Genomic DNA, 72,089 nt, shown 5'->3' with positions numbered 1-72,089 from the left:
GGGTTGATAAAAGTGGATGTGAAGTGGTTGATAAAAGTCAATGTTAAGTGGTTGATAAAGTTATATTCATGTCGGAGTGAATCGAAAACCAAGGAATGGTAATGTACGCCCCCGCAGTTCTGTCTTCTTCAATCAACAGAATAGTTCACTCTATTTAATAATGCGCAAAAAATAATCTAGAAAAAATGTACTTGTAATCACAATCGCGAAGCGAGCATGCAGAAATTCCTATCCTCTGCACGGTCACAACGCCGCTGCGAATGACCCTAGCGAGCGCCGTGCCGCGGCCTGCTAGGACCTGCAACAGCCCCGTCGCTGGCGCGGACTGCGGGAAAAACGGCGTCTGGAACTTCCAGAGCCTGCTGCGACTGGCGACGGGAGCGTGCGAATAGGCTCTCGTCGGACGCCGATGGCGTTTTTACTTCGACCGACGTCGCTCCGGATGGACGGGTCGGGACGTTCGCGTCATTCTGAGTCGTCGCTGGACTCGGGGACAGCGCCATTTCTGCACCGGATACCCACACGACCTCCCGCACATGAGTCACCGACCTCCCACCGGTGCTAGGGTTTATCGTCGTAGCCGATAAATTCTTGATGAGGATGACCTCGGGTTCCAGGCCTCCGGCTGTTCCCCCACCGGCACTGCCGACAAACGTGGCCTGCGCGATGACCGCTGGAAGGGCGGCGCGCTGTTTGCACTCGACGTAAAAACTGTAGATGTAGTACAGCACCTACGCCTGCATAGGCAGCAGACGCAACGCGAGCAACAGGGCTTTGTGAGCGTCTGTCAGAAATGAGGTCAGAATGATTTCATCTCAACAAAAAGTTACACAGGGAACAGCACCGAAAAAACACTCAGACAGGAAGAAACACACTTGTATAAAGTACTGGAGGGGCTCTCTGAAAACCCAGCAGCAGAGAAGCCGGGCGGGGGGGTTCGAAATAACCGCCCCCATTCCCCCAAATTTTTCAATTTTGCATGCGTACATACACAGGCACACGGAAACGCACGCACCAACATAGATAAACTATGGTTGAACCACCCCTCCCCCCCCAAAAAAAAAAGTTCTGGGTACGCTGCTGTCCCATTCTACCTCTGGGCATTGTTTTCACGCACAAGAGAAGTTCGCCCCCTATCGAAGCGGCACTGAGAAAATGTGAACTCTAGCCGTCTCGAATCGTCTGCTCAAGTTTGCTAAGTTGCGGATCAGAAGACAAAGCCTGCTGCACCGTGTAAACTGGCGGCGCGTCTCTTTCTTTTTCACAGTTTCTTTGTAACTATGTCGGGTACAATTAGTATGGAAATAACTTCACCCGATTTGTAACAGAGTAACTGTGGCACTGTTGCAAGGCTGAGTTGCACACATATGACGCATTTTAACTTGCTATACACTGAAATAATGCAATGATTTTGACGCAGAACGTAAGACAATACCATCGGCTTTTACCGAAATGATTTTCTAAAAACTTAGATCTGACGTTCTCTAAACGAAAGAGTTTTCAGATTTCGACGTTTAGCGTGAAGCACATATGTTTCAGTGCAATTTTAAGCATCACGGAACTTCGATAATCACGAAACCTATCTCCAAAGAAAGCTCAAGCGGAAATGATAATATCCACCAAGTTTTTATTGCGATCGCAATTATATTAACAGTCTCGGCTGGTTTTTGCCGTCGGCCAGCCCACTCCGCTCCTGCGAACGACGTTTCTCTTCGCCTTACATGGCGTGGTCGCATTCGTGCGCTTATCCGAGGAAAAAAGGGAGCGGGCGGGGGGGGGGGGGGGGTGGACTGGGGGGTTGTCTGTCTTGTTATTTCCCCGCGATGTCCGTGCTGAAGTCACAGAGCGTATGAAGATCACGTCGCTCGCTGCAGCGGCCGCGTTGGCGAAAGGAGAGCGCTGTTCAAACAGAAATAAGTAACAACTGTGACAGTTAGTTCGCGCTCGTCCTGTGTGTACCTGATCGTTAGTTTCGTGCGTCCTGCTTTATATGTAGGCATTGCGCTTCAATTGTCGAGCTGTTACGCATGATAGTTCGCGCTCGTCCTGTGCGTGTTCTTTTCGTGCGTCCTTTGCACTTGAGCGACGCGCTGGAAATTTCGAGCTTGTTTCCATTGTTCGCGTTACAATATAATTTGTTGCTATCGCATTCATTGCTTCGCCGTTGCGGCAGAACTGTGACATTTTTTACCTCCTCTTAACCTGTCCACAGTAAAAGCTTTCTCAATCACACGTATTTAAGCTGGCTTATCATTTTTTGTCGTTTTCTTGCTAAAAACTCATTCTGTTGCAAAGTTCGATGAAATATTTATAAAGTGAATTTTTTTGTTCTTTAGCTTTCAGAAAAATACATTGTGATGAACAGTTGTATTTTCTTGCTAAGTGCGCTCAAAGTTATGAAATCGCGGAGTTGGAGGAAAATTTTTTCGTGGTGATCTCTATTCATTTAGGCAAACAAATTTTTTGTCACAGAAGCTTTAATAACTATTCTGGGTCCTAAACCTGTTCCTAATTAAAATTCTACAATTGCAACTAGGACCACATGTTATCTTATCTGAATTCACCCTCCTCCAGTCTACGATGCGACGGTGCTGCATGTTCCGCGCAGGCCTGGAGTTGTTTTCGTATTTGCGTCATATTTCCTGACACCGTGAAGAAAACGTGAATAAACAGCGGAAAAAGTAACAGGCCGGGGTGGAAGGGGTATTCAAAGGAGTAAATATACAGAGAGGTGGGATTTTGGAGGGGGAGGGGGTGTCTTTAAATTACGCTTTCCACTGTAGCCGGTGTACTGGGCGAACCAGACAAGTTAACATATTACAGCGTTTTCTTTACTTAACGTTCCCTGAACCTCTTTAAATGTGTAATGCTCCAGATCGCCTCAATTGTGTCTGCGAATTTCAAATTTGCTAACTCACATCCGGCGTCATCATAACGTCGCTTCTCTTGCGCCAAATTTTTGCGCTACGGTAACAGTTAGGCTATGTATCGTGCGCCATATCTGAGCTGGAACACAGAATATGCCGTACTAACAAGATGGAGCACGTCACGCGCCCGGAACGACCCAAAAGCGTGGGGTTACACCGGTCACTAAGACGGTCCGGGCCGTCCGAGGTGTTCTTCGTCGTTCCCGGGCAGCGAAAAGACCTGGCTCGGGTTTGACGCTAAGGCAACGAGCCGGATACGGGCCCATTTTTGGAGGACCTCGGCGGGCCTTGGAGCACACGCAATCTTTATGCTGTGCATGGCGTGGGCCAAAATATTCTGTGCCGAGCTGAAGTGACACGTGCAAAGAGCTGGATTTTAGTACACTTCAGCACACAAAATAGAAAAAGAAAGGTATCATTTTTCCCCTGAACACCAACCTTTTTTTTTTCAACTAATGAGAAATAAATTATAAAAAGCTCTCTCTTCGTAACATTTTCCTATTATCTGCATAACATCCGCCAGCGGCATATATTACAGCGAACGCTGTTTTGCACACCTGGGTAGGCACCCCAAGAAAGGAAGACATGCTGAAGCTGTCCCCCCCCCCCTTCCCAGTGGGGACAACCTACTGTCTCTGCACAATAACGTGTGACATCTTCTTTTTCCTGACTTTTCCTAAGTCCTATTCATACGACTTTGTTTCCGGGTGCAGCCTTTGTGTCAGTGCGTGTGATCTGAAGCGTATTTTCTGTGTTTGTGCTATAAATAAGGGAGGACCGTTTTATTTAGGATATAGCCTAAAGCATAACGTGTGACCTTGGTAATATTGCGTCATTGCGCTTTCCTCTCACAGTTACGAAAACAAAGACTCACAGGATTCCTTATGCACTCACCTAAGACGACTGGAAGGCGAAAGCCACCTTCTTTTTCTTCTCAGTCGACTTCTTTCATCCTGCCCCGCCACACTCCGAAAGTTTTGTGCACCTAGCGTGGTCTTTCACAGCCTCCAGCATGGGAGCCACCTCTCCTGGTTTTGCACTGCCTACGCGATCGGCCCACCTCTGACAAGATACGATTTCATGTGATGACGTCATCATGTGTCACTACGTGATGTGTCGTCACTCTCACGTCACGATGGCGTCATAATTACGTCACAAATTTCTTAGATCTCTGACATCGTGACGACGTCATATGGGGACGTCATCACGAGATGATTTTCTGCATCACTTGTGTTGACGCCGCCGACGGGAGACGCGGACGCGGAACGGCGGTCAATTTTCGCGTTTGACGAGGCATCTAAGGCTTTCGCCTAATATAAACGATCTACATATGATGTGCGTTTGGTTGTTGCTCACCTAATATGGCCTTAGGCATCTTTACCTTGCTGCAATAAACTGTTAACATACCTTTTTATAAATCCCTGTACAGTTCCCGATGTGAAGTGTTGACAGAAGCATTAAAAGAATGCCATGGACTTTCTTCATTCAGCTTGCGCGTGTGTGCTGTGGACTTCGTTAAAACATTGATGCGGTGTTTTATTGTAAGTATACTTTGTTTGTCATGACTTAGTCTGTGCCGCATAAGCAATATTTCATTTATCTTGGGCCTCACGTGCCAAAATCACGATATGACTGAGGGAAACGCCATGGTAATGACCGGAATAATTTCTACCCCCTGGGTTCGTCTATCGTGCACCTCAATCTAAGCATACATGCATTCTTCCATTTCGCCCACATTGAAATTTGGCCGCCGTTGCCTGGATTCGAACCCGCGTCCTATGGCTTAGCACCTCTTTAACCGATAATATATCTCTGTGGGTAAAGCTACATTTCTGTGCATGTACGCGAAAGTTTGCGTCTGATCGCCTGCTAATATGAGCAAGGCACCAATAATAATGGTCGTTATGAACAAATTTCCTCCAGTGTTCGGTCCTCGCCGTGCACACGCGTGACCTGGCTAAGTTGAGTAGTGAAGGCCCAGGGCAGAAGCGTGTGAGGCCTTGGAACCACGCGCCCGGGCCGGGAGGGCCGGGACACCACCATCTAGTGGGTGTTGGCCAGGACTAGACGGGGCTCAGCAATGTGCGCCCGAGCCTTGACCGGACCTGGTGTCATGGGGCAGGGCTGGGCTCGGCCTCCATAAAGTGGGCATGGGCCGGTCCCGTGCAGTGTTCTAACGTAGATTCTCTCTTTCAGGTTGTCTAAGCGTCCCGCCGTCGAGAGAAAGGGCGCACGGCCTTCGGTTTTAATTTTGACGCGCTGTGTAGGCGTGTCCAACTTACAAGTGTTTTCGCTGGCAATAATGACAGCGTAGCGCGCCGCGTTTGTTCTTTTGCAGTAGCGAAACCAGGTGAGGAGCCTTTTAAGGAGACTGAAAACAGTCCACAAAGTTCCTTCTGATTATTGTCGTCATGCCTGACGATGTTAGGAAGAAGGTTACATTCATCTCCTAAATAAGACATTATAATAATAAAGCGGCGCTCACACTTATGCGAAAACGATTTGGGGCGACACTGTCCGTGCGAGACAACAAAAAGAATTTAACTGAGTCATCGTCCCTATCACAAGGCTCTATAATAATAGTTGTCGGAAATTTACACCCCAAGACCACGATATGATTATGAGGGGAGCCGTCGTTGAAAGCTCCGAAAGTTTCGACCACCTGAGGTTCTTTAACGTGCACCTTTTTCAAGCACACGAGCGCCACCAGCGGGCGCGCAAGAACTCATGGGAAATGTGTGTACGCCGCAGTAGCCGCCGCGACGAGCGCGCGGGCCTCGATCGCGCTGTAGCTTTCTGCTTGCGCCGTGCCAGGACTTCCCAGACACAGTGAATATGGCAAGGTGCAACATGTTACTGCGCAATTCAATCACGAACTTCAGTGTTTAACTGCGACGGCCTCTCGACGATTTCCATCCGTAGCACTGTTGGACCAGTTGAGCGGCTCAGAAGCGTCACCTCTTATTATTATTTGTTTTTGCGCCAGTGCGCCTTACGGCATAAGGGAAAAAAACAAAAAAAAACAATGCAAATCGGTTGCCTATGAAGTGCTGGAGTGGTCTATGATTTGCGGATGCATTTGGAATCAACGTCCATCGACACTGTAGGTGAGTACAGTGTGAGGTTCTGATATTTAAAGAGTACACTATTGTCACGTGGTCGTGACGTCGGCAAAGACCGCAGGCGAGGTTTCCAAGATGAAACTCTTTATTTGGCCGAGCTTGTGGCCGAGAAACGCAAAGTTAATTTACAGGAATACACACGATATGCACTGATAGCGGTGAACAGAGCGTCGACCGTCGATCAACTGACAAGCGGTCAAGCGCGTCGGCTTTTATACAGGCGCTATCGAACTTTCCAGCGATATCGCTGGTGGCGGCGTTATCTCTCGACAAAGCTGGAACATTCGCGTTCGGCGCGCAATCTTAACAAAACGTACTGCTACAATCACGAAGCTTCTCGAACACTGCTTCGCGGACAGCGCCGAGCGTTGATAACCGTCCTTGCTGGTCAAACCCGAATACATCAAAATAAAACAAGAAGTGGGCGGGCACTATATAGAAAGTGTAGTCGGCATTTTGGGAAATAAGATACATTCATTGCGTCGCTCGCACCATATATATAACGAACGACAACTGCCTACTAACCTTCGTTGGTGCTATGTCTACAGGTTGGAATAATACTTCGAGCGAAAAGCGAAAGAAGCAGTACAAGGAAGGAAATTCACAAACCAGCGCTAACACACAACTGAAAGTTTATTGCATGCGTGAAAAAAACATATATACGAAAATGGGAGTGCGTCGCGCGTGTCATAAAGAGGCACAAAAAGTCAAACAAACGAGGCGCGCGCTTACAGTCGATTAATATTGTTGAATTCCTTGTCTTGTAACTACTGAGAAGGTTGACGGACACAAAGTGTGGCGTTATTTGTGACAGAATGCCTCCAAAATTTCACGCGTTGTCTGATTAGGTTGATGGTACAAAATACTGTGCTTTCGAAGATGGGATTACATTTTCATGACTGACATAGCGATGCGAGATGAGACGGCTCCATTCAATGAATTTCGATGCTCGCTGGGGCGCGTATTAATACATCGACCAGTCTGGCCGATGTACACAAGAAAGAGAAATTTGCGGTTAACTCCTACATAATTTACAAAACAATTGGCATGCCTCTGACCGCATTAGTTTTTTTGCCCACTGTAGACCCTTGCGACCTTAATGCGACTAAGCTTATTTGGGGCGGCAAACACAACCTTCACTCCCACATCACTTCCCTACGTTCTTCAGGCCATGGGACTTCTTAAACATATGTAGAATAACTGCAATATTTCTAGTTTCTTCATTATTTGCGGATGGAGGACGCCCGTGTTAATCTTTCTTTGCCATGCGAACAGATTTTCGCAAACCGATACAATGACACGTAGGATATCCCGCCTTTTTGATCACTTTGCAGCTGGATCCTGCTGCTCATCTTATGTGCGCAATTTTTTTTCCAGTGCCGTGCGTAATAATGACAATTCCTCGTTTAACAATATTCGAATGCGCCGACGCGAAATTAAACACCGATTTCACTGAACGCGGGCTATACTGCCTGCAAACATGTTCCGCAGTGAAACGGAAAAGCATGTATGAAGAAACTGCAAATTATCACAGCAAGGCCTGACTTGTCAATTAAAATCAAATAATCATCTGTATAACTGAACACTGTAACACCTCTCTACAGTTTGGTTAAACCCGATCACGAGTCGCTATGCGGCATTAAATGCCATAGCGGCTTGTGTACAAGTAATCATTGAATAACATATGAATTCGGTGTTCCAGCTCATATTGCTCACGATAGCCCGTTTTGACTGCATGTATCGGCACGTGATAACTCGCATGCCGCTTCTCCCCGTTCTGTACGAAGCGTAGACTGGCAAGGCTTCCAAGCATCTGTGGATATTCACTGTGGCAACATTGAATGTATTTCTGAAATAGAAGGCGTATAGCGTCAGCCTTGACAGCAAATACCAGACTCATCAGTGTGTCGAAACCCAGATCGCAGGTTGACGCACAATACGAGCACCTGCGTGCAATCCGTCGCCGCGCTGAAAGAAAGCACAGGAGGACGAGATCGCCATCAGACCTGTCTACATCTCGACAAGCACAGCGACATGTACTCCGACACCTCGATAAGCTCGACAGGCAACGGTGGAGAAAGTTTTGTGGTTCTCTGGATCCCAGGAAACCCCTATCACGAATATGGCAGGTTGTACGAAGCCTTCGGACACCTACGCCGCAGTTGTTCCCTTTCCGAGGTGTGGCCCTAAAGCAAGGCCGGAGCGAAGTGGAAATAGCAGAAGAATATTGCCGATTGCTCGTAGGCTCGTCCTTCTCAACGGGATCGACGTCATATTATGCCTCACCACCATCCTGTGACGAACGTCTCGACTTGCCGTTCACTTTGCACGAGCTCGACGCTGCGATCTCAGCCTCCCGACACTCCTCCGCGCCAGGACCTGATGGCATCACTTATTCGGCTCTCTCCCATCTCAGCCAAGAAGCACGGAAAGCTCTTTTGTCGTTCTACAATGCTACGTGGGACACGGCGAGAGTGCCGGATAATTGGAAGTGCAGCCGCATAGTGGCCCTATTGAAACCAGGCAAGTGCTCCAACGAGCTCTCTTCCTACAGACCAATCGCCTTAGCCAGTTGCGTCGGCAAGGTAATGGAACGTATGGTGCTTACAAGACTGGAATGGCTCTTGGAGAATACTTTCACCTTGCCAGATTTCATGAATGGTTTCCGCAGGGGTCGTTCATCTATAGACGGAGTTATAGACCTAGTTTCCTCTGTGGAGCAGGAAAGACAACGTCGGAGAATAGTGGGCGCAGTTTTTTTGGACATAAAAGGGGCCTACGATAACGTCCTTCATGAGGCCATTCTCGACGCGCTTGAAGACGTTGGCGTAGGGGGTCGACTTCACGCATGGATTGTCAGCTATCTCAGCGAACGTACAATTTTCATGTCGACGGCTGATGGTGACACCGGCAGGCACTACGTCAACCGTGGTGTTCCACAAGGCGCGGTCCTCAGCCCCACGTTGTTCAACATCACGCTCATTGGTCTTGGAGCGGAGCTCCCTGACAATGTTAAAATCAGCGTATATGCAGACGATATTTGCATATGGGGCTCTGGAGTAACGCGTCCACAAATGCGAGCAAGACTACAACAGGCTACGTCAATAACAGCCAAGTACTTGCGCCGTCAAGGCCTGCAACTTTCAACGGCAAAGTGTGCAGCATTGGCGTTCACAAGAAAGTCAATGACGCGGTATCCAATCTTCGCTGACGGAGCAGCGATTCCTGTTGTCACACATTACAGATATTTAGGTGTTGTTATTGACCGCAACCTATCTTGGTCGAAGCATATCACGGCGCTACGGACCAAACTGGTCAGCTTTATAGACGTGCTTCGTGTTGTAGCGGGACTAAGATGGGGCCCCTCTGAGAAAAGCCTCCTGCAGCTATACCAGGCATTGTTTGTGGGATATCTACGCTACAGCTCACCTGTGCTTTCACATATGCGTACAACGTGCATTCGTACGTTAAAGAGCCTTCAAGCGCGAGCACTCCGGACATGCCTAGGCCTCCCGCGATGTACTACAACATCAGGCACCATTGAAGAGTCACGCACTCACCCTATAGAGACTTACACGTCTTGTGAACCTCTTCGATTTCACCTTCGGCTGCTGACCCGGCATGCGCACCACCACCTGTCTTCACTGCAGACAAACCGACCAGGCTGCGCCTACTCAGAATGCATCAATACTCACAGGAGTATCATTCCTGTAGGTTTTGCACCAACCGTCATCCCTGAAGTGCCACTGTGGACACTGCATAAACCACTGGTGCACCTTCAAGTACCTGGGATTCCGAAGAAATCACGTGTTCCTTGTGTTGGCCTCAAGCAACTCACCTTGGCTTACTTGACTGAGCCATACAACGACACTATACACGTATACACTGATGGATCTGTGACTCCGCGCGTTTCGACTGCCGTTTTTGTGATCCCTCAACTGGATATTTCCCGGCCGTACACGTTAGACCATAAGTCCTCATCAACAGCAGCAGAATTGGTTGCTATACGAGAAGCTGTTCGATTTGTATCCGACCAAGCTCCACGCGAATGGACAATACTCTCTGATGCGAAATCCGCATTACAAGCCCTTCATTCATGCTCACAAAAAGGACAACATTACGTATTGGCTTCCGAAATCATACAAGCATTCGATATCACGCAACGGAATGGTCACTCTATCATCTTCCAATGGGTACCTGGACACTGTGGCTTGGCAGGCAACGTGCTAGCTGATGCTGCAGCAAAAGCCGCTGCTGATAACAGCGCCGTTCTCGTAAAAATTCCATATTCGCGAAGTGACGTGAACTCTTTGTTAAGATCGCTTATGCGAGAGTTCACGACAACTTACTGGTCTAACCCAGACCATCGGCATAGGCGTTTGCGGGAAACAGACCCTCACATGACCTTTCGACTCCCGGCTAAAATTAAGCGCCGCCACGCCAGTCTGCTGCACAGGATTCGACTAGGCGTCGCCTTCACTCGACGCTACGCGCACCTTATCGGCAGTGCGGACAGCCCGAACTGTGAGCGCTGCCAAGTAGATGAAACTTCAGCCCATATATTGTGCGACTGCCCTCTGTACGTGTCCGAACGGAAGACGCTGGCTTTAACGTTGGCCGGCATCGGTGTGAACACTCTAAGTGAGACTAATCTGTTGTCCGCAATGTCCGACCAGACAGCATCACCGACTGCTACAAGAGCATTCATAGATTTTATCAAGAGTACAGGACTTGACGATAGACTTTAAGAAGACCACTGTGTTTCGTGGTTATTGTACATACGCATTACCTCTTCCTGTCCCCATCATCATCTTCATTACTCTTTTTTCCCCTTCCCCTTTTCCCCTGTGCAGAGTAGCAGGCTAGAGCGCTCAAGCTCAGGCCGACCTCTCTGCCTTCTAATAAATTTGCTCTATCTTTAAAAAACTGCTACATCCGGTATACATCCGCTCGGTAATACCTACACTGCCTTCATCATTCCCTTCGCATTTCATGCGAAGAGATACATGCAGGTGCGTTCAGACATGTGTGGTATTTAGGATTTAATAATAGTCAACCAGCGGCGACGCGTTTGTTTTCGTTTGGTGCTCCCACGGCGCCAACGAGCGGCGAGCGACGGAACAGTCGACGGGCTCGCCGTACACACTTTTCCCATAGTGCTTCGCGCGCCCGCGGGGGGTTCTGGGATTGCTTGAAAAAGGTCTATTGTACGTGCACGAGGCTTTAGCATTTCGCCTCCACAGATATGCGGCAGCCGAGGCAGGGAATAAATGCGGCGACCTTGCGGTCAGCAGTCGGGCACCATAATCACTAGACCACCGTGGAGGGTCTCTCGAAAGGTTCTCTCAACTATAAAACTAGCTGTCGGGTGATAACGTACAGCATTGCAACCTCATTCGTCTCGAAAGTCTACCCTTGGAGATGGTTTCGCTAGGTGGGGGGATCATTTTTTTTATTTTTTTTATTTTCTCTTTTTTAATTGAAATCGTAGTACAATTTGTACTTTTATTTAATTTATCGATTTTGGCCTGCGATACTTAGGTGGTGCAGGCAGGGCGCAGATATTTTTTTTAAATTTAAATTTTATTTATTTTTCGCTCAACTCCCCTTTAATGTAATGCCAGTCCGCTCACCAGCAGTCACCTAATTATCGGGATGACCACATTATAGCGCTGTTACATGCACTAATTTTTTGTCGTCCGGTCCGGCTACACCACACCTCTGCGCCAACGCCATACGTCTTCGTGGTCGTTAATTTGTCTCTTTGTGACTTTTGATATGTGACACAGCATTGCATGGAGCGATCTTGGTATCCTTTGGATATATTCGTATTGCAGGGAATGTCGCGAAGCGGTATAATGTCCGGTCCATCTCCGCATTATTACAAAGTTGTTTAGGATGGTTTTATAGGCAATACCATCCCTGATTAATAGAGAGCCATTTTGCTTGCTGCTGTGTACGCGTGTCGAGCTGCTAAGTTTTAGTGGCATGCTGTCGATATCGATGTCATATACCAGGTCTGTCAGCGTCCGTGATTAATATGGGGAAGAAATGTTTCAGATCAATAAATTACGCAGGACTACGTTGGAAACATTTTACAGGGGCCTTCTGAGGGTGTGCTTCCGTGAGTGCGCTCTCCATCGTGCCAAGGAAAAAGTGCTTGAAAATTATTCGTTCCACTAAGGGGCCCAGAAAATCTCACCTTTACCATGGCGATCACTGTATACGTAATGACGCCGTTGATAAACGATGCTCTCTGAAAGAAAGAACAAAGGGATCGATTTTCCTTATAGCTTCCCAGCAACCATGAAGAAAACGAGTAGAACACATTCTAAGCAACACTGGATATCTGCAAGTACAGAAGACAATTCGCGTACATGTAGTTGACTCGGAAAGAGCACAACCCCTGCTTCGCGGTCGCATGACAGTACCCATATATGTTAAGGTGTATTGCTCTCAATTATCAGCTAAAATACTTTCGCAGTGTTAAGGGTCACACGCGATAGAATAGCGCAACTTTATGACCAATGATGTTAACGTTGCACTCTGATCACCGAAGCAGATTGGCGTATTGGTGAGCTTCAGCGCAAATCTCACGCAAAACAACAGGGGACAAAATATGATAATTCTCCGCCTCCGAAACGGCTAAGCGGAAGGCGCATCCCACGACCATCGAAACGCAAGATTGACGGCTAGGAGGGTTCCCGCTAACTATTTGGACGACGACAGAGAGACACGCAAAACACCGTATGTCTCTCAATCCTCGCCCAAGTAGTTGGCTGGAAGCCGTATACGTGCAGCCGACGAGCTCAGGCAAGCACAATTCTCAATTTGCAAGATTCATCAACATTCTTACAGGAGGAAGAAGTGAGGTCCGAAGGCCGAATGGTGTTCCAAGGGTGGCGATCAGAGCCTGCTTTTGTTGCTGGCGCCTTAATTCTCTGTCCCATTGGTGACAGCTGAAGCTAGGCTTCGAGGCGTTTTCATTTTGACATAGTCCCATTTCACTGATTTGCTATGCCAAACTCACGAACCGAAGCTCAAGGCATTTAAATACTTACGCTATAGGACTCTTCATCAACATCAGAGCCCATGCTATCAAAACTTTCCTGCAATGGACACATAGCGAGCTTTAGTAAACGCCTCACACTTGAGTTTGTATCGTGGAGCAGAAGTGCGCACTAACTACGCGCTTCACAATTCATATTCGCACGCAGGGCGCAGCGTGTTGCGCACGGTACTTCTTTCGTATCGATCCTCTGAATTCTAAATTCAATATCTTTGCGGTAAGGTTAAACCTAACTTGTCAAAAGTTGCATTAACATGATTCATAAACTCCCGTAAGCAGGGAGAAAAAAACCTAAAAGTAAATAAGCAAACCGGACGTACAAACATGTTAACCCCGCGAAGAGATTCGGTCGGCAAAAAAATTGTGGAAGCGGACTGGGCATCACTGCAAATTTAGTCTTAAACGCCTGCTGTGCTTTACTACAAAGAGCTCTTTGATTACCTCACCAGTGTACAAAAAGCATACATACTCGGTTGGTTAGGCATATTACATTACTCGATATTTATCTCCACGAGATTAGCTTTCAGAACTGCAGAACTTGGGCCGTGGTTTCAATTTTTTGAGCAGTTCGCTAATGCAGTGAGCGAAAGTCAATGCCACAGTGTCAACGCGCTAAAAGCGTTCACCAGACAGTATGCACGAGCAGCAGGAAGAGGGCATCATACATAAAGCACTTCTGCTTTAGCGTAATATATCTTTTGGCTGGAGAATTGTTCCTAGGATTAAATGCTATTAAATACTGATGCTCGGCAAATGATCACAACGGCAGATGGTCTAAAGAGCGCTAAGAGAAAACAGCCTTTAAAATCGACTTCAGAAGCGCAAGGAGCATCACGCCAAACGCGTCGCATCCGGATAGGTGATATACGTATGAAAATAACGCATCAATTACGCTTGCGCGAATGAGGAATCTTCCAACCAAATAAAACACGAATCAAAGTGTGATGAAACCGAATTGATTACCAATACTAATCGAGCACTATTTGAACAGTTTTCGAATAGTAAGGCACCTATTTAGAAATCAGCACTAGAATTCCACACTTCTTTTGAAACAGAAAACAAAATGAAACATGCCGAATACTCTAAACCGATAAAATACCACAATTATGTAAACTACAGTCAGCTTGCATACAGCAGCGACCATACCTGGAAGATATATTGCAACTGTACATTGAAATAGAGCAGTTATGAGAGTTTTCGGGGGGGTACTTTGTCACCAGCATTTAAATAAATATGAGACCAAAATTAAGCAATCTTTCATGAACCATCATCACGAATCTAACGATGATGATCAGAGTGGATTGGCGAAATTCAGGCACTGGAGTTTTAAGCAAAAAGCGCCTTCATCCGGGGTTCTGTTCCAGAAATTATCAAATTGCACCGTATATGCAAATTCCGTAATGGTGGAATTTCAAGCCACAAGATGGCGAATTTGACAAAACTGTGGAATTTGACAGTTTCCATAACTGCACAACCGGTGATTTGTATAGCGGTCGATTGTCCCGTAAAAGCTTGGCCTGCAAGCCTCCTAGTAAGTCATTGACTGTAACAAGAAAATTGACTCTACGCTGTTCCAACGATCCGTTTCTTCGAGGTTTTCTCGTCGCTACTCATAATACGAAAAGTATTCGAAAAATATTCGATTTTACAATTACGCACTATTATACGAGTAATGAATCGAATGGAACGCTATTCGATTGGCGATGCGAAATTAGCGAATATTTTCCCACTCCTCGCATCAATAGCATGACATATCACTTACTCTCGAAGGCGAACTAAAGTTTATAAGTAATTTTTCACGCAGGGTACATAACCAAAATTATGGAAGAAACTCTCTCGCCTATATTGTGTGATCATGGCATTAGCATGTCTACCACAGCTTCCCTACAACAGCACATATTAGCAAGTAGACCGAAGGAGCAAACGAATAAATGCGACAAAATGCTGAGTCCAGCACCTCCTCAATCCACTGTGATGTCAAAACACTTTTGCTGTCTAACCTGAAAGACATCGGTGGAATGCAGGACTCTGTCGAATTGGTGTAGAAAGGTGCAAGGGACATACAACTAATATAAGTAATACTGGGTTCTCTTATCGAAATAATAGTTTACTTCCTAAGTCACGATGCAAGTGCGGAAAACTTACTCTTGGTTTGCGAGTGCGAAACTATGGGATAATCTACCAGGTCATGTAGAATCTTCACCTACACAGTCATCATACCAATGATTAATAAAAGCTTATAATATTTCTTTTTAAACTCTACCTATTCTTTACTTTCTGTCGGCTTTTTTATTTCCCTTTCCCTTATTTCTTTGTAAACTCTGCGTTTCAGCGTATCTTTTTTTCTCGTTCGTGTTATGTAATGAAATGCTGTTTTATCACATGTTTCCCTACCATCGTAAGCGTTATGTAACTTTTGCACATTTTCCTGTTTTTCAACCGACGCATATCTTTGTTGTGTCACTAATAACAAGATGCCCCGCTACAGTTTTTAACTATAGGATCTCTTACTGTATAACTTATTCTGTTATGTACAACTAAAACAGTAAACTTGAAACTGCGCAGGCTGATTACACTATCGCTGGAATGAGCAATTGACCTTCCTGTGTTTCTTGTGAAAGTTCACCACACTGTACTTTACTTTTTCCCAAAGCTGGTTGTCGCTAGCTATGTTGAAGGGGCTGACGTACGTATTTGGACGCGAACTTGCTAGCAGCGACATGTCCCACGTAGCAGAACAGGGTCGTTCCAAATAGGGAAGGCGTTGAGCGTTTTCACCATTTTTTCCTGCACATGACTTAGAGACATCGGTTCTTCATGACGAACATTCCAAGATCTCAGGCAAATTCTGTGCTTTAACACGCAAGTAGTTCGGCGGTGGCTGCTTCTGCTGCAAGCCATCTTCGATACCGCCTTGAATGCCAAAGTGAGAGAAAAGTTATTGCAATAAGGATTATATTTCCACCAAAATGCAAAGTTCACGGAGGAAGGGCGGAGAGAATAAAGGTAGCTCTCCGCTGGACTAGGCAGTCATCTGCTGTATACACCGGAAAGACACTATGGTTACAGAATATGCGAGGAAGCGAGGCGACGACACCACACTGCGAAGAACAGTGCATGCGGAAAGATCTGGGAAAATGTCTGTACATATCCACGGGTACGGTAAAGTGTGCTTTGTGGCGACGTCAAGTGATATCTTGTTGTTCGTTGAGTTTGAGGTGCGACGGTGGTTTTGTTCGACGGGCGAGACGATATTGTTGGGCTATTTCGTAGCAGAAGGTCAGGGACTGGCGCGATAACACCTGACGCGCAGAAACCATGCGACAGTGAAATACACGGAGAATCTCTTTTTCTGTGTGTGTGTTGTCCTAGCGATGCGTAAGATTACAGTGTTATTGCAAGAAACTCTACGGCTGCGACCTTCCGTGCAACGTTCTCCTCGGGCGGCATCGACAAGGCGTCTTTCATCACCTTTCCAGCATTCATCCACGCCCGGGAGGGCCCCTCGGATGCCACATTTCCGCAACCACTCGAATGCGTGTTTGACATTAAATTTTCACAATGTCGCAATTTTCTTTGTGCGTACAATTCCCAACGAGGGCTTCAGGTTTCCTTCCTTGAGAAGGCTTTTGTTACACCACTACAATATTGGCCTCGAGGAGTTGCGGAGTCGCCCTCTATCGGACGCGCCTCGATTGCGTGCTAGGCAGGATGCCGCCGGCGCGCTCCCCATAGGTTTTGCTGTCGGCGCTCTACAAAAACACCTCGCGGGAGCCCTCCAGGGCATTTCTTAAGTACTTTCGAAATGAACTGTGTTCTTTACTGTCAAGATAATCATTTTCTACGAACTGAAAGCACAAGATAGTCTACAGTCGCTGTCTCTTTGCAGAAAACCGAGCACCCGCTTCACGCTGTCACCGCGTTGGAGACCGCTGAACCGGCTTCTTACGTGAAAGGTAGTCACTCGCTGAGTGCAAACTATGTGAAATATCTCGTTAGAGTAGACTGCATGTACGGAGCATAACAGAAAGAAGCCTCAAGCCAGCGATCGCACGGGTTCGCGACGACTGACGGTGCCTCTACATGTATGAGCGTCTGCATGTATGTTCGTACTGCTGGTTTCGCTTTTGCTACGAGCGCGTTTTGGCACCGCGCTGCGAACTTTAGGCCGCAAAACACGAGAATTTGTGAGTAAACAAACAACTACTGTTGCGCGGACGCTATCAGAGCAGTTCAAAAACAATTTCCTTACAACTGCGGCTTCGGTGCGCATGACAACTTTGTGATCTGCCGTCCCGACGATTCAGTGTTTCTTTTTTTCTTTTTCGGTCTAAATTAGGGTACGTTTAAATGTCATTTGACAAGTTGTCTCGCACTGCGTATTGATCGGTCTTCTCAGCGGGCAAATGCCGCTGCTTCTGTTTCTTTATTCAGCGCATTCGTTTCGTTTGGTGCTCACACAAAACGTGAGCAAATGCGACGCCTTTTTTTAATGCTCCTTATTATCGTTCGGTTTGCATTCCAGTGAACTTGCCGCTCTCTGTGATCAACAAATTCATAGACCAAAGCTTCACCACTTCTAGATTGCTGGTGGAAGGAGAACCAGTCTACGAGACCGAGCATGTAGTAACATGCGACGCCTAGGAAAAGAAAGAAATTACAGTAACGCGGGAGAATCAGCACATCGACTCGCAAGAAGAAGATGGCTTTCGCCTTCTAGTCATCTTTAACGAATGCATAAGGGACCCTGTGCGTTTTTTAATTCAACGTATCTAAACAATGACTTGTGCATCTGCAGCCGATTTTGTGGACGCTGAGCACGGGGCCGACGATCAAGAGGTCGCATTGGAGGGTTCTGAGATGGCATCGCACGTGGTAAAATGTAGCGCTTTTACCATCCTGTGGCAGATAAGCATCATTTGCCGGCGGGAAGCGCGCGCGAGCCATCGTCTCAGTGCGCGCTGTCTGCTACTCACCGAACATCGCAGGCCCGACGCAGTAACAAAAGTCTTCGTCGCGGAAGTGTTTGTTGCACACAAGACTCGTAGCGGATGGCTACTTGCCGGTTCTTAGCTTTACAACCCATGCTTCACGCTGTTTCTTGTCCCGCGGTTACCAGTGCAGGCTGACACTGGGCTCCTTTGCGTAAGCGCGGCGCTGCGGCACCGCGCGGTAGAGCCCCATGTTCGTCGCCTTCGGAGGCAGCCACTCTATTAAAATGGTTTCAGTTGAGTAGAAAATGAGAGAAAACTTCCGAATTTGAACAGACCGCAGTGCATGTGGGACTTGAAACTCGTTTTCAAAGCACGCGGCAGTGCGCCACAAGCAGCCGACGCGGCGGCGGAGACCACGTGATCCTGCCAAGTACGTCACGCCGACGGTGGCGCCGGCGTTTCCAGTGGTGGGCCTCGAGGCCAATATGTCAACGAATCTCTTATACAAAGTACTCTCTTTATACATTCATCTTGTACTGCCGTTGCAACACATTCGCATGGTTCAGGTATATTCACACTGCAAGCGTGGGTTTTGAGGCCAGTGTCTAAGACACGCGGCTCCATAGCATGCGGTCCTTTGTTCGAGACCCAGCCCCACCAAAAAGCTTACTTTGTTTCATACATGTATTTATGCCGATTCTTTTTACTTGACAGAGGTGTGGACACACAGCTTCCTCACTGAGTCAGCATAGAGATACTGACGCATTCGATATTTGAAAAAAGTACGCTGATAAGCAGGGTGTCGGAACGGAACGAAAACCGAAAACGAAAAACGAAAAAAAAAAACCGATATTTTTGACCGGAACGAAAACGTAACCGAAACTTTATCAATTATTTCGTTCCGGAGTGAAACCAAAATTTTTTCAATCGTTTTTCGGTTCACGAGAAAACTTCGCAGACCGGAACAACTGAGCTCATGCAATGTGAGCATATCTCAGGATACAGTATTAACGCGTACCTCAGGCAGCAATTCCAAAGCAAAGATATGTTGAAATTGTACGAAAAACGAAAACAGTGGAAACCAGAGATGTTTATATTAACGCAAGTGGACTTTTGAGGGCCTGTCACGCAGGCCAAAGTGGAGAGGGCATTGTCGGCGCTGAAGTTTGTTACAGCGAAGGCTCTTATGAGATCACAACAGCTGATTTTGGCACCATAGTTGTCCGCCGCCGCCCGTGTCCGTGACCACTATCGCGTGAAGTAAGAAAAAATAAAATTAGAAACAAATTTATAGGATCGGATGGGATTTTAACCCGCGCCCCCTTCGTGGCAGTCGAGTCTTCCACCACAGTGCCACGCTGGTGCTTATAACTCCTTCGCAAAAATACTGTATACAGGCGTCACGTCGGGCAAGGAATCATGTTAACATATGTAATACAGCGTGGCAGAGGAGCACAAGGACAACCAGCCATCACACAATGCTAATTCCGCAAAGAGTGTGTGGTTTAATGCTTCCCACTCACTGCCAAGTGCTCAGCCATAATTCATCGTCATCAGCCACAGCACAAAGCGCACATAATGCCTTACAGATGTGTAGCGGCTACCACGATTCTCCGAAGAATCACGAAAATTACATAGTGGGAACTTCGGTACTTCAGAAAAATTACGATGATTTATGGCGTAGTGGGTACCCTGCATGTGTACTTGTATCAGCTGCCCCAAGAGACTCTACAGCGGGCTCTACAAAGCCCGCTCTTCCAACTTTCGCTATGACTGTGCTGCGCATTCCGCGCAGGCCTGGCAATCTTTTTATCAAAACAGCGGTCTCGCACATCACAGAGTGCATTCAGTGACGTGCTGCTTCTGAGATCGTGCTCACTCCCTTGACACAAAGCACTGAGCCCACTAAAAATCGTGACTGAATTTGGAAAAAATAAATACTATGACTTTGAAGGGTATACTGGTTTGTGCTAGTTGGTAGGAATTCATCGTACAGTTACTTCGGCTCCTCTGAAGAACGTGTTTTACCCTTGTCCCGCTTTCTTAGGAGGAAGGCAAATAACTACATCACAAATCAAATGTTTTTTTTATGATTACTTTAGCTTCAAGTTTTTCCATAAAAAAAACGTTACGAACCGTTACGGAACATTTTTTTTTCGTTCCGGAACAGAAACGGAACGGAACTTTTTGCGGTGGAACGAAACTAAAACCGAAACGAAAAACATTTCGTTCCGACACCCTGCTGGTAAGTATCCACCACTATTAAAACGGGCAGTTTCGCGTAAGGGCGAGCCTGCTTAACAGTAATCTCCAGTTCTTGCACTCTGACAGAACCGGGTTCATTTCTTTTCTTTGTTCAAGTCCTGCGTTCAGTTATGGGCTTTAGCACAAGTATAACATGTGTAATGCAATTATGACAACTCCCACAAATTTTTCACCTTGCCACGTTAGTTACCTGCTGAAAATCACCGCAGGCCGTTTTGGTTGGAAATCAAAACAGTGCTTCAGCTCAGCCGGGATGACATGACTAAACAAACTAAACTGCATATGTTATTAGAAGGTGGCACTCACTTGAAGTGGCTACTATAGCTCTCTAAGAGCGAGCTGGTTTCTAAGAGCGAGCGGCCGCAAGTGCACCAAGGCAGCGTGATGTAACCCATGCCGTACATGACATCTCATGATTTGCATGCTACGACCTGTTCTTTACGTTTGCCTTACAGATATGTCACGTCATAACAATTTTGGTATATAACGAGCGGATGAAGCGGCTGCGAGCGCTTCAAAGCTGCGTCTTATATAAATCATGAGTACATAATACGAATCGCATTATTTTCATGTTACAACCTGTCCTTTATGTTCATCATACAGTCACGTTGCGTAATACTTATTTTGGTGTATGCCAAGCTAGCGAAACGGTCGCGAGTGCATCCTGAGCTTTGCACATTAGTTATGCCGGACATGACGCGCATGTCACGATTTGCATGTTACCACGTGTTATTTAAGTTCCTCATGCAGTCATATCACGCAATACCGAATTTGGCAAATGTGAAGCTAGCGAAACGGCCGCGAGTGCAGCGTGAACGTGGCATATAAGTCATGCCGTGCATGACATGCATTACATGTTTTTTACGTTGACACCTGTCAATTATGTTCGTCATACAGAAATGTACCGCCATATCAATTTTGGTACATATTCATTTATTATACGGCTGGCCACGAGCGCCTCATCACCATGCCATGTAAATGTTGCCGCACATGGCGTGCATGTCAGGATTTGTACGTTACGACCTGTCACTGGTGTTCTCCATACTCCTCTCACCTAATGCCAATTTTGGTACATACCAAGTCAGCGAAACGGCCACAAAAGCACTATGACCATCGCATGCAAATCATGCCGTTCATGACATGCATGTCATGATTTTCATGTTATGGCTTGTCATTTATGTTCGCCATACACTCATGTCAAGCTATACCAAACTCGTCGGTATACATCCCACTATAGAAATGGCCTCGAGAGCACAAAGTCCTAGGCGGATAGATAGATAGATAGATAGATATATAGATAGATAGATAGATAGATAGATAGATAGATAGATAGATAGATAGATAGATAGATAGATAGATAGATAGATAGATAGATAGATAGATAGATAGATAGATAGATAGATAGATAGATAGATAGATAGATAGATAGATAGATACGCTGAAAGTCGCAGAAGTTCGCCCAGAAATGCTTCGCATTAAAAAAAAGCCATTCATACGTTTCGTTATACGCTTGCTAATTATCCGTTTGCACGCACTTACGGTGGGTATAGCATTGTTGACAGGCATGACCTGTGTATAACAAAGAGAATAAAACAGGCATATTTCTTTTGACGGCAGCACTGAATATAATGCACCTCGCTTTCCAAACGAGGTGTTAGTAGTTAATGTTCTTCGCGAACAGGTCAGATATGAACAGAAACGGTCGAAAATACTAGGTGTATGTTTTCACAGCCCCCGAAAGCACTTCGTTGAATTTATGCATTATGCAATTAAGGAGTATGAAGGAAGAAGAGGGTGAGGGTGCGTTCGTGCTAGAAGTAACAGGAAAACGCGCGCGGGTCAGTTAGGACATAACAAAGATCATTGGACGCATTTATGCAAAATTGCAAGGTTTTTTCGGCTGAGCTTTGTGAACAAAAATTTGGTAGACATGCGGCCCCTGCAGAGAAGTAGTGAATGGCCGCCGTTGGGCAGGTTCACGCAAAGAAGAGCATCTTTTGAAATGGGATGAATATGATATGCGATGCTTGCGCACAGTTCCAATATTGTCGCCTAATTGCATGGACTCCTGAAACACATTGTACCGCAGCATATACAAGGGTCCATGACTTAATGCAATAGAAACATATTTCTTTTTCAGCAATTCAATTTTCAGTGAGACATTTATGATTAATTGTATTCGGCTAATGAAGAACGATGGGCAAAAATTACATTATCTGGGAGTATAGTCGAAACAAATAAAAAGTAATTCTGGGGCTGTGTGTGCCAAAACCATGTGCGATATGAATATGAGCTAAGCGGTATTGGAGGACTACGGAATAATGTTGAACACCTGTGGTTCCTTAAAGTGTGCTCGTAAATTATAGTAACCGCGCGTTTTTAACACGGAAGAGTTTTATGCCGGGGTCGACCACGGCTCCACCGACGCATTTCCGTCACGGATATCACGTAGTAAAATATAAAGACTAACATATGGCAAAGAAAAAACGAGAAGAAAAAGTTCCGTCACCGGGAGTCGAACTTTCGACCCCTCGATCCGCAGCGCGAAACGACTCCGCCACAACGGCACGTTCCTCGTCATACTAACGTCGTGCTACTTATATACACAATTTGATGGTGGCGGTGCTCAGAGATTGGGGTACATCAGCGTGTTTTCTTTATCAATAGCGAGATGACGCGAAGGGCTCGAACGGCGTTAGAACGGCTTGCTTTAAAGGTCGTCGCCCCACGAGTTGAGATGAGCGTGCGCCTCTACAGGGCGTGGTCGCTCCTGCGCGCGCGCTTATTTTGTACGTCTTGCGCTCTCACCGCAAGTTTGCGTTGAAGTTACAGAGAGCGCGAAGGTCACTTCGCTCACTGCAGCGGCCGCTTTTGCGAAAGGAGCGCGCTCCTCACAAACAAATGTTACAACTATGACAGTTAGCGCTCATCCTGTGTATACTTCTGCGTTCAATTCGTGCGTCCTCCTTTGTATTTGACCAGCGCGCTTTAACAGTCGAGCTGTGGGAGTTGTTAGTTCGCGCTCATCCTGTGTATGTTCGTTCCGTGCGTCCTTTCTTCTTGAGCAGCGCGTTGCTAGTTTGGAGCTGCTTGCCATTCTTTCCGTGACATTACAACTTGTTGCTATAGCATTCATTTCTTCGTCCTCGGGGCGAAACAATGCACAGCAAACGCTCAACTACGTCTGTGAAGACACGTTTTACTTTCGTGTTATACCGATTCCTATGACAGAGGGATCCGCCATGTTTTTTGTATTTAAAGCCAACCAAAATACATGCGCTGTTGCCAAACATCCGTCCTCCATAGCAGTGCAACGCCTTAGCCTCTAAGCTACCACGGCGAGCATACGAAACGAAGGGCACGAAAGAAGACGTCATCGGTCTTACAGGTAGATAGATATATCGTGTGATAGGACCTGGAGGAACAAGAAAAGTTGTTGAAGGGAACGTTTGGACAGGAGCTGTCTCCGTCCATGTGATACTTGTAACGGCATTCCTTTTGAATTACTTCTCAAACAAAATCCAGGCATCAGTATTACCATAGGAAAAGTTCTGGCGTCGACTCGTTGTGTTCTGACGGCATCGCCGTGGAAAGAACAAGCAACCATGCTAAATGTAGAGAGACCAGCCACATTCCCGGCTGCAGTGGAAAATGTGGAGTCAACACACTTGTGTCCCATCACATCTCACGACGACTGCCCTCAGGTCGTACAAAGCGCTATAATTGGCTTGCAGTGAAGGTCGCTTCCCGTGCTCTGCGCTCACTGACGTTGCCCATACATCACGGCAAGCATTTGCGTACTTCGTTTGTAAAATGTCTTCATACCCATGTATTTCGTCCCTTTGCGTAAAGAAACAAGGCGCTTCCTTCGTGTAGGTCTGTCTATCATGAGGTCTTTATCGGCTATGTTTTCGGATGCTCTTAAAGACTATGTCGGGCTGGTTTTTCGGTTAATGAAAAAGCAGCTGTGCGCAACTCTCCAAACATTGAGCGTGAACATGGGAATTTTTATGATCTAACATCCGAAGAAATTTTGCGTGGTTCGTTCCAGCGGAACATTACCCGATAAAGCCATGCTAAGAGCAGCTCGAAGCAACAAAGCTCCAGAATGTCTGCTCACAATTTCGTTAAACACAACAATAACGAGAACTCATTATTAGAATGAGTTCTCATTATTATTGTGTTTAACAAAGAAAACGAGCCCTTAGAAGTCACCTTCTTTGCGCACAATTTTGCAGCATGTAATTTCAGAGTTGGAAGGGAGCAGCATTCTGGTGCAGCGAATGTCGTGGCAGCTTACGAGTCGTCAAAGGAACCACTTTACTTTAGACTGCGTGTAAACGTATTCTGAAAAAACACGGCTGATCCCTCTGTTATAGCAATCGGTATAACACGAAAGAGAAACGTGTCACCACAGGAGTAGTGCTTACGAGTAGTGATCAGGGCTTAAAGTCTCCCTTCATTGGAGGGGGGCCCTCATAAAGCGGCAGTATATATATATATATATATATATATATATATATATATATATATATATATATATATATTGTGAGCGCTGACTATATAGTTCATCTTCATCTCTACAGAAACCATTGTAATCATCATCTTCGTTTGTCACGCGGGCTGCGCCGCTTTGGACATTGAAATATAACCTTTCGATTACTGAACTGGGCGTCGTCTCATAAGGTATATATATATATATATATATATATATATATATATATATATATATATATATATATATATATATATATATATATATATATATTGTGATGAACCAGACAGAGAGAACACCCGTTTCTCGGGCAAGCTGTTCTAATCTCAACCTCGTCTTCCTCTGCCCCGATCAGCTCCCCGCGCGCCCGGGCCCCAGTGTCGTTCTTTGTCACCACACTCGGCCATGACTGCGAGCGCGCGGAGCTGTTGACAGTGCCTCTGGTGGACGGTGTTGGCTGCATCGCGGTGGACGGTCCCAACCATGCTGGAACTCGGTTTGGGGATCGGCCAGAAGTGTCTCGGGTGGGCGACACTGGGTGTGATGCAGTGGTCGTCGCACGCCTAGCAGACGATTATACCGTCTCAGTTTGGTTGCGTGGTGTTTATCCATGCTTGCGTGTCAAGCCGGAAAATACTTGCACAACACAGAATGCGTGTAAGCTCGGAGAGACTGCGGGATGTGATTATCGTGATGCAACGCAGCTCTCTCTTCCTTGCTATCATCGTCCTTCTTTGTTCTGCGGTCACCACAATGAAAGATGTTCTTTGGTGGCTCCGTACCACATTTGTACGTGTTAACGCAATCACTACTGGATCCCACGCCGCAGTCGCTGCAGTTGTTCGCCGGAACCTCGATGCTTTCGCCGAGTTGGTCACTGTCCGAACGATCAGTGGTCAGTTCTATGGCGACGAGAATACCTTCGTGGTCTTCAATGCGGCGTTCAGGCGGTACTCCGGGAGTCAGAATGGCGTGCTTGTCATCTTCAGGAAGATCGCACACCATGCAGCCGGAATGACCGATGCCGGCTCCGTCTGCCGAAACGCTCCCACACTCGGCCAATGACTGCCGTGAAGTCTGCAGATGTGGCGCCAACTGGTCAGAGAGGATGTTCGTGCTATCTGCGTGCAGGTCAGGTTGTGGTGTTGGAACGTCCACCTTGCAGCCTGTTTCTGTGCCTCCCGCTTGGCGGAACGCCAAGCAGTCGCTGGAGGTATTGCAGCGCACAGCTGCACAGTCGGGAAGGTTCTCGGCTGAAGCGTGGTCGGAGTGACGCCGTTCCCGAGGTCCGTGTTCGGTAGCGGTCTCTGGCTGTGATGAACGCGCGTCGGATACCGACGCGGAATCTGAATGCTCAAGTGGTGAACTGCAGCGCACAGCTGAAGCATCGAGGTGAAATCTCTTCTGAGCTCCGTCGGCGGTGGCGGTCGGGATAGACTGGGTGGTGGCAGAGAGGTGGTAGGGATTCCTGCCAAAAGCAGCAATGAGCTTGAAGCTCCACTCCGCCCAGGACTGCTGCCGCGCGCCTTCGTACCTATGCCACGCCGCGGCACCATTTCGAAGGCGGTCTATGGCTACACACCACTTCTGCTCTTCCGTCCACGCCATGCGAGCTCCGAGAGCGTTCACGGTCGCTACCCAGTTGTCGGCGTCGTCCTGAGAGCCGTTGAACTCCTGTAGTTCGAAGGCAGCCGGCGGTGGTGGGACGGCAGGCGAAAAACCGGACAGTGCGGACGCTAAGCAGCCCAGTTGGTTAGAGAGTTGCGTGAGAGTACACAGGAACTCGCTGCGCTGCTTGGGTGAGCTGGCCTCAAGGTCGTGCGAGGCGGCTATATCCAACATAGCGTTGATGGCGCACAATTCCGGCACGATCGCAGGAAACAGCGCAGAGCTCGACGCTGTCAATGCGTGGACCGTGACGCGGAGTCGCGCGATCGTACGGGAAAGCTCGGCGGCGCTTTCAGGAGATCCGCACGCGGAGCCAACGGTGACGCCCGAGGAGGAGGGGGTCCCTGTGCTCACTGCGGCGGGATCCTTGCCAGCGGGCGCTTGGTCTGCGCCCCTCAGCAACTCAGGTGCCGAGGAAGTCCTGAGCGAGAGGTTGTCGCCACGGGAAGCGTGAACAGCGTTCCCGGGCAACAGGAGGCCGTACGCTGTCGTGACGGCGCCAGGGTAAACCTGACTTTTGGCCACCGAGGAGGCCTGGACGCCGTCCTCGAATGGTGGCATAGGTTCTACCGGCAGAAGTAGGGTCCTGGTGTCCATGAGCGAGGAAGCGTGGACGGCGTTCCTTCGATGGAGACACCCGCAACGCCGACGGCCTACGAGCACTTACAGGTGGCTTCAGCCTTAAGGTTCAGTTGTCGTTGACTGCGCCATTGTGATGAACCAGACAGAGACAACACCCGTTTCTCGGGCAAGCTGTTCTAATCTCAACCTCTTCTTCCTCTGCCCCGATCAGCTCCCCGCGCGCCCGGACCCCAGTGTCGTTCTTTGTCATCACAATATATATATATATATATATATATATATATATATATATATGCAAAGGGTTTAAAAATACAATATTAGAGGCAGGCGAGTGAAATCACTTGCAAATTACTGACAGTCACCTTGCGCACAACACACAATCTTTTGGTAATTAACTAATTTGTTAATTAGGATTATTTAATTAAATTGCTAAATATTGACTGTAGGCAAGAAATGCGGCTTGCAAAGCTCGAGAGCGTCTTCAGAAACCCCCCAATTCCATTATAGCGGCAATGAAAGCGCGCGAAATACAAAACGAGCCACGTGATAGGGCATTCGCCCGCCGCTAGAATGCTGCCCTCAGCCATGGTTTGAGAGAACGAAGTCAGCTGCGGCCGCCACTCGGCGGCTCCGTTGCAGCGGTAGGCAGATCAGTGGACGGTGGTTTCTTGTCTTGGCCCCGCGCTCGCTACAGCTTGCACCGTCACGCGCGCCAACTCGCTGACGCGGGCTGTTCCCTGTTTAATGGTATATATATATATATATATATATATATATATATATATATATATATATATATATATATATATATATATATATATATATATATAGATGCTTTAAAATAAGCCTTAAGAGAGGTGTTTGCGATGATCACAGTGCAGTGAAGCGAACTGTCTGTAGAACTGAATAAATGCTTATGAATGCTACACAAATACATATATTATTCCAAATGTATTTCGGGCATTTATTCAACGTGTCAATCCAGTCAAGCATTAAAGGAAATTATTTTGGAACGATTTGTCAAAAATAACTCCGGATGTAAAGGCTGAAAGATATGTTTGCTCAAAGTAACATTAGTTGACTCACTGCATTCAGAACCTCAGGCACGACAATGCTATAGTTTATTTTCACTACGACTTGCTTAATAAAGTAGGCAAAATACGTGCGTCTTTATAATTACAGCAGACTTGTGATGCACAACTGAAAGAATGAAAATTGAGTGGCAAACTAAATACGCCAAGGTGAACCATTACTGATTCACGACCAGGTAGCTTCACACTCGGGTGCCTCGTGATTCGTCAAACAGTATGCTGTGCCAAGATACTCTGTCGAACAGGGTGGGGACCCGTGGTTACAGGAGGCGTTGCCCGTGGTGTTCAGTGTCGCAGTGAATTGTATTCAGCAGTATGACAATACCTGTTTTCTTCTGTTTTGCTGACACCCCGTCAACAAGATATTCGCGATTAAATCATTATTCGGAAAATTGCAGAGTGTAATTTCCCCACACAAAGCGCTACTGCCAAAAAAATTCAACTTCAGCACTTGTAAAATGGGTGCCGCCTTGTTACCGTCGGACTGCCGAGGGGGGGGGGGCGCTGACATTAAGCCCTGGTAGTGATATATGAGAGCTAGTAAAATGTCTATTCGTGTTTGGCAGCTGTAGCACCGTTTGATGTGGATGCACCCATGTTGACGCCTGGTGGCATGTCTCCATCGCGACGACTAAAGCCCAGGATCATGATTAAACCGTTGTGGTAGCTGAAGTTGTGAACATATATTTAGACACAGCGAATCGTGAATCCTCGTAACGATGACATCAACAAGCTCACAATCAACACTGGTACCGATATACATTTCTTCAAAACGTCGTCAATTAGGGATAGAAACGGCACGGTGTGCGCTTTGTGGCAACGGATAACCGACGCCGGTGCTCATGCATAAACTACCACACTGCGCTTCAGGAATACGGGAGGGAGAGGTTCGTAGCTTGAACCGCAATTGTGTGCGTCCAGCTGGCCGCTCTCTCGCTCCACCAAGGCACGACATTCGCCAGTCGAAATCTTGTCCTGTCTGCAGCGCGTATTGCAGCAGTTTTGTTAGTCGGTGCTCTCGCAATCGAAGCACTCGGCGGCGGTGAAATCCCGTTGGTGCATGTGGAAGCTGCACTACTCCGATGAGCCGGCGCACGGAAACACGAAGCGAAAGGTAAAGAACATGACTGCGTCTAGGATGCCTCGGCGACGCCAGCGCGGCCAGTGCCCCCCGCTGGTATCGAGACGCTTTAGCCATGACCTCCGATATCGCACGCAATCTCGGAGTAAGCGCTAGTAAGTGTCGATCGTGACGCATTACTTCTTTTCACCTCTCACAGATAGCACAGCCCCGCTCCGCACCGCCAACAGCGAGCACCGTGTGAGAGAGAATGTGTGAAAGATATGAGGTGCGTTCGTGAAGTGTCCGCGTCTGCCAAAGTAGCTTAGTTGGTTCAGCGTAGGGCGCTTACCGTAGCGACCGCAAGATGGTGGGTTCGATTCCCAACGGCGGATCGTTTTCTTGGTGTTTTTTCTCACCTGTTGGCGTCCTTTTTATGAACGTCATATCTGTAACGGATATTCTTGGTGGACCCCGGCGTAAAACACTTTCGTGTTAATAAATGCTCGTAACAACGCGAGCATTGAGCGGCGTTGACCAGCTTGCGAGAAGCGTACTCAGAGCGCCGTCACGCGATCTTGTGTTTTGTATCACTGCTCCCAGATGGCGCGTCAATCTTCTGGTCCCCGCAGAATGGGCCATTAACATATCCGGGTTTCAGAACCCGAAAAGCGAGAAGGGTGGTGTCAAAGATTGCCTTGTCGAGGCTCGGGGAAGCACGTGGCGTTCAAGTGCGTCTGCAGAACATTTTGCTGAGTGGTGCATGGGCGAGGGCCGGGGCGGGGGGCAGGCATTCAGCGGCGACCAGCGAAGGCACTGTTTCTATCAAGGGGCCGTAATAGAAAAATTATTCTAATTTCCAGGAGGAGCAGGGACAGCGACGTCAGTGCCCTCCCTCTTGCCTCCTCTCCCTCCTAGTATCAAGTAAACCGTTAGCCGGTGAGCCGTAAACTGAGCCGGTTCACTTAAGTGAGCTGAGCCGTTCGGAGCCGCTCACTGAAGTGAGCCGCTTTGCCTATCTCTGGGACTTTTCTTGCTCCAAAGAGTTTCAAGCGCTCGTGTGACAAAAGTATTAGACTTTGACGTCAACATGTGTTTAGAAATTAACGCGGACGACAAGGAGTACAGGGTACTAAATAGCCACAGGCTGTCGCAGAGCAACTGCCCAACAGAGGAAGTTGTGTATACCGAATGTCAATGGAGAAGAATAATGCATTCTATAGAATAGATCTATTCCGTTTCGGAAACATCAACACCACAACTTCTTCCTAAACCTGTTCTCGAGCTACTTGTTTGCGCATCAAGCGCATTGTTGGCTCAAAGTACCTGCATAACTGCATTACTCGAGAAACACCAAGGCTTATATTAAGCTCTTCAATATGTCGAAAGAAGATTCCCTTAAACCTTAAGTAGCATCATAAAACGATGGTTGATCCCTCTGTCATAGGAATCGGTATCACACGAAAGCGAAACATGTCACAGAAGTAGTTGATTGCTTTAGTGCATTGGTATATCAGAGCTTGTATGATGTCTATTGTTTTAAAGACGATAGTCTTTCTTGGGACACTTAAACGGAGAAATTTTGGTCTGTCTTTCTGTCTTTCTGTTTGTCGGCACGTCACTCGATTCAGCAACTCTGCCAAAGTAGAAGCACTTGCCCAAGGGCCAGCCATCTTGAACGGCTGACTAGGTTTATACTTGTGTACATTCTCGATCAAAAAGCAAACATTACCCATATCTGAGGCGCAACATCGCTAGGTAAGTATTAGGTGGTGTGTTCCTTTAGTAGAAAATGCATACATACGTAATTCTAAAGACGCCAGCTTCTTAAGCTGCGCTGAAAATGCGACTGCGCTGAAACTTGCCTTCCTCCGTGCCCTCTGGAAGGTCGCCCTCTGCACGAGCTCACTGTTGTGTTTCGGTTTCGGTTCTGTATTGCACAGTACGAATGCCATGGGGCGCCGCTCTGGCATTCCTGTTTTACCGAGGCAACGTGCAAATAAAAGAGTGTGTGGAGAGCAGGGTGTCGGAACGAAATGTTTTTCGTTTCGGTTTTAGTTTCGTTCCACCGCAGAAAGTTCCGTTCCGTTTCTATTCTGGATCGAACAAAAAATGTTCCCTAACGGTTCGTAACAGTTTTTTTTGTATGCAAAAATTTGAAGTAAAGCTGATCACAAAAAAAACATTGCATTTGTGATGTAGTTACTTGCCCTCCCCTTAAGAAAGTAGGACAAGGGTAAAACACGTTCTTCAGAGGAGCGGAAGTAACTCTGAATTCCTACAACTAGCACAAACCAGTATTATTTTCAAAGTCATTGTATTTATTTGCTCATAAGACAAATACGAATATTTTTAGTGGACTCAGTGCTTTGCGTCAAGGAACGGAGCACGATCTCAAAAGCAGCATGTCATTGAGTGTACTCTCTGATGTGCGAGACCGCTGTTGTGATAAAAAGATAGCCAGGCCAGCGCGGAACACGCAGCACAGTCATATCGAAAGCTGGAAGAGCAGACTTTGTAGAGCCCATTGTAGAGTCTATTGAGGCAACTAATACAAGTACCCATACAAGGTACCCACTACCGCATAAATCAACGCAATTTTTCTGAAGCAGCGAAGTTCCCGCTATGCCATTTTTCTTCATTCTTCGAAGAATCCTGGTACCCGCTCCACATCTGTAAGGCATTATGTGCACTTTGTGCTGTGGCTGATGATGATGAAGTATTATGGCTGAGCACATTGCAGTGGGTGGGAAGCAGTGATGCGGAATTGGCGCTTCCATTCCATTCTAATTCCATTCCGGGGAATTAGAACTTGCCGCAGTTTCATTCTTTTCAATTCCTCGGAATGAAAAAAACTTAGCCCATTCGGACTCTGGGAACGGCCGGGAAGCTCAATCCCATTCCGGCAATTCTTCGACGTAGGAAATGCATCTTGATAGCTTTATCGAGTTAAGAATGAACGCACTATAAAGCTGATGTCATCAGATGCATTTAGAACGGCAAAAGTACGCAAAATGCGTTACCAAGGTCGAGGGATAGTACCTTGGTGACATATATCTCGTGCAGTACAACCACCCTCCTAATTCCCATAGGGGCAGTTCTCCCGGTACCTCTAGTATTTGCATGGTCAGCGTGTTTGGACGAATGGTGGTGCTTTAATATTGTTTAAGCTTAAATGTGTTAATGCTAAAATGACGACATAGCGTTTTTTTTTTTTTGCTGACAAAAGTAGTATTCAAGAAGACTAAGCAGTTTTGCCACGCGTCTGGAGCTGTCGGGAATATGGAGAAAACTAAGATTTCGTTAATGTGGAAGAAAGCCCTCTAGATCTGCTGGTATTTGTTGGAACAGTGCACCGCTCGGCCACCTTGTGTCTTTGCATCGAATACGGAACGCTGGGCCGCATGCTCGTCAGCACTCACGCTTGTCAAGCGCGCCTCGCAAGCATGGATGGGCTGAGGAGAACTTTCTGTGTTCGCCTGTGCGCAGGTATGCAATGTCTTTCTTGTCACAAAGGTTATTTACGTGTGTCAGGTAGCAAACTGCTCGTGAGATAAAGATCAGGCTGCGCAGAGACTATTCGCCACAGGGGCGTATCAATGCGAACCAACGCGCAGAAATAATTTGTTTTCTCCCTTCTGTATCTGCTGGGATAATGCATTTGTTTGTATACTAACTAATGCCTCGATTTGTAGTAGGCGCGTTGCTTATAAATGTACCTTGCTTGTAATTAGCCAAGCCATTTTAAAAATACTGCTTTATTGTTAATTTCGAGGCTCTGCCTTACTAATGTTTGAAGTTTGAAAAACAGGACGTAGACGGAGACGTGCTCTATTTTCGGAAAAACAAGTTATTCTATTCCCATTCCATTCCGTGAAAAATGCGCTTAATTCCATTCTCATTCCATTCCTCCAAGCCTTGTCCCCATTCCATACCGGAGTCGCGAAAATGTTGAATGATACCGGTGTCATTCCAATTCTGGTGGGGCAACTCCGCAATACTGGTGGGAAGCATTAACGCACACACTTTTTGCACTATTAGCATTGTCTGATGACTGGATGTCATTTTTCTCTTGTGCCACGCCATATTACATGTGTTAACGCGATTGCTTGCCCGACATGACGCCTGTATCGAGTGTTTTTGTGAAGGAGTTACAAGCACCAGCGTGGCTCTGGTAGAAAACCCGACTGCCACGCAGAGGGCGCGGGTTAAAATAACATTCGATCCTAGAAATTTGTTTATCATTTGATTTTTTCTGATATCACGCGATAGCGGCCATAGACACCGGTGGCGGCGGACAACTATGGTGCCAAAGTCAGCTGTTGTGAACTCATAACAGCTTTCGCTGTAACAAACTTCAGCGCCGACAATGCCCTCCTAACTTTGGCCTGCGTGACAGGCGCGCGAAAGTCCACTTGCGTTAATATAAACATCTCTGTTTGCCACTGTTTAATTTTTCGCGCAATTTCAACATATCATTGCTTTGGAATTTCTGCCTGAGGTACGCGCTAATACTGTACCCTGAGATATGCTCACATTGCGTGAGCTCAGTTGTTCCGGACGGCGAAGTTTTCCCGAGAACCGAAAAACGATTGAAACAATTTCGGTTTCACTCCGTAACGAAATAACATATAAAGTTTCCGTTACGTTTTCGTTCCGGTCAAATATATCGTTTTTTTTTCGTTTTTCGTTTTCGGTTTTCGTTCCGTTCCGACACCCTGGCGCAGAGTACTCGTTGAGTGCGGACGTTTCTTCTGCTTCAGCGCTTCGCGACAAACCGCGTGTTCGGGCTGGCTGGCGTCCCCGCCGGTCGCGTTGGTCACCGCCCGCCTTCGCCTGCTGCTGCGCCGGGACTACCAGCCCGCAACACAGCACTCATGTTTTCTTGGCAGATGTAGCACCGCCTGATGTCGACGTACTCACGTTGACACCTAGTGGCACATCTCCGTACCGACAGCTAACGCCCACGATCATGATTTAACCCCTACGGTAGCTGAAGTTCTTAACATATACGTGGACACCGCATATGGTGAATCCCGCGGAAATATGGCATCACCAAGCACATAATAAACACTGATACTCGATATGCACTACTCCAAACCGTCGTGAAACGCGAAGAAAAACGCTACGCACGACGGCTCTTCCCTCTAGCCTGGTAGTTACTTCTCACAGGGCAGCCATCGGCCATACCATGCTGGATGCGCCGGTTCTCTTCTCTCTTACAGGGCAAGCGGCAGGGGAACGCGGTGTGACAGCCAGGCGAGCTTCGGAGAGTTATTTATCGATATGGATGGATGCTTTGAGTGAGGCCTGGGCTAAAACCACCACCTCGCGGTGTGTTAAACGAAATTACACTTCTATTGGAAACGCGCCGAATGGGACGGTCTCAGCAACGGCGCGTTTTTTGTTTTGTTTTTCGAGCCTGGTGGCACACATGTCACCACCGCGTTATAAGAGGACTCTCATAGCATCCATCTATCCATCCAGGCAAGAGCACTGCGAGAGCAAAGTGCGAAAAATAAAAGGCGCGTTCATGTAGCCTCCGCTAGTGTTTCGCGGTAGCTGAGAGTGCTAAATGCCCGACAGCCACCGTCGGGGACCGAGAGGTCATAGGTTCGACTCCTGGCAGCGGAACTTTTCTTAAGTTTTTTTTTTTGCCATTTGATGGCGTTCATTTTGCTGACACGTCATGAAAATCTTGGTGGAGCCCTGCATAAAACACTTTCGTGTTAAAACAAACAAACTTGAACCTAAGCTACACGTAACGTCATTGCACATTCGGTGCACAACTGCTATGTGGCATGGCGGTTTCGTAACGTCCCTGTTTGGCATCACTAACGTTGTTAGATATCTTGCTTCCAGCGATCTAAGTGCGCTGGATTCTTTTTTCATGAGTAGCGAGCGCACGTTAGAAAAGAGAATGGTGAGGCTACACACTCTTAGAACAAAGGGAGCGCCCCGACGCCCTTTTTGAGAGTTTTGGCTTGTCCCGCTGGGCACTCCCTTTTCCGGGGTAAAACAACTCCCTCTAGACAGGGAGTGATTCAACGCATCCTAATGGAGTACAGTACTCCGTCTGCGATAGAGTGAAAGCACTCCTCCGAGGGAGTAAAGCTATCACGTTGAAACAGCTTTGAAATAAAATTAATCGAGCACAGAAAATGGAACATTCATACGCGCACACATTCACGCAACCAAAACACATAGAGCGCTCGCAATCAAAACGCATACATTAGAGGATTTTAGTCTGTCCGGCGCACCGCTATAAGCAAAATCCTTTGCGTGTAGCAGAATACCGGGTGTGAACTGCGCATACGCACGCCCGGTAAACATAGCCGCGCCGCCGAAAGCGATTGCCGCCCACCTCGAATCTATCAAGCGGCCGTCGCGCGCTCTGTCGCTCGTTACCTCCGAGCTGATGCTTTTATTTGCTTTAGGTTTACGTCCTTAAGCTTCGACAGCAAGGTATTCGTGTCGATTCGGCACCGTTTTCGAGAGCCATACTCAAATAATCAACGATGTAGGCTTAGTGAGTGACAATCCCGGAATCTCGAAGGTAATACATTACGTGTCGGTTAGTTCTTTTTATCCTCCATAGCTGGCGCAAGTTGACGTGGCGGCACAGCACACAAAGCGGCTGCGAAAAAGAAAAATCTTGGCACTCGAACAGCGTTTCACGGAATAATTTCTGTAATACTTATCTCTAGGGCTAATTAGAAAATGGGCATCAATGAAACATGCACATACGAAAACACATACAAATCGCACACAACACAGGAATCGAACACATGACCACAAGCACCGAAAGCAGACACTCTCATGCTACATTGACTTTTCAGGGCCTTATATATTTACGAAGTGGTTTGCAACGAGAGGACGGAGCTTGCTACTTCTTTTTTTGCATCACCGGCGTGTGTTTGCGCGTGGATTAGGTTAGTAAATAGTTAGCGCGGCGCCATGAACTCACGAAGGCCACCGTTAGCACCTTCAGCTCCGATTTCCGTTCGTCGTTTGTCGTGCCGCAAGAGAAATGGTAAACGTGTGTTTTTAGGGGCGAAGCTCCTTAAGGCGGCACCCGGTCGTCTCTCGTAGTCGTTGTAGTCGTAGTGCGTAACCAGTCGTAACGCTAGCACCAGATCTTGACCTCCAAGGTGGTTCCGGTGGGAGATTTTTCCTGTGCGTTGTTGAACAATAAAAAATTCGCAGCGTGTGCGTTAACTAAAAGCCGAATTCTTCTGTCTCTCATTCCCCATTAGCAGCCATTGGCATGTTCCAGAAGGAAACGTTAGTAGAAGTAGAAGTGTAAGTGTTAGCTAAAAGCCGACTTCTTCTGTATCTCATTCCCATTAGCAGCCATTGTTTACCTCCAAGGTCGTGCCTGGTGAGATTTCTCCTGTGCGTGATTAAACAATAAAAATTTTGTTCAAAACGCCGTTGATTGATGAAATAAACCAACGAAAGACGCCAGATGTTTTGTAAAAGCAAAACGAAAGAACGCCAGATGTTTCTAAAGCAAAACGAAAAGACGCCAGCTGCTTAACGAAAGACGCCAGATGTTTTCTAAAGCAATGGTTTTCTAAACAATGAAAATTCACAGTGTACATGTAAAATTAAAGTGAGCTGCAAGTCGTCATAACTCATCGAACCTTTAGTATAAACGCGCCCGATCTCACGTCGGTGATGATGTACTGGGCAGAATTCCCGGAAGATTCACGGTTTACCGATGAACCTCCGCAGCTTCGCCCACTCATCATCATTCACTCCGTGGATATGCTGTGATTTTTTATGTGTCCACCATACATCGTGGATGTCTTGCTCGCCCAAAAATTTGCTCATACCGGCGTGACAAGTACCTTTAGGTAGCGAAACTCACGTATGTGTATTCTGCGTGCGTGTGCTGTTGAAGCAGTTTTGATTATTTTTGTCGCGAGCTGCAAGTATCTGCAGTGCGTTCTCGGCTGTTCAAAGACCATCATATGTCGCATATGTTTGTTACATACGTCGATGTCAGAGTTCCAAGGGCATTTTAGCGTGAACCTATACAAGCATGTGCATTTATTGCTTGTGTAGGTGCTGTTGCGAGCTGCACGCAGGGTCAGCGGCACCTCTGAGCAGTTAGACGAATATATGTATGATGAGCACTTACGCGCGCTGAAGCACGACATACAGTGCTTTTGCATTAGTCATAGTAAGTATTTAATTGCTTTTATACTCGGAGACTAGCTACCCTTTACTAAATAACCTTTACTCTTCCGTATCACGCCGCCGTCAAAATGTATGTCGAAGGCGTCCACCAAGGTTAAGCACGATGCCCATTAATTCGCGATCGATTGACATGTCTCCCATAAAGTAGAAAAGATAATACTGTTGCGCTTCTGTATTGCGAACGTCCCCGTGTAGTTGGCACTACTCCTGAAGAGATTGTGCAGTACCTATTAAAAAAAATTGGATTATTGTATGCCTCAGCGAAACAGCTTTTCTTCAGAAAATAAGGTTTCATTTTAATTCGTAGGATATTTTTGTCTCGGCATGACACGACTTTACTTTTTCGTGATACAGGATTACACATAGCACGAACATGAGTGCAGCAGATAAATAAAAACTGAAAAAAGTGGGTGCCATGTGCACTCCTACTACCTCGTGTACCTGTAGTTTTCCAAATCTACTATACAAATTATGCGAATATTTATAAATGATAAACCCATCTATGTTCGATCAAAGTTCATCTGTTTCCGTTTACTGCCTGTCGCTTATTTGCACGATGTTTTGCAAGAATCATCGGTTCTACCCATCTAGTAGAACGCAAGCATTATCTGTACAATACAGTGGTTCTCAAGGGGGGGGTGGGGGTGGGGAGTCAGCGAAGCCATTTCTAGGGGTCCGCGAAACGCATCTTCGCAAAATAAAAAACAAAATACGCCTTTTTTGAAGAAACAACATGTCCAATAACAGCGGCCCCCTCTGTATTTTTTTGTTGTTTCACCGCATAACGTATGCATTGCGGCGGAGCTGACTTATGCCTTCCATGAGATGGCTGTAACGTTTTTACTGTAATTTTCTACCACCTGCGATTTTCCAGGCTTGCAATTTGAAGAGAAAGCGTAGCGAGAAACAGCTGAAATGTGGCGGCAGATCGCACAACTTAGTGCGACATACACAACTTAGTGCACAACAAGCTGTTGAGATTGAATTGGCGTGGCACTTTAGTTTGACCATTCTTTGCCACGGAGAAACGCAAGGCACCTATTTCACGCTGCATGTTGTGCTAATTTATAAGCCCCCCCCCCCCCCTTACCTCTCACTGCAAAGGGTCCCTCATCACTTCCACCAGTCCACAAGGGGTCTCCAAAACATCCATGTCTGAGAACCACAACCTATATGTCAAAGCCTGAATAATTTATTTTACATTTACAATGACCTTTTTGTTTGAATGCCCCCCCCCCATTAAAAATTCTTAAAACTTCAAATGATACAATAAATGCTGGTTGTAGTACTTTATTGGAATCAAAACAATAACATCCACAATGTCAATGTAAATTATACATTTTCATCTACCACAGAACCCATTCTCATTATTGAACAGATGAAACAACATACACAATGCAACTTGAGCACTAAGTCACAGCAGTAAAATATTATGAATGTATAGTTCAAAAATTCATCACAAAGCACGACACATACACTTCGCAATGCCAGTATGCAGGTACAATCCAAAGACATGGCATGCACAGCAGTGGCGTAGCCAGGGGGGCACACCAGGCCTCCCCACCCCTCGATATTTTTTTTGCTATGGCATACAGAGCCCAAAATGACAATTGACCACATCTGCCTGCCCGGCTCCCACTTCAAATCAAGGAGACGCCCCCCCCCCCCCCGCAAAAAATTTCTGCCTATGCCCCTGATACACAGAGAACTTGGTGTCTGCTTACACATGAAGGCAACTCGATAAGTAATAAAGGCTTGCAACACTTGCGCATGTTGATGTACCATTTTTCTGATATGTTGCATTAGTTTGCCCTCAGGCATGAAAACATGTTACACAGGACTGTGCAGTTCAAATTTTTGTATAAAGACCTGTGGTGTCGACCATAGATCCACCTGCCAAGGTTTGTAAACACAGTCGCCTTTATTCACATATTTTTAAGTAATAATGGAGCTTTATAAAGTTAAGCTTGGGAACATGGCATTATTTCGCAACCCTATTCACCCGTATTATTATGCATAGGTGGTAGACCAATGGTTACAATATTTACACGCCAGCTAGTGCCATCCAATTCGACCGGAAAATTGGTTGTTCGTCACCTTCAACAGCTCAATTTATGGTTCGTGCAGAAATAGCACATTGAAAATGAATCTGAGTACTGTGACAGGAAAGTTATTTCGCAGTTAGGCAATAACATGCTTTGAATTAAAAATTGCCCATCAATACTGGTGGTGGCTTGGCACATTAGATCCAAGGACTGGACATGCCATGAGATTGAATAAAAATTGAACAGGGAATAAATAATTGCTGTAAAACAGTCAAGAACCATGCTTAGTAAATTAAATGAGTTAACATTCAGCATCTTTTCAAGCCATGTAAAATTTTCAAATGCACACTGTTATTGGAAAGTTTGGACTCAGCACCGTGCATAACACAGTGCAGCAGTCCAAGTGCTGACAATCCTAAATACTGAGAGATGTACAAGATCATCGGTATAGTATACTGTAAGGCACAGGGTATTCACGGAAGAGACCGTCTTGCAGACTAACAGGTGGGCCAGAGCTGTTGCTGCTTTGCCAAAAGTGTTCAGTCTTCCTGAAAAAGATATCATGCAAAGAAATCCATTAAGCTTTCTGCATCCATACAAAATACCCACTTGACTTCTCTTACTGCAGACTTTTCCGAAAAAACACAAAATACAAAATTAAGAAGCTACCAAGTATATTCTTTTGAGATATGCAATGAGTTTGCAGCACACTTTCATTCTTGTATTATCTAGAAAGACGTAGCATTATAATAAAGAAAGATGAGGCTCATTTGCTTGTCCATGTTTTGCTGCCATGTTTTTATACAGCTAGCAAAAGAACAAGGTACAATAGCTAGTGTGCAGTGTTGCTTGTTGTTTTGTGGAGGCAACTCCTATTACAAAAATAATTCATTTATATCCTCAAAACTTAGTGCAAGTTCTCCCAAATAAATTATTTAAAATCGTAGGCTAGACGGGACAAAATATAGATATATAGTACTTATGAGGCAAACCACAGTTGACAGCCTCGATTTTTTAATTTAAATTTAATATCAAACACTGTTTATGCCAAAGCAGCTTCTAGATGTCTTTCTCACAGCACTTCGGACTAAACCAGCGGTGCATATAGCACCTGCCTGTAAGAACTGCACCATCCTGCTTCTGTCAACTATGAAATGCGTGCACACTGAAAATTTTCTATTCTGCTTACTGCTTGCTATTACCTTAAATCTCCCCTAGCCAACACAAACTAGACAACCAATTAATATAACTATCAAGTGGAAATGAATGTAAAAATTTTCCTAACAGTGGTAACTTAAATCACAAGGCGCATGCAGCCCATCCTATGTTAGTCCTGTTGTGACTCACAACAGGACTAACATTTGTGTCACAAATTTGTGAACGGTTTTGCAATTACCGAACACAAAAATAAAGTTAAACACCATAATAACAATGCGCTGGTTAGGTTCAATGTATATCGATGTACATGCCACTTCATTGTTAAGGTAACGCATCACAATACTGACCGTTTGAAGCAAAACGGGAATGCGAGCTAGTTGGCGGGTAATGGGCGAGGTTCAAATTTAGGTATATGTTTTCTGCTGAAGCAATAAAGCTTTCAGTTGTGAGTAAGCGCTCGTGCTGTGCACTTTCTTGTCCTTGTCTTTTTAGCACTGCCGTTATATAAGTACTGAGCATTTCGCCAGGAACACTATGAATCCCTCACAATACAGTCAATATCATGCTACAGGTGTCTATTATCGAGGCATTCCACTATAAATTCAATATAGTGTTATAGGCGTGACAGAGTACAGGTGCAGATTCTGTATACTATATCGGATGACTGAGGTAAGAGCTACCATGAAATTGGACTCAAAATAGTGATACTCTCAATGTTTCCAATGTACCAATGACTTGCTTCATTAAACACAGGTATGCATTGCACAATTCAGAAATGGATTTTATTTGATCACTCTCTCCTAACGAGATTGCTGCTACCAACCCAGGTTCTGTGACGCATCCAGATGAGCTTCGAGAGTTCTTATCAAGCTGCTGGTGTCCACAGCTGCATAGCGTTGCATGTGCCATATTGAGCACCATCTGCAAAGAAAAAAAAATGTACAGATTTTTTGCAGTGACTCACTATTTCATGCTGCACTAAACAGCAGTAAAGCACACCAATACCCAATTCAGATAACCGGCATAAATTCAGTTAGACATCCATGCATGAAACAATCTTTTAACTCTAAATTTATTATCCTAATGCACTCGAACACCAAGAACTAATTCAGTACATAATACAAAACTGGCAGTGTAGATAAAGCGTTTTTCTTTTTATCTCAGGGAAAACAGATTCCAGAGCTGTTTCATTGCTGCTCCCGTTTGATGTTAGCATTGAAAGTCCTGCTGTGCTTCTTATGCAAAAGTGAGCTTAGAAACGGACTTTACGAGGCATCATACTCTTCTTTCCTGTTTTGTTCTTTTTCTGTAATGTTTCTTTTGTATTATCCTTTATTCCTCGTACCCTCTTCCTTTGCACAGCATTGCTAGCCAGTTTAAGAACTGGCTTACCTGCCTGTCTTCCCATCTATTTCTTTCTTTCGTTCCTTCATTTTAAGTCTTGCAGCATTTACATATATACACATCAAGTTCAGTAGTGTAGTGTTGCCAACTGCACAAACATTCATAACCTACAGCCAACCTACAGCCAGCATAACCTACAACAGCCAACCACAAATTTCACTGCCTGTGCGAGACAAGAAAGCAAATACTTGCGGTTTCAAGTTCACTCGACACATACCATTTCGTCAAAATCTTAGCACATGAGTTTCTGATAAATTAAGTTGTTTGCCATGTATCATTCTAATGAAAGAGCTCCAAGCAAAGCATGATAAAGCAGAAGGTGCACAACAGCACATCCTTTGAGAATATAGGATAGAGTCATCTGGTGATCTGCGTGCCATTGTCTACTGCTTCTGGTGCTGCACTAAACACAATATTTACATTCATCAAGAAGCATGAAGGTAGGAAGCTTACATATGACTTACAGAAGTAAACCATAAGAAAGGACGAAAGGTGTTCTGTTCTTGCTGAACATTAGTTTTTTTAACTGTGATAATGTTTAATGGCTGCTTAGCCTTGCTTCATAATAGTCTTATGCGACTCACATTTTTTTAATGATTGTCCCTCTGCCATCAGTATTGCATTGAGCTGACTTGCACTGATGTGACTGAATAAGCCTGGCACACCTCACACATCTTCAACTCGATGAGAATATTCGCATGAAATCCAGGAGAGTTCAATATGTCACTAATTATGTCACAAAATTGTCACTAATTAAGTGACAATATCGTAAAATGCACGTGCTTCTCCATAAACGCTGTCACTTAGCAGACAACTTTCACATAATATGTTCATAATCATATCTCTGCAGCATAATTTATTCGCTCCAGTCCAACCTAATGACGTAATTACCCTATGATATGCTGTTTCTTTTTTTGTCTTAGAGACGAACAAAGTGCGCAATGCAAAATTGTTATCGAAAAGTATTCGCACTTACTAATATTAGGGAGTTTTGGAATAGCGTACGCCAGGCCCGTAGCCACAGGGGAAAGGGGGGAGCGAAATTCTGATGGAGGGGGGTGTTTTACCGAAAATGAATTATAAAAATAGGCGTTTTTCTAAAAAAGTGAAGGGCGCAACGAAGGGCTCCGGAAGTTTCACCCATCTGTTTTTCTTTAACGTGCACTGACATCGCAGAGTACACAGGCGTTTAGCGTTTCGCCTCCACCGAAATGCTACCGCCTCGGCCGAAATCGAATCCGCGACTTTCGGGTCGGCAGCCGAGCACCGCAACCATCGTACAACCGAGGCTGACAACTACAACTGAATCAAATGAAAACGAAAGTTGCCCTTAATGCACACATGACGGAATGATAACCGCGGCCTCTCGCTTGTTTATATTTTCTGAAAGCACGCTGCCGCATTCACGTTTTATGGCAAGCAAAGAAATTGTATAGCACAAATTGCCTTCATTGAGGCGTACCCGCTCTTCGATAGACTGGCCGTGCAAAGCGTGTGCCTTCACAAAAGCTTTTTAAACGCGCATCAGGCATCACACGTATGTGCGCGTAATGCTTTTCCATTCTGCTTTTTATTGTACTTTCCACGCGACCCAATGTGCAGCACTACACACGTGAGCGACGCGAAACTGAGAACACAGAAGCACCACTTACCGTTCGCATTTCCGACTGTGCCTAACCAGGTGCTGGCCGAACGCGCATACACGAACGTGCAAGCAGGCTTGAGTCTCCAGACCATCATGAAACCAACACGAACATGCTCACAGTACGGGATGTTGCACTGCCGTCGCTAAATGGCGTTCACGTCCAGCGTTGAGATCACAGTAGCGCACACAGAGGACACGGGCACGCACAGCCGACATAGCTGAGCAATTCGGAAACTTCGATGACCGGGCAACGGGAGAAAATGGCGAAGGCAGCGACGGGCGACGGCGAGACTTCGACTTTAGCACGCATGCTTCTCCTCTCCTGGTGTGTGTGTGTGTGTGTGTGTGTGTGTGTGTGTGTGTGTGTGTGTGTGTGTGTGTGTGTGTGTGTGTGTGTGTGTGTGTGTGTGTGTGTGTGTGTGTGTCGGTTTTCTTTTAAAGACGATAGTCTTTCTTGGGGAATTTAAACGCAGAAATTTTGGTCTGTCTTTCTGTCTGTCCTTCTGTCTATCTTTCTGTTTGTCGGCACGTCCCTCGATTCAGCCACTCGGCCAAAGTTGAACCACTTGCCCAAGGGTCAGCCATCGTGAACGGCTGACCCTTATGAAAATGAGTCTTGAGTGTCTAGTGTCGACTAGGTGCGCTCCTAATGAGTCACTAGACAGACATTAGACATGCAAAGCCTAATGTCGTTTAACATTAAGTGTACATCGGAGAGTCAAATGACCATGTGCACTTTAATTTCTGGTGACTGAAGTGTTCAGACTTTCAGTTGCCGTTCCTAATGTCAAAACGCGCATCACAACAAAGAAGTTAAATAGCCTTAATCGCCACCGTAAAATCAGTTTATCACAATAGACAAGTTCGTCTTTCAGAGACTACAAGCAATAAACAATTTGTGTTGCAATGTACACATATCGTGTTTCAGTAGAATGCGTAAATATTTTACATATATCGTCCATGCACCGGCGATCGAAGAATTGCTGACGACCGCAGCAATGTTCATTATATTACATAGAAGTAAGCATTTCCTTATTTTTAAAAGGCATGAGTCGATCACATATGCAAATATGAACAGATATGATCAAGTGACACTGCGAACACTCGCTCAGGGGCCCGTGTTGCCCATTTGTCCAGTAGAAATTAACGGAGGAGAGTGGGGATTACCCGCACGGCGTCGCGAAGGATTTTGGGGGGCGGAGAAGAACTGGAACTGTGGACAATGGGTGACGTACAGAAAAAAAGTTCGTTATTGTTGTGATAAAAATTAGGGACTGTTCTTATGCATGGTGCACTTACATATATGTCCAAAACAGAATGTTGTTGGTTGCAAAGATACGCGGACAAGCGTTTTTCCCAACCTCAAACTACTGTCTCTATCTCTCCTCGCTGTTGCAACGCTGGTCAGAAGCAGCCGACAACCAAAGTTCGATTTGGCCCAACGTCGCGTACATCCTTCTCCCGCCCCGCCTCCTCGTAATGTCGTCTCCACGCGACTCTCTTCCGTTCTCCACGGCGTCAACTCCTCTCTCCCTTCACTCCTTCCTTGTCCCATTCACCTCCTCTGTGTGCAACGTTGGGTGTCGCCTATCACACCCTACCCATTCCCTCCTCCTATCATAATCCCTACCTCTTTCTATCCACGGGAGAGGGCAGTAACTTGAAACAAAAAAGCGTTTCTTTTGACAAAACAAAATGTATAGTTGTATAACAAAATCGAACAGCCATAACACATTCCCAACATGCACACACGGGTTAAAAAAGCCATAAATACACTTTTTTTATGTACAGTGACAAATAAAAACAACAACATTGCTTTATTTTCTACGGAGCGCTGTTTGAAGAGAGGGTCAGCGCGCACCAAGGAGATATTTATATTTGTTTTGATTTATGCAGCGTCATTTCGCGTTTTTGCACTTGTGAAAACGTCGCACCTTTTACGTGCACCTCACAGTCAAAATAGCGCCTTCGTCTTCAAGTGAGCGCTCGTCACCCTCCACCTTTCCCGACGACTCGCCTAGGGAGCTTCTGACGAATTTCACTAGCAAATGGCTGTATAAGCCTGAGACGGCCGCTCGAACAATGAAATGGCCGTCACATGAGGTACGGAAGGTTCACAAACCAAAACTAAATTCGAAACGCGCGCCAAACCGGACTATTTCGCGGAGCAGTACATGTGCAGTAGCTCCGCCCCCGTAGCCTTCCCTTCATTGCCAAGAAAAGTTGTCCTTGGGGGCGCTTTCGTTGTTTGACGGGTGCACGGTGCGCGCGGTTTGTGTGTGTGTGTGTGCCATGCTGTGTTCTGCAATGCTTCGTTACCACGTTTATCGATTATGCACGTTGGTTACTTGATTCAATGTCAAGTGTACCTTCCAAGACGATCTAGGTCCTAGTCTCGTGACTGAAGGCGAGTGCGGACGTACAGCAGCCTTTTGACAAGACTGTCGCCGAGTGTACGGTACATTGTGGACTGTAAAGCTGAAGAGTGCACAGTGGATGCCTGATTTTGGTAAGTTCTAGAATATTTCTGAATTACACAGCTAGGTTACTTCATTACATGACGTCTTTTACGCAGGAACCGAGTGTGATCGTCTGGGCGGTGTGTTCACTCTGCGGGGATGATGGCCAGAGGAAGGATGATAGACAGGTATGTTTTACGCTATGCTCAATGCTTTCTGTGCACTTTATACGGTTGTATGAAGCACTCACCATGTGCGTTCACTACCTACAACTGCAACGGGTGGATGAAGGCGCGTTGCTTTGCGCGATACTCCGCTCGCTTCTGTAACGCAAGCGTTTCTTGTCATGGCGCTCTTCTTCCTTGGCTGTTTTTCGATTCCAAGAATGCCTGTCGCTCGGCCCGCCCGCTTCCCGCTGCTGCTTCTCTACTCGGGAACTGGTTGACCTTGGGGACGCCTGGGCGATCTATGTGTCGCAGGGAGGGCAACACTCGCCCTTTTGGGCGTAGGGGACCGGAGGGGGGAGATGAGGTAGGAGGGAAGGACTGAGAGCATGGCTCTTTCCCGGAGAGGGGACGGGTCGCGACCGACGAGAGAGAGAAAGCGGCCCGCTCTTGGCATTCCGCCGCTCAGAAGCGATCGTAAACCGAAGGAAGAATAATTTGCAAGATTTTTTGTATCCGAGTTGTGATTCTGTAAATAAACTTCTTAGCGTCGTCGAAAGTTATTGAAATCGACTACAGCTGTATACTGCACGAGATCATCGCCTGAAGCTACTTGTACGATGGCTTATCACTTCGGAAATAGAACTGCTTTAAACATAACGTTCATCGCCTAGCCTTCTCATGATGCAGGTACAAATGAAGTAACTTTTCAGGAAACTCAGTAATAATTGGCATGTAGTACGCGGGGAGGAAGATATAAAAACACGCTGCGGCTGCACATGCGCGCGCGGTGCTCTTCAGTGGCGTGTGTTTGTGGCTTTCTCCGCGACTACTGCACCGCGCTTGTTTTTGTTAGAAGTTAGTTGCACTATGGTTAGGATTTTAATCTGACTGTGCAAGGTCGTTGCTACGAGAAACGAAATTGCGTTGGGTGAACCCACTTGAAGATAATACAAGTCAGTGAATTACGTTATATTCTGGCACTAACACCATGTGTACAGTAATTTGAAAGAGCACAAGATGTATATAATTATCAATTCTAGACAAATATGCCAGTTGCGTTTGGCAAGGTGCCCTTTGTTGCAATATTTGTGTTTCAGAAAAATGATGTGAAATATTTTTCCCGTCGTTATATTGTTTCCTGAAGCATACTGGTTTATATTAACAGAAGTTGTTGTAATGGTTAAGCAGCACTGTTCCAAGAGCTTTTTATCCACTGTGCTGGGTTGGCAAAAGCACACCTCAATTATGTGCTTATCTAAAGTTCATGTTTCTTTTGTGAGCTTTTCTTAAGGCAGCATGAAACTGAAAAAGCGCTCTTATTTGCAGGTTGTGCGACTAAGACGTAGCATTCATTGTGAGAGTGCTACTTTAATTTTATGAAGTAATTATTATGGGAAACAAATCTAAATTCTCATATGTAACTATGTGTGCAGAAGTTTAGAGAAGGCTGACAAAAGTGGTTAACGGTTTTTTTTATGGCTTGCAGCACTACAAATTCAAACCGATATTCCAGGCATTGATTGGCTTTAACACGACTAGAATTACTTTCCTAAACGGCTCAAATTCATCATATAATACAATATGTAAAGCTCGGCATTATGGAGTGTGCACATGGGCCACACATACTCTTATTTTATCAATTTATGCATTTTATATTGTGTAGCAGAGCTGATGTAATTTTCGTCATTTAAATGACCTATATCGTAATCTGCGTTCTCCAACCACGTAGTGTTTACTAAGTACATAAGTTTCTGAAAGTTCGGCTTGCAATGGCACCATTACAGTTGTCTGCCATGAGCCGTTGCTCAGGTTATACTTGTTCTTATAGCGCAATCTGAGTCCATCATTCAAGGCCCTTGCTGGTATATAAACATAGACTTGCCTGAATACATTGTATGTATTGTGTGTGAGCTGTAAGGTCTGTGTGGTGCGCCAACTCATGAATGTTTTCTGGTATCCTTAACATATGTACCCGGTGATCTCACCTGTTCGTGGAACTGAAGCAGACGACAGCTTGCAGACGAAGATGGGAGCGTTCTACCTGTGAGCCTGGTCGAGCTTATATTTTATGGTAGGCATTTGTTTCAATCTTTACAAAAAGCTGCGACATGTTGCGCCTGCTCATGAACCTATTGCAACTTTTTTGAGGGAATTCTAAGATCAAAGAAACAAGACCCTAGACGTAACTCCATTAATGTATACTTGATGCTGGACTTGACCTTCTGTGTTGTTTTCCTGTTTTCTTACAGGATATGCTGAAAGTTTCTATTGGAAATGCGATATAAGATGCAATTTTGACTAACTCTAACTTCACAAAAGTGCTTTTTGTCAACTACCTGCACGGGGCCTTGGCAGTACATCTAAGTGTTCTAAGGTGCACGATGTGTTGGATAAAGTTTTCTTTGCAACTCTTATATATTTACTGCGATCTTTCGTGCAGGATACACATGCATGGATACACATACATGGATTCCCTACAAGGACCCTGCGCATCAAAAGCAATCTGTCATCAATATTAAGTAGACAGATTAAACGAAACGAAGATATGACAGGTGTACACCATATTTTTCTTTCATTTAACCTCTGCATGTTTCCCAGTCAATAAATGTTTTTATCCATTTTCTTTTGTTGAGAAATGTCTTTGTACAGCACAAGTGTCGTAGAAGGTGCATACATGCACTTTTGTATGATGCTTGGCTGCATGTGTATCAACCAGCAAACACATTGTCAGGCACAACTAATATGTGATTCCGTACTATCATCCGGACATATCATAAATCTTATCATGCACTGTAATAGTTCTGTTTCAGGAATGTTATGAATGTCATTGGCCACGAAGCACAAGCTTGGCCGAGGGTCATTCCAAACAGGATGTTTCATACTCACAAGAAAGTCACTCATAAGGACACATTAGAATGACGGTGGCCAATATGTTTTTGAATGACATTATGAGTACATTAAAACAATTCTGAAGAAATACATTAGAGAATCAAATGAGTGTTGATGTCAAAGGTCGTTTCATGCTCACTAGACTATCACATGTTAATACGCATCGGACTATCACATGTTAATCCGCATCAGACTATCACATGTTAATACGCATCAGAATGATCGGCCAATATGTTTTTGAATGGCATTTCAAATACATTACAAAATTCTGAAGGTACACATTAGAGCGTCAAATGACTGAAATGTCAGAAGTCATTAGACTTTCTTTTTGAACTCGTCTCACATTTTCATAAGGGGACTAGGTTCATACTTGTGTACATTGTTGATCAAAAAGCAAACATTACGCATATCTGAGGCGCAACATCACTAGGTAAGTATTAGGCGGTGTGTTCCTTTAATAGAAAATACATAGATACGCAATTTTAAAGACCTTGATGGTATGCGTTTAACGTTGAGACAGTAACGCTTTTATTAAAAGATTGCCACAGTTGAAGCGATCAGCGGTCCAAGCCGAGCAAGCGCGAGCGCCAACAACAACCGTCTTCGTCGTCTTCTTTCGCAGGCGTTCTTGTCTGCGCCCTACCATGTTACAAATCACTCCCCCGCGGAAAAGGAGCCATCCTGGCGACCTAAGGAACAGGTACAACTGGTGGGTCATAATGCGGCTTCAGTCGATCGACGTGAACAGTCTCGCGGCCGCGACGACGGCGGTCCGTAGATGATTGAACAGGCTCAATCATATAGTTAACTGGGGATGCTTGACGTAGGACGCGGTAGGGGCCTTCGTACTTAGGCAGTAGCTTTGTGGAAAGGCCAGGAGAGGAGGAGGGAACGCGAAGCCACACCAACGTTCCAGGCGAATACGACTGAGGAGGCAGGTTTTCGTCGTGACGGTCCTTCTGGCCCCACTCGCCCTACAATGTTACAACTCTAGTTTCTTAAGGTGCGCTGAAAATGCGACTGCGCTGAAACTTGTCTTCCTCCGTGCCCTCTGCACAAGCTCATGTTGTGTTTCGGTTTCGGTTCAGTATGGCATTGTACGAATCATTGGGGGCGCCGCTCTGGCATTCCTGTTTTACCCAGGCGACGTGTAAGTAAGAGAGTTTGTGGAGAGTACTCGTTGAGCGCGGACGTTCCTTCTCCTTCGGCGCATCGCGCCAGACAGCGTGTTCAGGCTGGCCGGCGTCCCCACCGGTCGCGTTGGTCACCGCCAGTCTTCGCCTGCCGCTGCGCCGGGACTACCAGCCCGCAACACACCACTCGTGTTTCCCGACGTATTGCCAGATGGCGTCCATATCTCACGCAGCGCCTCTTCTATCGTCTTTAGACGACATTTGCAGCGAAGCACGCAGATACGCGGCCAATTTTTTTATTTTGTCTTGCCTCGCTCGCGCATGTGTCGTAAGGTTCCGTTATCGTTTTTCATTCTCGGCGGCTCATGTAACAGCCCTCCCGTTTAGCGGCCGCTTGAAGGAAGTCGCGTTTATATATATCTTTTATTTTGACGCGATAGCGTCAAAGAGCTCGTCTCGCAGAAATTCCGGTGTCGGCGGCGTCGGCGTCATTGGTTCTGAGCGAAAGAGCAGCGTTGGTTGGTCGTGAGCGAAAATTCGAGGTAGATGCAAAGAGAGAGAGAGGGGGTGTTTGCACTTTGGCTTTCCTTGCGGCACTGTGTGTGTGTGTGTGTGTGTGTGTGTGTGTGTGTGTGTGTGTGCCGCTCTCGCGTTTTAAAGGCGAAACGTAAGAGTCCCCCCCCTCCTTTTTTTCTTCTTTTTTTTCTCGTGCTCTCTGTCCACAGCATTTTTTGCGTACGCTGCGGCGTGCCGCCTCTAGTCGGTTTATAACTAGGACCTGACTCAGAGTGTGCGTACGTGTGAGTATAATCGCGTACATTCATGATCACAGATTCTTTGTCCATGTCAGCGGTTTTTGTCGCGATAAGTTGACGAGGAATGTATCGCCGTCACTTCATCGATTGAGTTACTGCCAAAGATATTAGACTGCACGAACTATTCTTTACAGCTCCTTATATTTGGAGAGTTGCAAGACCAAAACAAGCTATGAAACAAGCTCTTATATGACAAGAGAGTAAAACAACCTTTTACTCTCTCGTGGGATGCGGGAGTGAAACAGGCACTTTACTCTCTTTCGCCAGGAGGACTGAGAGGCTTTTCCACTCCTCCTGGCCAAAAGGGAGTAAAGCGCCTCCCTGAGAGAGAGAGTATAATGAGATCTGTTGGAGTAACACAGCTCTAAAACTCTCACTGCAGGATTTTTAGTTTTTAGAGTGCACTTGAACGATAAGAAATAACGTAACTCAGTACACAGAGGCCTCTGCGGGAAAGAGAGGTTCTGATGTCTGCAGGAAATACTCCGTTTGATTGTGCACATTCTTCAAATTCGTGCATTAAAACGATGACATGATACTGTAAAACGGCGATGCGGTTTTCAAGACAAGAAACTGGCATTTCATTGTCCCTTCGCAAAAACAAGTTCAAGTGCTTACAAGAGCCCAGAGCGCTTACCATATTCGAAGAAGGTGTCAGTAAAACTATATTTTTCGACTCTTTTACAACGCACAAAAATGCGCTTTATCGTAACGGTTTCCGCAACATACGTCTCTTGGAGAGAGCTGATCATCTTGAAGTTGGAGATCAGGTTGAGCGAAGTCTCGTCGCCAAAGGCGACATCGTAGGCAGTTCCTTTGCCTGCAGACAGGAAGGTTTCGTTGTCAATCCTATACACTTTTGTTTTCGAATGTTCTTGCCACACCAAATCAAAGAAAACAATAGTAAATTTCGAAAGAACAAACATATTTCTTCAGGAGAATAACGTTTCTGGGTAAACATCTCTGTATGGATATACAATTAGCATGATTTAATTCGCTAGTCTTAAAGTGCCAGAACCTAAATACGATTGCGAGGCGTGCCACAGTGTGCAACCAGGAATTCCTTTCCACCATGTTGGACTTCTTTCACAGCACATAAATCTACTTTCACAGGTGTTTTTTTTTTTTTGGAATTTCGCGCCTAGTTAACTGCGGGCATCACGGCATGTGATATCATCCACGCACTCGTTCTTTGCTGAGCCGTGTCTCAGCCGCTAAGGCATGGTGGGAGAGTTACAGTCATGATGACCTGTAAATGAAAAAATTATAAATAAAAGCCGATGAATTCGTGATTTCGCTGCTTCAAGAACGGTTCACTGTCGGTTTCTCTGATACACAATAGGAATAGACTGAACTCATCTGCAGTCAAAGCAGGAAGCTACAAAAGCTGCCCTGTGGGAAGCCCGCTATCGAGCCGTCAAGCATAGTGGTCCCTACGTGGGACTAACCAGGGGGCGTGGGGACCTTGACGTATTTTCCAAACTGAGATGCTTCACCTCAAATCACTGTCGCTTATAATATTATTATTATATGTTGAAGTAATTATTTTTAATGGTTTCTCAATTTATTTCAAACACTATGACCAATTTCGTGCTGTTACAAACGCAGGAAAATTCGCAGCCCTGAGAGACCGAAAAGAAGCTGCACATTAAAAGTTTAACATTTTCGTGACCGCGCCTATTCCCATCGATAGTATGTTACCGATGACTTCAAGATCAAGTTTTGGCACTCTCTGAGCCGTTCTGGACAGTTAACGCAATACAAAGCATAAAACAACATGTTTTTTATCACTTTTGTTTGCGAGTTTGTTTTTTCCACCGCGGGGAGATTTTTAAAGCTCGTTCGCAGTCGGGTAGGTGAGCGCTCGTTGTTTCGGACTTCGCGTCGACGCCGCTCGCGGGCGCTCCACAGAAACAGCGAATTTCGACGGATTCCGGCTAATATGAGCGGTAGTCACTGGATGATGGTAGCACCACAGACACAGAAGACGACTTCAATTCGCCAGGCTTCAGTACGGACGGCAAAAGTGCATCAAACCTCCCCGGAACATCAGCAGCTCTCCGCCGTAAGTTTCTTCTGTCCTCGGGTCGTTTTATCGCTGCCGCGTGTCGATGTAAACGTATCCGGTGTGTTCTAAAAATAACAGCTATTATCTGCAAGGTGTTAACTTCGTTCGGGCGGAGCATTTGGCGCTGGCTGCAGAAAGAGCGCAGTTCTCTTCGTGAAGACGGCGCGGAGCACACTTTGACCCAACGCGCCGGTGTGCTGCGCGGCGGCGTCTTCGTGTTGTTTTTTTACCGCAGGAGTCGTCAGAGAGATATGCAACCATACAGGTAAGTATGCGTGGATGCATACTTTCGAAAAGCCAGCATACAGTGAGAGGGACGGATCTATGGAGGGAGGTTACTGAAGAGAAGATGAGCAAGTTCGTCTCACTCCATGTGTACATGGTAATCGTTTAAGTCCCGCGCTTGCATTGGTGTTGGTGTCGACGACAGATATTTCCAGGCCTTCGCCCACCGTCAGTGATGCCGCGGAAAAGGTTCAAGGCTTATTGAGTGTCTCTGATCTGAAGAAGACGACCGTCGCATCCAACGAAAATCTTCACCCCGTGTCTTCTCTATCGCAACACATGAACGATTTTTCTACGCTATCTTTTAACCCCGTCGGAACCTTTCAGTGGATGAGAAAATGGTGAAATGTGAAGGTCGGTATGGTAGTCGGCAGTATATGAGCGAGAAAGAGGTCAAATGAGGGTACAATTATGGATTTTTGCAGATTTGGAACAGGCTACACTGTTCATTTCAACAAATACACAGGAAAATGGAAAAAAAAAGAACTGCAAACTATGCTAGGAAAGTTAAACAGAAATAAAATGTTTTCCCAAAACATGCGCAGCCAGCCTTTGTTTCACCGCGTCGAGAACCTGCATCGCGCGGTGGCATGATGGGCACTAGTGCCTATATTCTTGTATTTATGTAAATAATCTCTGCACTTACAGAGCTTATGTTTCCACTATTATTCTACGAGGGATTTGCGTTCAAAACGTATATTTAGATTTTTTTATATGTTTAACCATTGCAGAGTAGCATTGATGTTTTTATGAATCCTTCTTTCTTTTTGATACATTTTTTCTTGTTTGATAACTTTTTTATTGAATTCGAAACAAATCCGTTGTTTGGAATTAACACTGTTGGAAAGACCAATTCTTCCTCTATCATTTGATACCCTACATGTTAGCATCAATTATATTCTGTGGCAGCAAAAAATATTTCCTGGACTAGCCAAAAACAACCGATTTTTCCGCGGTCACGAAAGTGTTAAAGTAAATTATACGAACAGCAACATAGAAAGAGCGTAATGTAACTTGCCAAGAACCTAAGGATCAGGAAAAATTAACACCCGGTGGCGGTAGCTATTTCTTAGAAATTGCCAGCAAACCTGTACCTACAAATCATAAACAGTTTAGTTTTCCCAACTATATTATAGTTTACGTCAGAAACCATTCTATAAACACCAACTCTGGGCAGAGAAGATCTGACAATATATGGGTGATGGGAGCTTGGCGACGTTGTGTGACAGCCGCAAGTAGAGTCCGGAGATTATATTCAACATGCCATTCTGCAGTTGAGAGTTAACTTTGGCCGGACTGTTTTCGTGAGTGAAAGAAATTTTTGAAGGTTCGCTTTATCCAGCGACGCGTTAACAGATTCAGTTGTCTCGTATTTAGAAAAAATAAAGCTTTCCGCAAGACGCTGTATTCCCTGAATTTGATTTAATAGAAGCGGTCGGTACGAGTCCGGCACATTACTCGCATACTGTTGGGTCGATCGAAAAAAATCGCGAGGCCTGCGCAGAATACGCTGCACAGTCACAGCGAAAGCGGGAAGAGTGGTCTTTCCAGAGACCGTTGTAGACTCTCTTGGGGCAACTAAGGCAAGCACGAATGCAAGGTTTTCACTACGCCAAAGCCACCGTAACTTTCATGAAGTGGGCAAGAACCCTCTATGCCATTATTCGTAATTCTGAGGATAAACGAGACACCCGCTGCACATCTGTAAGGCATTATGCGTACTTTGTTTGTGCTGTGGCTGCTGACGATGAAGAATTATGGTTGAGCCTTGAATAATGGGTGGGAAGCATTCAACGACCCCCTATTTGCGCAATTCCCGTTGTGTGACACCTGGTTGTTATTTTATTCTTCTGCTACGCTATATTACGTACCTTAACGCGATTCCTTGCCCGACATGACACCTGTATAGCGTGCTTTTGCGAAAGAGTTTCAAGCACCAGCGTGGCCCTGTAGTAGAATACTGCAGGGCCACGCCCTGCCTGTGTAGTAGACCCTTTCTATCTATCTATCTAGCCGCCTACGTCTGGGTGCTCTCCTGATCGCCTCCTTAGCTTTGTGTAGACAAAAATTGGCATGGGAGGGTAAGAGAACTTCAGGAATATGACTGTTGGGTCATGACATGAATAACGTGAAAATCCTGTCGAGTACGTCGTCACTTTCGTCCACACACGTGCGGCACATACCCGTTTACCACGGGTCGCGGTGTACGGGTATGCGCCACAGGTGATTGACAGTTTGTATCCACCTAGGAACGGCGAGAACAGACATTGCTAATTTACGTGCGAGAGCGTTCAGAAAACCCGACATCGGCAGCGTTGACCGGACGAATGGAATGGAACCCAAGCATTCTGCGTGGCAATCAGGTATTATACCACGGAGCCACGCCAGGTCTATAAACTCGTTTGCAAAAACAGCCTATGCAGGTGTAATGTCGGTGCGACGTCCATCGTGGTTGTGGTGCTGGCTATCTAATTTTACAAGAAAGCAATAAACACTATATATGTACTGCTACGACACAGGCGTCATACCAGATTAACGTCTGTGGTTCCAGCGTTGGCTCCGCTTTCATGGCAGTCTAATAAACGTTACATTTGTGTTCCTGTGATTCAGCAAGCTATATTGAAGCATTGCTCGACCCCGGAGGAATAGATTAACGAAAGTTACATATGATATTCAGATGATTGCACCATAAAGTGCACTTAGTTTCGATAATACAGACGTATGTACTCCAACGCTAGGGCTGACGTTACGTCAGACCATAAGTTACCCTTTAAACTCCAGTGTTGTCGACGTGCCTGATAAGCCTACGATGTGCACCCAGCTACTATACTTAAAAATACACGTCGATTCACGTCGTAACGCTTGGCTCAAAGCTATAGAATACAGCATAAAAGTACTCGCTGACTGCTTCGCATGAAACCGATTCCCACAACGCGTGGGATCTGCCGACTTTTTTTTTTACTCTTCTACCGCGCTATATTAGATATGTTAATGTGGTTCCTTTCCGACTTGAAGCCTATAGAGGGTCTTACTGCGAAGGAGCTTCATGCATCGGCAAGGCTCTGTGGTAGAATAGTGGGCTGCCACGCTGAGCGCCCAGCTACGAATTCCGTACCGTGCTGGATATTTTTTCCGATTTCGTTCTTTTCTTTTCTTACAACAGCGCCAAAAACGGCTGTTGTTGGGATCTCATAACAGCTTTCTCTTTAAAATTGTATTGTACGCTTTCAGTTCTAGGTCAGCATACGCTTGCTTTAATTTACGCTGCCGCATTCTGGGTTTTCGCTGCCAATTTCCACAATTGTTGGCAACCTGTTTGTTCCCGCTTAAATGATGCGTGGTAGTAATGGATTCTTCTTCATTGTTCGTCGAATTGCTTCAAACTTTGCCATTTAAATTGTAATGCTGATTGTTTAGCTTTGGAAGTCGTGAATATTGTTTAGCAAAGTTAACTTCGATGTTGTGCGCTGCGCACCAGCTAGAAGTTATGTTTAACGGCTCACTCGTGAATATTTCTTAGGAACGTTTCTCACTCGACAAAATAGTAGACAGCCATCCGCGAAGAAGCGAACGCTACGATCCTGGTATTTAGAAATACTGTTGATATGGAAGGAAATGAGCAAGGGTGCCCGAGCTAGTACCAAAGGACAGCACACTCTTAAAAAAAGAGAGTCAAAAGGGAGTCACGTCTGCTTGACTCTCTTTGTGACAGCCGATGACCACCTTTTTTTCTAAGGGGAGTCACAATGCTCTGGTCGGCGCTCCTGAACGAAATAGATGACTCCCTTGCTCCAAGGGAGTCAGTGATGGTTCTGCATATACAGGGTGGGTTTTTTCTTAAAGAAAGCTTCACTGGCTGCGACCAAGATACAGTTCGCTGCTTTGGCTTGTGGTATACCGAAAACGTTTGGTTGAGAATATCTAGCATTCGATCGTACAATACGGTATTACGCACGTATTGTGTTATGGCTTCAGTTACGATTTTGCTGAAACAGCGCGTCGAAAACGTCTACAAGTAAACAGGGTTCTTCAAAAATCTTGCCCCAAAGCGAAACATTGAAAGTTATGACAACGTTTGACAATGGCAGCGCTGACAAATTTGCGAATCTTTGCACGTTTGTAAGCGAGGTTTGTAGATTCCTACGACAGCATGTATGGCAGAAGACATACGCTTATTAGTGAAATGGACGCGCATGGTGTTGAGCGCACTGGCGATCGGGAACACATCTAACTCGACGGCCGTAAAAACATATGACGCAAAGCTGGCATGATAACAGCGCAGACCAGTTATCAAGGCGACGCTTTACCGCGTCTCCTAAAGCGCGACAATACTACCAGAATTATAGCGCGCGTGGTCATCATTTCTGCCCGCCACAGCTAAACTATATCTGCACGATAATCCGCGCGGGCCGCCGAATCACTCAGCAAACGTTCAGCACTAGGAACGCACACATGGCATCACCGCACTCTCCCTAGGCCCTATAGCAGGGGATGCACGCTCACCTGCGCCCCCTCCCACCGTACAGCCCATACAGACACACACACAGGGCACGCATCGCCTCCTCCACCCTGACATTATTTAATAGAGCTTTAACTATGCATGGATGTGTGTTCTATAGCACCAAAACAAAACCGAAACCATGTAGGCGTCCCTGGAGGCTACTTAAATCCAAAGCCGAAGCCATCAATACGAGACAGCCATTTTGGCGTCGTTAGACGGCATTGTTTGTGATCCGTCTCGTTGTGGTCGTTCTTTAGTCTGCCAGAATAATCTGTGTCGTCAGGCGTGATTGCAAGTGATCGTTTTGCGTGTCTTTCCTTCCGTGTTCTGCAATCGTGGCGTAGTATCGTGTCGTCGGCTCACTCTTGCCGTGACTGGCTGAAGCAGTGTCACTCAGTGCTTGTGAAAAGCAGCGTCCGGACGGAGAAGTCCCTGCAGTAGGCTTCGTTTCGTCGTGAACTTGCCTGAGCAAGATGGCAGCGCATGACGGATCCCTGTGGCACCGACAGACGAAGCCTGTGGACGACGCTCCTACGGTCGTTATAGATTTCAGGTGAGTTCTGCAGGCTTCTGCCTACAATTCTTTTCTTCGCTTCACATGTAGCTTTGCCACTTGTCTTTCTGATTTCCCACTTGCACGGATTTTGCTATCGTGTTTCAATGGCTTGGCAACGACGAAAACCGCGCTGGACTATCCAGTAGCGGGTAAAACGGAGTGGTGCGTATCGTGTTTCGTGTATCGTGTTTCCTTATTCCATACATGCCAGAAAAACATGAAATTGCGAGTTGAAATCTCGGTTGCAAGTCGAGTGTGGTGACACCTACAGCAACGTTGCACCCATATATATTTGAAGGGTAAGTAAGCTCAGCTGATCAAAATCAATCTAATGCACCTAGCCCCAACATGCCTGATATCCAGAACATGATTTTGGCTCGTGAAACTCTAGAATTTACTGTTTCTTTCCTTTGCTACCCAGACGCTGAAACACGTTTAATACGTATTTATTCGCTGCATATTCGAACTTCTCGCCGTGTTTGTGTGTGTGTGTGTGTTTGTGTGTGTGTGTGTGTGTGTGTGTGTGTGTGTGTGTGTGTGTGTGTGTGTGTGTGTGTGTGTGTGTGTGCGTGCGTGCGTGCGTGCGTGCGTGCGCGCGTGCGTAACTGCTATAAAACTTTGATGCAATAGCTTTTGTAGCACGGCTTCATTTAATTGAAATAGAGGTGACTTAATCTTATGATACTAAAATTATCATGCAACAAAGGTAAATGTGAGTTCACTTCGAAGTTGTAGTTTTTGTTTTTTTTTCCACAAACTGCATACGGAGCATAACCTCATCCTCCTGTGATCCTTGCTTTGTCTAATGTGGTGTGGGGTTGGTACCTAATAGTAAATACAACACCAGCTAGTAATAATGGCAGTAAACATACTACTCAAACGCTGTGTTGCGTGGATATTGGATGCCTTTGTTATACCAGCCGTGGTTCAGTTCGGTATTATTTTCAACACAAAGACAGTCTACAGTGATGTTGTTGGCAGTGGACAAAAATCCTTTAAAATGGTCTTGGAAGCATTACGCTGCAAAGCCCAAGGACGCGGGTTCCACTCCTGACGCCGGCAGCTCCATTTAGATGGGGGCGGGATACAGAAACTCCAATGCCCTTTCATTTGTGCACGTTGAAGAACTCCGAGTAGTTAAAATTAATCCGTGGTCTCCCACTATGAAGCACTGCTTAATCGTATCGTGTTTTTCGCTCATAAATCTCTAGTAATTATTACTTCGTCATTATACCTCGAAACTCTCGCTGTATAGTATTTGAATTCTATTCGCCATCGTCTGCAATGAATATTTAGCACTTTTTACAGCAGGGTACCTCATTTGACATTCTTTTACAATGCACTTTAATTGTCCCAATTTCGTGCCATAATCAGCTGTTGTTTATTATATGTATATAAGTCACTTCAGCGCTGTTCTTTTTGTTTGATCACTTCTCATAACCTCAATTGTTTGAGGCTTGAAGTGATGTTTGTGCTGCACAGTTTGCCCAAGTTTGCTCCCAACCCCCTATACTGGTCATCGCTGGCTGGTGGGTTGTCTTTCCAGACAAATGGAAAAACAGGACCTTTGCCTGTTGTTATAGATCTGTAGAAAAAAGGGCACATTAGGCCTTTAGAATAGCTGCACTTTCGCGCAGCTGTTCTGAAGCCAGGCACCAGAAGAGCACGCTCACAATGACGCGACAGAAAGAAGGCAGTGAAGGCAAGCCTAGTCTTGTCGTACATTCGCCATATTTCGTGTAGCTGTATACACATTTTGCCCTTTTCTTCTTCGTTAAACTAATAATAATATTTGGAGTTTAACGTCCCAAAACCACGACATGATTGAGGCACGCCGTAGTAGAGGGCTCCGGAAATTTCGACTACCTGGGGTTCTTTAACGTGAACCTAAATCAAAGTACACGGGCCTCAAACATTTTCGCCTCCATCGAAAATGCAGCCGCCGAGGCCGGGATTTGATCCCGCGACCTACAGGTCTTCGTTAAAATACTGCTGGTCTAGTGTTTATGGTGCTTTACTGCTGACCCGCAGGGCGCGGCCGCCGCATTTTCGATGGAGGCGAAAATGGGTTATTCCCGTGTGCTTAGATTTAGGTGCACGTTAAAGAACTCCAGGTGGTCGAAATTTCTGAAGCCCTCCACTACGGCGTCTCTCATAATCATATCGTGGTTTTGGGACGTCAAACCCCAACAATTATTATTATTATAAAATACTACTGCCATGCTATACAGGGTGATTTTTTTTCTGACAATACATATCCTTTATAAAAAAAATCAATGACAGTCATTCTCCAGTCGTACTCTAGTTCGCTCCAGTAGTACTCTAGTTCGAGGCGTAAATATTCTGCCGCAACTAAAATTGTGTTGACGGGACTAATTAACAAAAACCCGTCAACTAACTTTTATTTATTGACTTGAGGACAGTTGTTTATATTAGAAAATTGTAGTGCGTGCCACTTTATGGCATACCCATTTTTCAGAAATCATGAAAGCTTTACGTAACTCGAGATATTTATTGTGAAATTTTAAGGGCTAAATCAAAACTGATCGTGCCCAGCGCACAGAAAACGCGGTTTTTCTGTTGCGTCAGACCGGAGCTACCCGCGACAAGGAAGTGACGAAATTTGAATGAAGGCGCGTCGTGGTCGTACCTTTTCGTGAAAAGTGGCGAGTCATCTCACTTGCGCCAGCGGATCGCCTTACCTTTGCGTGTGGCGTTTGGTGCTCATCTGTTTCTTTCCAGATGCACGCAACCGAAACCGCAGTAATATCAACCTTTTCCTTCTGTGTTTACGGGTAAGTACCACACATCGCACCCAAACAATAAGCTGTTTACTTGTGTATTTCTGAATGCTTGCAGATTTTCCTGATCACTTTGTGCTTCAGCGCACCTTCATTAAACTTTCATCACCTCCTTTTCACGTGTACCTCCGAGCTTACGTAACAGAGAAGCCACGTTTCCTGCGCGTCAGGCGCTATCAGTTTCGATTTCGTCCTTGAAATTTGAGGATGAATATCTCGAAGTACGTCTAACTTTCGCGATTAAAAAAAATATGTATGCCATAGATTCGCACGCGCTACAACTTTCTAATATTAACAGCTACCTCCAAGTCAGGAATTAAAAGTTAATTAACGAGTTTTTGTTAATTAATCTCTTCAATGCCATTTTAGTTGCAGCAAACTATTTCCAACTTGACATAGAGTGCGTGCGCGAAAACATCTTGAGTGTGACTATTAAACAATTTTGATAAGAAATATGCATTCTCTAAAATTTACACCATCTCCCGCTAAAGGGGACTATGAGGCGATGCGAAGCCCGAGCACTTGCACGATCGCGTTCCGTTGGCATTCGTTGGGCATGCTACCGACCTCGCGTCGTGGAACGCGAAGAGGGACGCTACGCGCGTCGTATCTTCCATCTAGCCTGGCCGTTAATTCTCACAGGGCGAGCGAGGAACGCTGTCGACAGGCGGGCGAGAGGGGGGCAGCGTAGGAGAGGAGAGAGAAGGGGAGGGGTCGCGCATGCGCTCGAGCTCACCACGGCGTTGTGCAGGAGACTCAATTTCGGCATGTCTAGCCCGCGTTTCAGAGGAAGAGTGGAAAGGGGGAGGGGAGAGGGAAAGTGGAGAGGGGAAGGGGGGAGGTTGAGTGGAGAGGGGTAGAGGACAGGGGGAATGGAGAAGGGGAGTGGAGAGGAGGTGTGTGGAGAAGGGTATGCGCATGCGCAGTAAGGGTGGTCACGCCGCACACCACCACCACCACCACCACCGGATTGAGCTCGACCTTAAGATACTTCGCATCTAAAACATCCTTCTAATTTCATTGTTTAAACAGCGCAAAAAGACGAAGACACGAGAATGAGGACTACACAGGACAGGCGCTGGACTAATTGTCCTGACAATCCTTCTAATTGTACGGAGGTCATGCAGTGGAAACTGTTGCAGCTGGCTAAGGGAGTAACAGACCCTCAAATTACAGCAAAGTTAATGAGTATCCCTGGTTTTGTTCATTGCCATGACACCTCATGGAATCTGGTGTGTGAGCGCTGCCCTTATCAGTTTAAAAGGTGATGGATCTGTCTGTCATCATGTGTTTGTTTCTGTGCACTTGAATATTTCACATTGCTTCAAGACTGCACATTGAAGTTGTACAGCCGCATTTGACCAGGAAGCCTCCTTGGAAACTTCGTGTCTCGAGGTAGTGAAGACGTGTCCAAGAATTCGGAATAGCTACGCTTATGGTCTGGTCGTGAGTCGCGTCGAATCAGTGCAACCTGCTGTCCTTTTCGCCAGAATGCCACCTGACCCTGACATGGTCTGGGAACATGACACTGCTAAGCTCATGCAAGCAAGCTGTGTCACCTATTGGGGTCCTGTATCTCAGATGACTACATTAGAATGCTGTACTACATGAGAACTACACATGTTGCCTGTTTTGCGCTGTATGCCACATAAAATGTGCAATGGATATTGCAATGAAGTGTTTGATGGCTAGCCATTGATTCCTATTCATAAAAACTGACTGCTGGCTTATGCCAATGTTTATGCCAGGTCTAGTACATTGCCGCATTTGACAGTAATGAACGATGTTAGCGAAACTATTGCTTTTCATATCTCACTCATTCTGACAGTAATGTGTCTCGCTGTATTTCTGGACGGTGTTTCTGTATTTTAGTTCTGTACAGAGCTCTCCATACCACCGCTAAATATATATATTTATATATATCATACCTTATATATATATAAGGTACTTGACACAAGACGTACGTTTTATCATTAGCATAGTGCTAAAACGTACGTCGTGTGTCAAATACCTTCCTACAGTATCAGGACCTCAGTGATCTTTCTGTAGCTCTTATATACGTATATGTGTCATTCCATGCCTAGTGTCCCGGACGTGGGCTCGCACATCGCAGATTTTGCTGATAAAATTTGTGCCTTTTTCCTGTGCCACATGGAGTATTGTGGCAAAACATTTTTGCTCGAAAAAAATTTTGACAATCATGGCGCCCCCTCGAAATTCGCTTGTATTTATTAAACTGCACCTGATAGAAAAACGTGTATAAAATCTATTTTTGTGTGTTGAGCTTCGAAACCGCGCTTGCGCTATTGCAGAGGTTCTGTTTAGTTGTCCTCTTTTTTATTTCCGAATTTTTTGTGTTTCACTACCAGCTACGTAGCTTCAAAAACTGCAAAAATCTTCAAAGTACGTCAATTTTTCTTGAGCTATCTGGACATCACCCTAACCAATACTAATAATAACCTGATTTCCAGGAAAGTGTATTTTAGTACAGAAATGTTTAGGGGTAAAATAGACTTCCAATCTTTCCGAAAAAAATTGTGAAATTAGAGAAAATGTGCGATTTGTCGCATGTGTGACCTTATTTTTCATACTGATGCGGTCCTAGTAAAAACCCTCGTGATGCTTCGTTTGATAGAAGACTTCATCGTTAAGTAATGAAGAAAGTCTAATCAAATCATTTTTTGTTTTAAGGAAGAAAATAATTTTTGAATTTGGCCCTCCGAACGCGCAGTGCATTTCATTTTGTTGCTACTTCGCCGCAAAGCACGTGGTAGCTCTTGCAGCTCACACTCGTCACAGGCAGCGGCCAGATGCGAGATGTATGTCAGTGGCTCGTGAGTGGTCGAAAGTCTTGTCACGTTGATGTCAGGGCGACGAGTAATGAATTCGCGTTACAATGTGATCTTGCTTGGCGGGCCCAATGGGAAGTATGGACGCCCGAGAGCAGCCTATGGCGTCGTTGGCATAATGTGCTAGATGGCCGTCTGTACAACACGTATACCCTGAGAAACAAGTGTATACAGTGTGCATTATTTCTTTCAGTATGTGTATGCTAGTTGTGCAGACGTCCCTCTAGCACATTGTGCCAACGGCGCCACAGGCTGCTCTCGGGCGTCCATACTTCCCATTGGGCGCGCCTAGCAAGTTCACACTGTAACGCAAATTCATTACTCGTCGCTCTGACATCAGCGTGACAAGACTTTCGACAACTCACGAGCCACTGACATACATCTCGCATCTGGCCGCTGCCTGTGACGAGTGTCAGCTGTAAGGGCGACCACGTGCTTTGCGGCGAAGTGGCGGCAAAATGGAATGCAATGCGCGTTCGGAGGGCCAAATTCAAAAATTATTTTATTCCTTAAAACAAAAAATGATTTGATTAGACTTTCTTCATTACTTAACGATGAAGTCTTCTATCAAACGCCGCATGACGAGGATTTTTACTTGGAGCGCATCAGTATGAAAAATACGGTCAAACATGCGACAAATCGCATATTCTCTCTAATTTCACAATTTTTTTCGGAAAGATTTGAAGTCTATTTAACCCTAAACATTTCTGTACTAAAATACACTTTCCTGGAAATCAGGTTATTATTAACATTGGTTAGGGTAAGTTCCAGATAGCTCAAGAAAAATTCACGAGCTTTGAAGATTTTTGTAGATTTTGAAGCTACGTAGCTGGTAGTGAAACAAAAAAATTCGGAAATAATGAATAGGACAACTAAACAGAACCTCTGCGATAGCGCAAGGGCGGTTTCGAAGCTCAACGCACAAAAATATGTTTTATACACATTTTTCTATTAGGCACAGTTTAATAAATAGAAGCGAATTCCGAGGGGGCGCCATGATAGTCAAAATTTTTTTTGAGCAAGAATGTTTTGCCACAATACTCCATGTGGCACAGGAAAAATGCACAAATTTTATCAGCAATATCTGCGATGTGCGAGCGCCACGTCTGGGACACTTGGCATGGAATGACACACACGCACACGCACACGCACACACACACATCACATCACATCACATCACATTACATCACTTTATTTCCTTAAAGACCCCTCAAGGGGGTATTACATAAGGGGTGGGTTTACAGTACAGTCAGGTGAAATTCATTCGGAAAGAAAATTGGTTACATTGTCCAAGAAGGTTGATGAAATAGTAATGGCTGCAATGTTGTGGGAAAGGCCATTCCAATCTGATGCTGCTCGTGGGAAAAATGAAGAGGAAAACGTGACGGTGCGAGCACGTGGGCGTGACACTTGCAGTTCGTGTCCGCCACGATAAGGTATGCGGGTAAGGTGAACGATGTAAGGTGGATGGCCAAGATCACTGTAAAAGAACTTGTGGAATAAAGACAGAGTGGCAATGCGACGGCGAAGACAGAGATTAGTTAAGCCGGATTCTGCTTTCAATGATGATACGCTAGCTCGGTAATGATAGGTGGAATGGATGAATCTAGCAGCACGGTTTTGGACGGCTTCTAAGGCAGAGGCGAGGTAGGACTGGTGAGGGCTCCAGATAGCGGATGCGTACTCTAGTTTTGGTCTGATGAACGATTTATAGGCTATTAGTTTTACGTGCATGGGTGCATGATGAAGGTTGCGTTTCAGGAAACCCAGTGTTTTATTGGCAGATGCAATGATGTTAGTAATATGAGTGCGCCATGAGAGGTCATTGCATAAGGTCACCCCCAAATATTTAAACGAGTTAACGGCCTCGACGCCAACACCAGAAATTGAGTACGGGAAGGAAAGTGGATTAGAACGCCGAGAGAAGGTTACTGATTTGCATTTGCTAGGATTGAGAGTCATTAGCCATTGGTGGCACCAGTCTATTACGAGGTTAAGGTCATTCTGTAAAGCCTGTTGGTCGAGAGGGTTATGTATAGTTCTATAAATCACGCAATCGTCGGCGAACATTCTGATGTTAGCCGAAACTGTTGAAGGCAAATCATTAATATAAATTAAGAACAAAAGGGGCCCAAGGACGGATCCTTGTGGCACACCTGATGATACTGGGAGCGGACTAGAGGTTTTGTTATTAATAAGGACGGTTTGAGAGCGGTTTGTTAGGAATGCTTTAATCCATTCGAGGATATTGGGATCTATGTTTAAATGGCTAAGCTTTAGTATTAATCTCCCGTGTGCTATTTTATCGAATGCCTTGGCAAAATCTAAAAACACAGTGTCGGTCTGTACATTGAGGTCGAGGTTAGCGTGCAAGTCGTGAACGAAGATGGCTAGTTGTGTTTCGCAGGATAGACCTCTACGAAAACCATGCTGTGAGGGATTAAAGAACTGGATCGAGTCTAGATAATTCATGATGTGGGAGTAGATGACGTGTTCCATGACCTTGCATTACGCTGGTTAATGAAATGGGTCGGTAGTTCAATGGCGAGTTTTTGTTACCGGCTTTGTAGATTGGAAGGACCTTTCCCACTTTCCAGTCCTCGGGTAAGGTGGCAGTGGCAAGCGACTGTGAATATAATAAACATAGATAGGTAGCAGAAATGCACGTAGTGTTTTTAAGGATCTTTGACGTGATATCGTCGACGCCAGATGATGAGGAAAGTTTAATATTTTCAATCTGAGAAGATATACCGCAAGCAGAGAATACAATAGGTGGCATTTTTGATTCGATGAGGGAAGGGGGAAGTAAAAAAGAACAAGGTGCCGCACTTTCTACAGTGTAAACAGATGAAAAACTACTATTGAATTTATCAGCACATTCAGCATCCGACAAAACTTCATCGAGCTCGTTAGTAAGAGCTATTGTACAAGTATTGTGAGGATTAATTACTTCCCAAAACTTCTTAGGATTGTTTTGTAATAGTTTAGGCAGATCAACATGAAAAAAAAAGATATTTAGCACGTCGTATTTCTTTCAAATAAGAATTATCAGCGGCGTAGTATTTTCCCCACGCATGCGCATTGTCTATGAGTTTAGCTGCACGATAAAGCCGCTTCTTTTTATTTTCTAATCTTTTGAGCGATCTTGTGAACCATGGTTTTTGAGAGTTAGCGCAGAAAGTGATTTTAGGTATATATTTATTTACAAGCTCGCCCACTTTAGTTTTGTAGAGGGACCAGTTGGCCTCAACGCTTCGGCTTTCGAAGTCCGCTTCAAAGAAAGGAAGGAACGTGATTAGGTCGTCATTAATTGCTTCATAGTTAGCTTTGTCATAAAGGCGAATGGTCTTTATGGAAGTGTGGCGTGGGACTGTCGCGAAATTAAATGTGGCTTGGATAACCTTGCGATCGCTAATTTCTTTGAGGTAAGTAATAGATGATAGGCTTTCGGGACTGTTTGTAAGGATTAAATCCAAAATATTTGCCGATTCCTGCGTGATGCGTGTTGGTTCGGAGACCAATTGCGCAAGGTTGAAATTGAGGCAAACGTCAATAAAGTTGGTTGCTTCAGAATTGCTTACTATGGAAACTTGGTTACTCCAGTCAATGCTTGGATAGTTAAAATCACCGAGAAGAACAACACTGGCATTACTATGTGCGGTATGAAGCTGGGTTAGTATATTATTAAGTTTCTCTGGAAAGTCGGGGCTGTTTCGTGGTGGCCTGTAACATACACTGATTAAAACTGTTTTTGATCTAGCGCGACATAATAGCCATACTATTTCTAGGTCAGTGGCGATATTAATAACGGAGCAAGACAGCTTCTGACTAGCAGCGATGAGAACGCCTCCCCCTCGGGAGCCCTCGCGGTCTTTCCGGAATATATTGAAGTTTGGCAAGTCAGCAAGAAGTTCAACGTCATTGACGTCATTAGTCAGCCAGGTCTCTGTTAGTACCAGCAGATTACTGGCGGAGGACGATAGAAGATTTGATATAGCCTCACGTTTCGGCAAGAAGCTACGTATGTTTGTGAAAATGATGGAAAAGGACAGATCTTTTAAAGGGGTGGTTTTTGTACGACAGGGCGTTTTCGTTTTACGAGCTGATTGCTAGACAGAACATTCCTTTACCGTTTGAGATAATGCATCAAAAATGTAACGCTGCGGTCCGATGAAGAGCGTTTTGTACCTCAGGGAATATGGGACTGCTTTAGATTTAGCAAAAGCAAGAAGGTGTTTTCGTGCAGTACGGACTGCAGTGGAAAAATCCTCTCCCACGCTGTAGTCTGTTCCCTTGAATTTACGGCCACAGGAGAGGATTGCAGATTTAGTTTTGTGAAAAGTAAACTTAACTATTATAGGGCGGCGTCGGTTTTGGCTGAATTTACCTAGACGGTGTGCACGGTCGATTTCCTTGGGATCTACATTGATGTCTAAGTTGTTGCGACAGATGTCAATAATTAGTTGCTCTGACTGAGCGAAGCTTTCTTTTGTGTTTGTTTCAGGAACACCATAAAATATTAGGTTGTTTCGGCGCGAGTGATTTTCTGCTTCATCCAGTTGGGCTTCAATGTTGCAAACTAAGCCAGCTGTTTGTGTACAGTCGGCCCTCAAGCTGTCAATGTCGGTCCTGATTGAGAGAAGGTTCTGGTAATGGTGTTCCAGGTCGGTTAGGCGTTGGCTTACGACAGTTAATGTTTGTTCAGTAGTTAATAGCTTGTCTTTAAGGTTCTTAACCTCTGAAATCAGCTGAGACTGCCCGGTAGTTAGTTTTCGCAATTCAGACAATACGGCAGATGTATCAGGACCAGGGTTAGATTCGATATCGCCAGCCAGTAACAGTAAACATCGAATTGCATCAACAATTTCAACAGCGACAGCAACACAACACCGTGGGCCTGGTAGCTGAACTAAAAAGTAATTGCTCGTCCGTTTAGAAAACAGGGAGTATTGCTTAAACACCTGTGTGGCGAAGACGAAAGGATTAGTGGTAATCATTGTGGCGCAGCCACCGAGCCCACGAATTGCTGAGCGCAGGTGGCGTTCTTTTATAGTTGACCGAAAGATGACTGTTGATGACGATGGCACCTCCCAAGCAGGACCAAGGGGCGGATGCCCCACGGAGAGTGCCGCTGGGATGCCAAATGCAGAGGAGCAGAATTCCATGTCGCGTCCAGTGCGCAGTAGCGGGCTCGTTGTAATGCGGGTCAAGCAGACATTACCAAGAGATGGCAAGACGATCTGGGTGATTACGGGAACGATCACCTGTGTGGCGAAGACGAAAGGATTAGTGGTCATCATTGTGGCGCAGCCACCGAGCCCACGAATTGCTGAGCGCGGGTGGCGTTCCTTTATAGTTGACCGAACGATGACTGTTGATGACGATGGCACCTCCCAAGCAGGACCAAGGGGCGGATGCCCCACGGAGAGTGCCGCTGGGAGGCCAAATGCAGAGAAGCAGAATTCCATGTCGCGTCCAGAGCGCAGTAGCGGGCTCGTTGTAATGCTGGTCAAGCAGACATTACCAAGAGATGGCAAGACGATCTGGGTGATTACGGGAACGATCACCTGTGTGGCGAAGACGAAAGGATTAGTGGTCATCATTGTGGCGCAGCCACCGAGCACACACACACACACACACACACACACACACACACACACACACACACACACACACACACACACACACACACACACACACACACACACACACATAATGGGTGAATCCACGTAAGATCGAACAAACGATGGCTGGTCGACCTCTCAAATTTATTTCAAAATTTTATATACTATTGCCTGATGAGTGGAAAGAAGAGATCCGCAATTTGTTTTGCCGCCAAAAATTTTTTCGAAGCACGTGAAATCAATAATGACGAAGAGGTGGAGTGGAGCGCTCATCCGCTCTGCTGTTTTGGCCAACTTTCGTTATGAATTGCACAAAAGATATTAAAGTTAGGTATGTTTAGAGGTATTAAAGTTAGGTAAATATACGCGTGTTTTGCTTCTGCTCAGGTATTTTTAGTTTTTATGTGTAGTGTAGATGTTTTTATAAAAAACCTCAAAATTGGCCCAGGGAACGTTATTTTCTTTATTTTGAACGTCCTTATCTCAAAAAAGCCTTGTACCAGAGCGACAAAAATTCCGCATTACGTTCTTCGTATGCTTACCTACCAAGCGGCCGAATCTTATAATTATATAACGTTTCAGTAAAGAGATATGATCGGGCTAACTTCAAGAAAACACCGAACAATGCAAAATTCTGACGGCAATTAAAAAAAACACCATTTTTTATATTTCTTAAACTTTGTCCACTTATTCTCCTCCACATCAGCTTTCACAATCATTGAAAACATGTTGCATAATGTTGTTGCACTAATAGTTACGGCGCCTCCAATGAGGCGCTTAGGCAAGGTTTGACAATTCTGACTTCTTGTCCAGCAAGTGTATAAAATGCAGGCCGGATTGAATTTCTTTTTATTAAAAGGCCAGCAGGTACCGAAAAATGTGTCGCCGGCACTGAAGACGTTAATTTTGAAATTATTTGGTCGCTGCAGCGGCCACGAGCGCGGGGCTATCAAGCAGGCGCGCGCGTGCCCGAGATGCTCGTTGTAAGAGACGGCGCAATGAGAGCTCGTTTTCACGTCCTCAGACCGATTGAGTTCGAAACAGCAACACCTCTCGGGTGACTTGAACGCACGTGCACCGGTAGTGGCAATGATCTGGTTAATGACGTCAATTTCTTTTTGAAGGGGCATAAGAATGTCATCGTTAAACTGTGGGTTCCGTGAAGATCTTCCATTGCAGTGTTAGCAAAAGCACGCGTAGCACAAATAGTCCGTCTCACTGACAGTCACTGATCTTTCGGGCGTTAAACGTTCCTTCAAAGGCTAGGTTGGTAACTCTGCGAAATTTTGGCTTTTTTGCAATAATTAAAGGAGTATTCACACAGTTTTGAGACATCGCAAAAGGGACATTTTTTGCTTCGTTGGTATGCAGTGTCAACGCTGTCCACGCACTGGATTCGGAGAACACGTATAATCTATTTTAATTTGACTTTGAAGTTTTCGTCGCTGAGCATCCGCAAGCCAGCCCCACTGCAAGGAAATTATCCCGACGAGTCAAGACAGTTCCCCCGAGTTTGCGAGTTCTGCGTCCTGCATGCAGCCTAAATCATAGAAATCACTGTCAGGATCACTGGACGACAATTCACTCATCGTTGCTTATGTGCACCACAAGCAGATGACGGATTTGCCGCTAGTACGTCGCGAGTTTCTGTATCTCCGTGACGTCACACTGCTATGAAACGACACTGAGAAGCCACCCCCTCGATATCGAAACCGAAAGTGTCTTTATAAGGTGGCGCTAATTAAAATATATACGATGCATTCCCAGGCACCACAATAGTCGTTTTAGCTTTCTCGACACCAGTATTTTTATTTAGAGCAACAATCCGAATTTTTTTTTAATTCGTGTCAGTACTCCTTTAAGCTTCTTGTGCTTCGAAAGGTAGTCTGCACAATACACTCATTATACTTTCTCGCCATGAGACGCACAGGAGCACTAGAGTAAGAGCAAAGCACAAGACCTATCCGCGCCGAATGAAGTGTGAACAGCGCACCGAACGCGCGGCCAATTCAGGCCGTTTGCTGCCGACATCTAAGATAGGCAAGCGCATCCGGTTACCGATAGTTTTGCTTTTCTTTCCTTTGACATTCCATATCTTTTCCTTTGCCACTGGAGCACCACGTTCATGCTTTTCACTGATCGCAACTAACTGGCGCAGCGCAGTTTCTCAGGCAGCAGCGTGCGTGAAGCGAGTGCTCATAGCTCCCTTATGGAGTTTTCATCTTGTTTCCAGCTCCGCCGTGTTATCAGCGCCTAGTTGCGATGCGAACAG

The 72,089-nt window shown here is 45.7% G+C and overlaps 1 protein-coding gene and 1 long non-coding RNA gene across 2 annotated transcripts; one reads left to right on the top strand and one right to left on the bottom strand.

Annotated features, from left to right (window-relative positions):
* Positions 1–45,446: 45,446 nt before the first annotated feature.
* LOC125758775 (uncharacterized) lies at positions 45,447–48,908 on the top strand. Its single transcript, XR_007416405.1, has 4 exons — positions 45,447–46,179; positions 46,246–46,317; positions 48,303–48,367; positions 48,737–48,908. It is a non-coding gene; the product is annotated as an uncharacterized LOC125758775 (long non-coding RNA).
* A 19,122-nt stretch (positions 48,909–68,030) lies between these two features.
* Positions 68,031–69,796, bottom strand: LOC119397181 (uncharacterized). The gene has a single exon (XM_037664619.2). It carries the CDS (start codon positions 69,794–69,796, stop codon positions 68,303–68,305), a length of 1,494 nt encoding a protein of 497 aa, XP_037520547.1. The 3' UTR covers positions 68,031–68,302.
* Positions 69,797–72,089: the final 2,293 nt, after the last annotated feature.

The sequence above is a fragment of the Rhipicephalus sanguineus genome, chromosome 6 (assembly GCF_013339695.2).
Source record: "Rhipicephalus sanguineus isolate Rsan-2018 chromosome 6, BIME_Rsan_1.4, whole genome shotgun sequence".
Taxonomy (NCBI): domain Eukaryota; kingdom Metazoa; phylum Arthropoda; class Arachnida; order Ixodida; family Ixodidae; genus Rhipicephalus; species Rhipicephalus sanguineus.
The sequence above is the reverse complement of the archived record's forward strand: the minus strand, read 5'-3'. Positions and strand labels throughout refer to the sequence as shown.

Bases quoted from the DNA above. Each gene is read 5' to 3' on its own strand.
- LOC119397181 (XM_037664619.2), bottom strand. From the start codon at position 69,796: ATGATGACCACTAATCCTTTCGTCTTCGCCACACAGGTGATCGTTCCC.